This window comes from Carcharhinus amblyrhynchos, chromosome 2 (assembly GCF_965287045.1).
Source record: "Carcharhinus amblyrhynchos chromosome 2, sCarAmb.v2.hapA, whole genome shotgun sequence".
Lineage (NCBI taxonomy): Eukaryota > Metazoa > Chordata > Chondrichthyes > Carcharhiniformes > Carcharhinidae > Carcharhinus > Carcharhinus amblyrhynchos.
The window spans coordinates 7,960,107-8,019,000 of record NC_137325.1 but is presented as its reverse complement, the minus strand read 5'-3'; the positions used below and the strand labels follow the sequence as shown (position 1 = coordinate 8,019,000).

The 58,894-nt window shown below is 47.0% G+C and overlaps 1 protein-coding gene across 1 annotated transcript; it reads left to right on the top strand.

The window, feature by feature from the left end:
• Positions 1–5,711: 5,711 nt before the first annotated feature.
• On the top strand, positions 5,712–58,657 carry LOC145351981 (LIM domain-containing protein 1-like). The gene is made up of 8 exons (XM_080201830.1): positions 5,712–6,924; positions 21,823–21,924; positions 31,242–31,309; positions 32,814–32,876; positions 36,989–37,119; positions 50,633–50,684; positions 53,198–53,266; positions 56,874–58,657. Exons 1-8 carry the CDS (start codon positions 5,976–5,978, stop codon positions 57,006–57,008), a joined length of 1,569 nt encoding a protein of 522 aa, XP_080057956.1. The 5' UTR covers positions 5,712–5,975; the 3' UTR covers positions 57,009–58,657.
• The last annotated feature ends 237 nt before the right edge of the window (positions 58,658–58,894 follow it).

Genomic DNA, 58,894 nt, shown 5'->3' with positions numbered 1-58,894 from the left:
ACGTGCTGGTTTTAGATGTGGGGACTGACCAGACCGCTATCTCCTTCACTGGCCTGAAAGAACACCGAGCGAGACAGTTCTCTCAACCACATTTCTGGGATTCCTCCCCCTGTTACTATCCCAGCCTGAGTTAGGATGGCGGAATTTGAATTCAATAAAATATTGAATTTGAATTCAATAAAAAATATCTAGAATTAAGGATGAATTAAGAATCTACCACAGTCATTGTCAATTTTTGGGAAACCTATCTGGTTCAGTAATGAACTTTAGGGAAGGAAATCTGCCACCCTTACCCGGTCTGGCCTACACGTGACTCCACAGCAACGTGGTTGACTCTCAACTGCCTCTAAGGGCAACCAGAGATGGGGAATAAATGCTGGGCAGCCAGCGATGCCCGTGTCCCACAAATGAATAAAAAAACTAATACCTTTCTGCTTAACGATATGGGAGTTTGGGATGAAACCTCTTGACTGTTGAATGTCATAACTTGTTCTCTCGCTGTATGTAGGATATCGAAGGTCAGCAACAAGGGATGGGCAATAAATGCCAGCCAGCTAGCGACACCCATGTCCCATGAATGAATAAAAAAATTGAAATCTCCCGCCATTATTGCTCTGTGGTCTTTGCATCTTCTGTGATTTACTCTTCTATCTTTTTCCATGATAGTGGAGATCTGTAACATACATCCATTAGTGTAATAGCACCTCTATTCTTCCACAATCCTTACCCTGCCTTTGACCCCTTAACTACATCATCCCTCTGCAGTGCTAGAATAATTTCATGTACTACCACTCCCTCTTTCCCCCTGTCCCGACCTTTCCTAAGCACCTTGTAGACAGAAATATTAAGTTCCCAACCCTCCCCGTCTTTAAGCCAAGTCTCTGTTATTGCCACTGTATCATCTTTTTATGTGGTAATGTGTGCCCGTAGCTCACCAACTTTAATGATCATATTTCTGTGCAGTTGCACACATTACTCCAAATGCATTATATTCTTTTTCGCGTTTGCCCCCTGGTCTGATCTGTCCTATCGTAACAGAAAAGGACTGCGGATGGTGAACTGGATGATATGCGGTTTCATGAGCTTAATGTCCTACAATGCAAAGAATGTTTGTCTGTTGCCACAGTGAAGCTGCGTTCCTCTTAGGTCACAAACTCTAATCGCTGTTCAGCAGATAAGAATATGAGAAATAGGAGCAAGGAGAAGGCTGTTTGGTTTCTCGAAACTGCTCCCACGTTCAGCAAGATTACCACTGACCTGACTTGGCCACGTCTCCTGCTGCCTACTCCCAAAACCCCTCGACTCCTAAATAAATCAAAACAATCTGTCACAGCTTTGAGCAGATTCAGTGACCCAGTCACCACTCAGCTGGCAAATTTCACAGATTCACAATATTCTGGGGGGAGAAATTCCTCCTCATGTCTATCTTAAATGGGAGACCCCTCACTCTGAAACTAGGTCTGGATCCACCCCCCCCCCCCCCCCCCCGCAGGAAATGCAAAATGAAGTCAGTTAGAGTTTAATGATGGTTTAGAAGGCATTCGTTAACTTTAGACCCGGATCAATCACAACTTTGTTATTTTGAAGCTTGCTTGGCATGTGTGATAAAGTGTGACTTCTGTTGCGTGACATTTGGAGTATTCTGGACAGGTGAAGATAAACAGGTGTTCTATAAATACCTCCCACATATTTCTCACATTGCTTTTTATAGTGAGTCATGAAGACTATTCCTGCCAAAAATAACCAGGAAAGTTTCAAATTCGTGGCATTGTATTTTGAAACCTTCACCAGCACATTTCTGTTTGAATTCTACTGCTATAGTCATTATTATATCAAAATCATGGAATTCCTACAGTGCAGGAGAAGGCCATTCGGCCCATTGAGTCTTCACTGACTTTTCACAAAAGCATTTTAACAAAAGAACAGAAAAAACAGCCCGGGAAACAAGCCTTTTGGCCCAACGAGCCCGCGCTGCCATTTTAACATTACCAGTCCCCCCTCCACCCATGACCCTTATCTATGCTTATGGCATTCCACATTGAGGGAAACTAATTTACCCAGGTCCTATCCCCGTAACCTCACATATTTACCCCGCTGATGCCCCTAACCTAAACATCTTGGGACACTAAGGGGCAATTTAGCACGGCCAATCAACTTAACCCGCACATCTTTTGGGCTGTGGGAGGAAACCGGAGCACCCGGAGGAAACCCACACAGACACAGAGAGAACATGCAAACTCCACACAGACTGTGACCCAAGCCAGGAGTATGAAACCGGGTCCCTGGCGCTGTGAGGCAGCAGAGATAACCATTGTGCCACCGTGCTGATAAGTGCAAGAGATATCTTGCATTTATCATGATTGGTGGAGGGGAGTTAGCTGCACTAACTGGACGATTCCTGGACTTTGATAGAATGGGAGTGGGTGGTGAGGGAGGGCAGATTTTACCTGTGTTGGAAAAATGGGGTTTTGCGATACATTTGGTCTGGCGTTGCAGTAGAGGGGGTAATTGGGAGTTGACAGACAGGAGGGGGGGGAAGCCAAGATTTGGCTGATCTGTGAGGATATTGTAGCCGGAAATTGTGCAAAATAAAACCATAAGACACAGGAGCAGATTTAGGCAATTTGGCCCATTCAATCATGGCTGATATTTTTCTCATCCCCATTCTCCTGCCTTTTCCCCATAACCCCGATCCCCTTATTAATCAGGAACTTACCTATTGCTGCCTTAAGGACACTCAATGACTTACTATTTGTAATCATGGCGTCCGACATCTGTAATCGGTCCTGATCGCTTTGTATACTCACTGACCGACAGTTGACGAACTGCCTCTCCAGTCTTTTGGAGATTGGGGATTTTGGATTTGGGGAATTACTTTTGAGATTCGACTAGAAATCACACTTGATGCATTTTATCCTCAGCTCTAGACTGGCAATCCTGCCCAAAATAGCCACAAGGATGCGCATGAGTGGTTTAGATAACACTAGTAAAGGAAGGGATGCATGACATTGGCATTAAGGCAAAATGTGGGAATGTTTTCAGCCATGGCTCAGCGGCTATCATTCTTGCCTTCAAGGCAGAGGTTAACATTGCAATGCAGAGACCCGAGCGCAAACATAAAGACTGACACTCTAGTGCGGTGCAGTGGGAGTGCAGCACTGTCAGAGTCACCGACTGCCGATTGAGAAGTTATACAAAATCCCCGTCTGTCCTCTCGGTTGGATGTAAAAGATCCCAAGGTGCTATTTTGAAAGAAGAGCAGGGGAGTTCGAACCCAGTGTCCTGACCAATATTTACTCCTCAACCCTACAACAGACAAAAAAAAAGCAGATTACAGCACCTTTTATTTATATAGCAGCTTTAAAACGACAAAACATCTCGGACATTTCGCAGGAGCGATATCAAATAAAAGAGAGGGTTTATCTGGTCGTGGTCACATTGCTGTGAGTGGGAGTTTGCTGTGTGCTGCGGATAAAGTGGTAAATGCGGGGTCACTTTTAACATTTAAGAAAAACTTGGACGGGTTCATGGATGAGAGGGGTGTGGAGGGATATGGTCCAAGTGCAGGTCAGTGGGACTAGGTAAAAAATGGTTTGGCACAGACAAGAAGGATCAAAAGGCCTGTTTCTGAGCTGTAATTTTCTATGGTTCTATTTCCTACATTGCAACATTGATTCCACTTCAAAAGTATTTAATCAGTTTTAATCTACACTTCCTGCTGCCTCGGCAAAGCAGCCATGCACCCCGGACATTATCTCATTCACCTTCTTCTGTCGGGAAAAAGATACAGAAGTCTGAGGTCACGTACCAACTGACTCAAGAATAGCTTCTTCTCTGCTGTTGTCAAACTTTTGAACGGACCTACCTCACATTAAGCTGATCTTTCTCTACACCCTAGCTATGACTGCAACACTGCATTCTGCACTCTCCTTTCCTTCTTTATGAACAGTGTGCTTTGTCTGTACAGTGTGCAAGAAACAATACTTTTCACTGTACATTAATACATGTGACAATAATAGATCAAATTAAAAATCAAATCAATTCAATAGGTGGCCCTCAGTGGCACAGTGGTTAGCACTGGGCTGTGTGGTGGCACAGTGATTTGCATTGCTGCCTGACAGAGCTAGAGAACTGGGATCAATTCTGACTTTGATTGTCTGTGGCGAGTTTGCACATTCTCCCCATGTCTGTGTGGGTTTCCTCCAGGTGCTCCAGTTTCCTCCTACACTCCAAAGATGTGCAGGTTAGGTGGATGGGCAATGGTAAACTGCCCCTTAGTGTCCCGGGATGTGTAGGTTAGGGGGATGAGTTGAGTAAATATGTGTGGTTATGGGGATAGGGGGTGGGCCTGGGTGTGATGCTCTGCCAGAGAGTGGGTGCAGACTCAATGGGCCAAATGGCCTCCTTCTGTACCATTGGTGTCCTATGATTAAAGTCCTTTGGAACATACTAAGGTTGTGAAAGGTGCTATATAAACACAAGTCTTTACTGTCAGTGCAGTTTACACTGGGAGTGTGCCTGTTCTCACTTCATAAACAAATGTAAGGAGGGGGTGAATGTGGAGCTTATACCTTGTGCAAAAATGTCCAATTTCCATATCTACCTCCCATTTAATGTTACTTAAAGAAGGTTTCAACAATAAAGCTTTGAGTCAGGACCCTAATGAAACAAGCGGTGCCTCTTTCTGACCCCAAACCATTCAGTCAGGGAGAGGGTGCCTGCCCCTTTAAGAGCTCCGGGTTCGGCGCATTGATCTCCGGCTGTTTCCCAGTGAAGCTTCTCCCCGCCTCTGTGCCCCTCCGCCACAGTCTGAACTCTTTCCAGCAGAGCCCTGCCTGGGGGAGAGTCCCGGGGAATCGCTGCTCTCCAGTCCCGGGGATCGGCTGAGCCTCCAAACCGCGGCCCCGGCTCTGTCCGGACACCGGCAGGGGGAGACGGAAAACTTCCTGCAAACTTTCTGAAAAGTTTTTGAAAAGTTGGAAAAGTTGGAAATCTTCCGCGTTGCGGATCGGTGGGAACCGGGAGAGGCGAGGAAAGTGCTGGAGAGGATAGCCCGGAGGGACAGGAGAGGCAGCAGTCCCCCCCCCCCCTCGGCGGGACTGGATAACCTGCATTACTGTACAAGGGGGTTTCTCTCTCTAATCCTGGATCCTGGGAATAAGCCAGTGTGCAGTTGGACATGGATAAGTTTGGGATTGGATTTTGGACTGGCGAACGCTGAATTAAATCCCTTCCTCCAGTGAGCAGCTACTGGGATCTTGCTGTGCAGGGGATTCTGACACGTTGCTGTGCAGGGGATTTCTAACACTGGGATCTTGCTGTGCGGAGGATTCTGACACTGGGATCTTGCTCTGCGGGGGATTCTTATCCATCTTGCTGTGCAGGGGATTCCTGACACTGGGATCTTGCTGGGTGGGAGATTCTGAAACTGGGATCTTGCTGTGCAGGGGATTTCTAACACTGGGATCTTGCTGTGCAGGGAACTCATCTTATTGTGCAGAGGATTTCTGACAGATCTTGCTGTGTGGGAGATTCTGAAACTGGGATCTTGCTGTGAAGGGGATTTCTAACACTGGGATCTTGCTGTGCAGGGGATTTTGACACTGAGATCTTGCTGTGTGGAGGGGGGGGGTTTCTGACATTGGGGTCTTGCTGTGCGGGCGGATTCTGACACTGAGATCTACCCGTGCAGAGGATTCTGACACTGAGATCTTGCTGTGCGGGGGGGTTTCTGACATTGGGGTCTTGCTGTGCGGGGGGTTTCTGACACTGGGGTCTTGCGGTGCAGGGGCGATTCTGACGCTGGGATCTTGCTCTGCGGGAGTTTCTGATACTGGGATCTTGCTGCGTGGGGGATTCTGACACTGTGGGATCTTGCCGTGCGGGGGGATTCTGACACTGTGGGATCTTGCTGTGCGGGGGGATTCTGACGCTGTGGGATCTTGCTGTGCTGGGGCTCTGAGACCTGTTTGGCCATGGATAAGTACGAGGACCTGGGGCTGGAGGCCAGCAAGTTCATTGAGGATCTCAACATGTACGAGGCTTCCAGGGACGGGCTGTTCCGAGTGAACCGGGAGGCCTGTAAACCCGAATTCGAGGAGACTCGCCGGGTTTTCGCCTCCAAGATGAACAAGATCCACCTGCAGAGGCAGCAGGAGGAGATGCTGCTGATGGGGGGCGCGGGGAGCCGGCTGAACGGAGGCGCTGGGTTCCCCGTCCCGCCCCCCGACAGCCCCGAGCGGGGGTCTCGCCCCCACAAGCGGCTGAGCGGCGAAGTGGCTGCCAAACCCCCTGAACCCCCCCGAGCCTCCCAGCACCGCTACTCTGGGCTGGAGCAACTCCCCGGGGCTGGCCCGCCGGCCGCTCAGCCCGTCTATCCGCAGACTAGCCCCAGGTCGAGCCGCTGTGATCACCCCTCTTACAGTCCCCCCAGAGTGAGTGGGGACCCCCAGCCAGGGTACGGGCAGTTCCCTCCCAAGACTACCCCCCCAGACAGCCCCCTCCCCAGCCCTGCTGCCTCCCACCCCAACGGGTACCGTGCCCCGGCCACATTTCCTGCTGCCCCCTCCCCGCCGCCCCCTCTGTCTGTCCCTGCCGCTGGTACAGAGTCATTGAATTGGGCAGGTTCGCTGCCCGCCCCGGGGGAGACCCAGGCCGCCCAGAACCCCAGAGGCAGCGGGCAGCCGGTACCCGACTCCCCCCGGCTCCCCGCCAACCCGGGGCAAAGCCAGCAGCTCCCCCGGGCCACCTTCCCGCACGATCCGGACTGCAACCCGCCGGAGTCCTCCTCCAGGGTCCGCCTGCCATGCCAGACCCTCCATGTACAGCCGGAGAGCGGAGCGTCCCGGGCAGAGTTAAAATTGGAAGCTCTCACCCAGAGACTGGAGCACGAGATGGAAGCCAAGCCAAAGGCCGAGTATTTTGGTAAGATTCTGCATTCGTTATTTTATCATATAAAACCCCGTGTCTTTGCCCCGCCCCCCCCCACCTGCCCTGCTCTGCCCCTCACCCCTTCACCCACCCCCCTCGCCCATGCCCACCCTGCCCCCTCACCTGCCCCGCTCCTTCAGCAACCCTCCTCACCCGCTCCCCCTTGCCCGCCCTGCTCCGCTCCCCCTTGCCCGCCCTGCTCCGCTCCCCCTTGCCCGCCCCGCTCCGCTCCCCCTTGCCCGCCCCGCTCCGCTCCCCCTTGCCCGCCCCGCTCCGCTCCCCCTTGCCCGCCCCGCTCCGCTCCCCCTTGCCCGCCCCGCTCCGCTCCCCCTTGCCCGCCCCGCTCCGCTCCCCCTTGCCCGCCCCGCCCCGCTCCCCCTTGCCCGCCCCGCCCCGCTCCCCCTTGCCCGCCCCGCCCCGCTCCCCCTTGCCCGCCCCGCCCCGCTCCCCCTTGCCCGCCCCGCCCCGCTCCCCCTTGCCCGCCCCGCCCCGCTCCCCCTTGCCCGCCCCGCCCCGCTCCCCCTTGCCCGCCCCGCTCCGCTCCCCCTTGCCCGCCCCGCTCCGCTCCCCCTTGCCCAGCTCCCAGTTTGTTTTGTAGATGTGAATTTCAGTTTGTTTTTGGTAGTTGATTTATTCCCAGAAATACACTTTGTCGCCCTGCAAGATTTGTCAAAATACGCAACAAAACACTTCAACATGAAACTTGCCGAAAGTGCGATCAGATTTGTCTCTATCTGCAGGCAGTATGTGTTCCATTTCTTGATGTCCTTTTAGCGATTTTAGTTCTTAATTAGAATTATTATTGTCACATGTATTAGCGTACAGTGAAAAGTATTGATTCTTGCGTGCTATACAGACAAAGCATACCATTCATAGAGAAAGAAAGGAGAAGGTGCAGGATGTAGTGTTACAGCCATAGCTAGGGTGTAGAGAAAGATCAACTTAATATAGGCAGGTCAAAAGTCTAATGGCAGCAGAGAAGGAGCTGTTCATGAGACGGTTGGTACGTGATCTCAGATTCTTGTGTACTTTTCCCGATGGAGGAAGGTGGAAAAGAGAATGGAATTCCACCCCCCGCCAGAGACTGCGTGATCTTTCTATCGGATCTGCAGGGAGGTGGGGGTTGGGAATGACAGGGTGGTCTGGGAAAGTGTGGGTGAAGTTAACTCCTTGCCCAGTGTCCACACTCATTTTGGTTACAGGACAGGATTGTTACCCTCTTCTGGAGCACCTGAAAGTGTGTCACCCGTCCCGAGCTCTCGCCTCTCCCCTTGGGGAGCGGTGGACATTGGATGAAGTGTTTTTGTTTTGAAAGAAGGCTCATTCGCAAGAAGTCCCCATCACTTTGTGATGATCTCATCCCTACAGACTGTTGAGAGATGTGGCTGTTCAAACTGAACGTTTACAAGGGTTACCCGTCAAACTATCCAGACAGCATTTCTCAGTTAGTGTATGTATGGCAAAAAGAAGTCCAGGCTGACAGTCCAGTGCAGCACTGAGGGAGTGCCACACTGTCAGTTCAGATGTTAAACCAAAACTCTCATTTGTCCGACCAGGTGTGTGTAAAAGAGGCCACTCTCTCAGAGAAGAGCAGGGGATGCGTCTCCTGTCCTGGTCTATCAACATCACAAAAACGAGAAACATTATCTGATCGTGACCACATTGCAGTTTGTGGGATCTTACTGTGCACAAATTGGTTGCTGCACTCCCTACATCGCAACAGTGACCACAATCCCATTAATTCTCTTCTGGTCTTTATCTCATTTGGAAGTTACCATTGAGTCTGCATCCTTTCCGACGTTCCAGATCACAATCTGGTCTGATTTTTACAAAAGGTTTCCACAGGTTACTCTGTTTTTTTTAAATTGGTCCCTGCCACTGCTGTAAACTATCAACCGAACCAAAAATTAGCTTCAAATAATAACAGGGGCCCAAGCAGCAATGAATTAATATCAGGAACAAAAGTTGTTTAACTGGGAGGTTCTTCTTGCCAGTGTAGTTGATGTTCTTTTTAAGAGGCATTGGACCACAAAGGTACATAGAAACTAGAAGCAGGAGGAGGCCATTTGGCCCATCGAGCCTGCTCTGCCATTCATTTTGATCATGGCATCCCTGATTCTCCTCCCCCCCCATATCTGTTTAGCCCCTACAGCTATTATCTAATTTCTTATGGAAATCAGACAATATTTTGGCCTCAACTACAATCTGTGGTAGTGAATTCCACACATTCACCAACCTCTGTGTGAAAAAATTTCTCCTCACCCCAGTCCTAAAAGATTTACCCCCTTATCCTCAAACTATGACCCCCCCACCTCTGTTCCTGATATAAAGTAGTATGTGTGCAAAGTTAGTTTTGCTCCACTTTGTAGCTTGAATCTGGAGTCTGATACTGGAGTAAGACTCCCTGGAAAAACTTGTCTAATTCCACCTGCCAATCACTTTGGGTCACCAAAACTATATTCCCTCAGTTTAGGTAAAAACCAAAATCAGAAATGCAACAGGACTGGGCTTGAAGTGTATTTGCCCAGTGAAGGCCAGTCACTTTTAACAGATACAATTCCAGCATAAATATCACTGCTTATTATTGGTTTTGACCACATGATTTTCTAAGTGTAGCCATATTTGGAATACTGTGTCCAGTTCTGGTCACCACACTACCAGAAGGACGTGGAGGCTTGAGAGAGAGTGCCGAAAAGGTCTACCAGGATGTTGCCCTGGTATGGAGCATATTAGTTATGTGGAGAGATTGAATAAACTGGGATTGTTCTCCCTGGAAAGACAGAGGCTGAGGGGCGACCTGATAGAAGTTTATAAAGTTATGAGGGGTGTAGATAGGGTGGAACAGTTGGAAGCTTTTTCCCAGGGCAGAAATGACAATTACAAGGGGTCATAGGTTCAACGTAAAGGGGTAAAGGTTCAGTGGAGATATGCGGGGAAGGTTTTTGCACAGAGGGTGATGGGATCTGAAATGCACTGCCAAGTGAGGTGGTTGTGACAGTTACATTAGTCGCATTTAAGCCTTATCTTGATAGGCAGATGAACAAACGGGGAATAGAGGGATACAAGCAGTTGGTTTAAATAGGTAAATGTGATCAGTGCAGGCTTGGGGGGCTGAAGGGTCTGTTTCTGTGCTGTACTGTTCTTTGTTCTTTGTTATTCTCCACTTACCTGGTCCACGGTACTTGGTGGAAAGCCCCACTGTTGACAGTGTGGCCAATCACCCCTTTGAAACCAGTGCTGTACCTGTTTTTGATTTGATTTATTATTATCACATGTATGAACATACAGTGAAAAATATTGTTTCTTGCACACTGTAGAGACAAAGTATACTGTCCATAGAGAAGGAAAGGAGAGGGTGCAGGATATAGTGCCACAGTCATAGCTAGGGTGTAGAGAAAGATCAACTTAATAATTAAAGCTTTGTTAAAGATTTTAAGAGTTAGAGTAGAGATTTGACAGCATAGAATGAGAATAAACACAGATTTCTGGCTTGGGGTGACTGTCTGTGTGGAGTTTGCACATTCTACCCGTGTCTGCATGGGTTTCCTCCCACAATCCAAAGGGTTGGGTGGATTGGCCGTGCTAAATTGTCCCTTTGTTTCAGTTAGCTAGGATGGGATTGTGGTGGGTGCAGGCTCGATGGGCTGAATGGCCTCCTGTCCTGTAGAATTCTATGATTCTGTGTGCGGGTTAGGTAGATTAGCCATGCTGAATTGACCCTTAGTGTTAGGGGGATTAACAGGGTGGATGGGTGGGGTTGTGAGTATAGAGCCTGAGTGGGATTGTGGTAGGTACAGACTCGTTGGGCCAAATGGCTGCATTCTATGATCTCTAAAAACATACAAATATATAAATCAGGAGCAGGAGTAAGCCACTCAGCCCCTTGGTGCTCTCCTACAGTTTGATTGTAACTGTACATCCGCATTCCTGTCTATCCTTATTAACCTGCCCCCCTCCTCCTCCTTTTGCTTATCAAGAATCTATCAAGCTCTGCCTTAGAATCACTTCAATATTCCTGCTTCTACCACCTTTTGAGGAAGAGAGCTCCAAAGAATGCCCCTCTATGAGAGAGAGAATTTCTTCTCATCTGTGTTTTAAAGGATTGACCCCTTATTTTCAAATCGTCCTTTTAACAAGGGAGATTCCAAGGAGTACAAATCAGTAAATGGCAAGTAGTGATCATCTGGGACTGAACCTCCTAGGTTGGGTTACGAGAGTTTAGGGACACTTGGAACATCTTCTTCTAACTTATTGCCACCTCTCCCCTGGTTGCCAACCTGGCTTAGTGGAGAAACATAGAGCCTCATTTTTTCATGGGATGTGGCCTTCACTGGCTAGGCCAGCATTTGTTGCCCCTGTCCATTTGTCCTTGAGAAGGTGATGGTGAGATTCATCATCTTGAACTGCCACAGTTCATGTGGTATCTGTAGTGGTATTTGATACATCTGAGTGTCTTGCCAGAACATTTCAGAGGACAGTTAAGAGTTGTCCACATTTGATTTGATTTATTATTGTCACATGTATTAACATACAGTGAAAAGTATTCTTTCTTGCACGCTAGACAGACAAAGCATACGGTTCATAGAGAAGGAAACGATAGAGTGCAGAATGTAGTGTTACAGTTATAGCTAGGGTGCAGAGAAGGATCAACTTAATGTGAGATAAATCCATTCAAAAGTCTGACAGCAGCAGGGAAGAAGCTGTTCTTGAGTTGGTTGGTACGTGACCTCAGACTTTTGTATCTTTTTCCAGACGGAAGAAGGTGGAAGAAAGAATGTGCAGGGTGCATGGGGCCCTTAATTATGCTGGCTGCTTTTCCGAGGCAGCAGGAAGTGTAGGCAGAATCAATGGATGGGAGGCTTGTTTGTGTGATGGGTTTGTACTCTTAACACTGCCCTTTAACCTCAAGAAGGCTGACTTCAGATATAAAACTTGAGTACGTTATCAAACTGACATTGCAGCAATGAGGAAGTCCTGTGTTGGATGTGCAGTTATCTAGGAATAGATATCTGTTTATTTGGCTGGTTATTAAAGATCCCATGGTATGATTGAGGACAGACTATCATGTTCTTCCTTTTGATTTATTATTGTCACATGTATTAGTATACAGTGAGAAGTATTGTTCCTTGTGTGCTATACAGACAAAGCATACTGTTCATAGAGAAGGAAAGGAGAGAGTGCAGAATGTAGTGTTAGAGTCATAGGGTGTAGGGAAAGATCAACTTAGTGCGAGGTAGGTCTTATGGCAACAGGGAAGAAGCCGATCTTCGATTGGCCAGCGTTCTGCTCTATATTTATCCAAAATCATGTGAACTTGCCATCCATTTTCTGTTTGTGAGACTTTGTTGTGCTAACCATTTTGTACAGGCTCGTTTGAATGATTTAGACTAAAAGCCGATGCTAATAGTTATATCATAACCAAGTTTCATAACTTGGATTGGATCTTGAGAGGATGTTTTGAGATTATAACATGAGGTAAAGGTTGAAGATCTGTCACTGGTGGTGGTTGCGGTGGTGGAGATATTGAATTAAGAATGTCCCACAATGACAATATTCAATGTACGTTTGCATCATGTGATTTTTCTTCTTTCTATATCTTATCAGAATCCACTTCACCAAAATACAACTGATAGGGGCAGAGCAGTTCGGTGGGGTGGAGAGAGAAACGCTAAATTTTCTTTCCATGCTCATAGAATCCCTACAGTACAGAAAGAGGCCATTTGGCCCATCGAGCTTGCACCAATAAGAATCCCAGCCTATCCCTGTAACCCCACATGTTTATTTACCCTGCTAATCACTCCCAAAACTAGGGTCAATTTAGCATTGCCAACTCACCTCACCCTTACATCTTTGGACTGGGGAAGGAAACTGGAGCACCCGAGGAAACCCACTCAGACACGGGGAGAATGTGCAAACCCCACACAGTGACCCGAGACCGGAATTGAACCCAGTTCCCTGGCGCTACGAGGCAGCAGTGCTAACCACGGTGCCACCACTGTTGCCACATGGGCTGTGATATTGACACTGGCCAAGTGTCCCAAGGCTGGGACGGAGATTGAGCAACAGAAGAGATAAAGTGAAAAATCGATCATAGTGCTGGGACCCTGATTTAATTGAACTTTTATGCTCTCTCGGTTTAGTTTGATTGGGATTTTTGGAGGATGGTTTTGTTTATGTTACTGTCCGTAGATTGAAGAGGCAAATCGCGCTGATTTCTGTCTTGGGGATATTGGGGAAGCCTTAAATATCCAATTAAATCCACAACATTGTGCAATTTTTGTCGTGCCTTTAGCATTGCGGAATGTGCTCCACAGGACATCATTAAATTTAGACCCTGAGTCACATAATGAGATATGAGCACAGGTGACCAGAAACCTGGCCAAAGAGACAGATTTTAAGGAGTATTTTGAAATGAGGTGAGAAGTAGAAATAGAATTGACGTGTTTGTTGCTTTGTTAATGCAGCAGCACATTTATGTTGACAGGAACTCGCTTTTAACCCAGTTTCTTGCTGGGCGAGTTTCCATCATCGGGCCTGGTTCCATTATATTCATAGAATCCCTACAGTGCAGAAGGAGGCCATTCAGCCCATCGAGTCTGCACTGACCACGATCCCACCCTATCCTCACAACCCCACATATTTATCCCGCCAATCCCTCTAACCTATACATCCCGGAACACTTAAGGGACAATTTACAGCCAATCCACCTAACCCGCATATCTTTGGACGGTGGGAAGAAACTGGAGCACCCAGAGGAAACCCACTCAGACACGGGGAGAATGTGCAAACTCTAGACAGACGGTGGGTGACCTGAGCTGGGAATTGAACCCGGCTCCCTGGCACTGCGATGCCACGGTGGTTAGCACTGCTGCCTGGTGCCGCCCATGGCCAGCGTTCGTTGCTCATCCTTAATTGCTCTTAAGTTGAACACAGAGGGATGTTGCTGTGGGACTGGAGCCGCATAGGGTCACACATAAACTGCACCGGGTAAGGGTCCCTGCCCTAAAGGGAGCTGGGTGGGTTTTACTGAGGCTAGCTTTACATTCCAGATTTATCTATTGAAGTTAAATTCTGTCAGTTGTGGGGGTGGGATTTGAACCCATGCCTCCAGGGCAATAACTAGCCCAGTGACATTGCCACTGTCTCCCTCGCAGCTATTGCATTGATCAGCAGAAGGAAATGTGAGGTATTTGCCTTTGGTGAGCATTTGCAATGGCGAGACTGGGAGTCAGTGCTTACACTGAAGTATACAACCGTTGTAGACAGCCCCAGGTTCAAGAATTTTGCTTCCTCCAAACTCCATTTGGGATTATTACCCCCACGTTGGTTGAAATAAAAAAAAAGTTCCACCCACCCTGCTCCTTTAAGACTCTCCTTGGAAAAGAAAACTAGTTTCTCCGAATAATCGGTCCAATTATCTCCTGGTTGTTTTGTAATTTATTTGTGGTCTGTTATTCACCCGTGTGAAACATCTCGGGTTGTATCGCTACATAAACAGCTCTTTTTTTTTAAGGGAAAATTGTTCTGAGTCTGAGCCCTGTTCCAGCGCTGCCCTGCGGAGTTAAACATCCGTGAGGCAGGCTGTCCAATTTGGAGTTTTCTTAAAACACATGTTTAAGAAAAATGCACCACATGCAGAGGGTGAGCTCGTTAATTCAGCAATTAGCAGAGTTAATGCTGTGACCATAACACTTAGGAGCAGAAATAAGCCTTTCGGCCCATTGAGTCTGTCCCACCATTCAGTGAGATCATGATCGCTCTGATAATCCTTAACTCCACTTTCCTGTATTATCCCCATAACCCTCGATTCCCTTAATGATTAAAAATCTGCCTATCTCAACCTTGAACATACTTAATGACCCAGTCTCTGAAGTAAAGAATTCCATAAATTCGCTCCTCTCTGAGAGAAGGAATTCCCGCTCATCTCTGTGTTAAATGGATACCCGCTTACTCTGGTCCTAGGCTCTCCCACAAGGAGAAGCAACTTCTCAGCATTTATCCTGTCAAACAGCGTGAAAATCTTGAGGGCAGTTCTCCCAAAACAATTTCTAAGCATTGAATTTGCGTAGAAACTGGGAGTTCCAAACTGAATCTCCTACACTCTGTGCACTGCAGAGGTCACTGGTGAGAATTACAAAGAAAATCAGGGGACAGGGCCTATTCCCATTGGAGAGGCCGGCAGCACAGAGCTGAGTGGGCCACTGCGCACGCGCAGATCTGTCAGTGCTGAGCTCGGCGCATGCGCAATAGCTCTGCACTACTGGCCTCCCAGTCGCTGGCCAGCCCCATGACCCCCGCATTGCCGCCCATGAGAACGCCCCCTCCCCACATGGCCCGCTTGCTAACCGCCCACCCCCCGGATGTGTCTGGGCCAACCTTGATTGCCTGATGGGCAGTGCCAAGGTGCCCCCTGGGCATATGCAGCACTGTGCTGTATGTATGTAGGGTATATGCAGCACTGTACTGTATGTACGTAGGGTATATGCAGAACTGTGCTGTATGTACGTAGGGTATATGCAGCACTGTACTGTATGTATGTAGGGTATATGCAGCACCGTACTGTATGTACGTAGGGTATATGCAGCACTGTACTGTATGTATGTAGGGTATATGCAGCACCGTACTGTATGCACGTGGGGTATATGCAATCACTGTGCTCTGTATGGAATTAAGTACAGAATTGCAAATACCAGTCAGACATGAGTTAACTTGGAAAGAATTTTGGCCAGGCCACCAGCGAAGTTGCTCCTTTGGCTTTTACAGCCACCGGTGTCTGAGGTTGTTAGGTGGAGTGGAACCCGTGGTGAATTAGCAGTGGGAATAACAGCAAAGGGAAATCTTTCTTCAGGCGTTAGTTTTGCAGTAGGCTGGAATGTGACGTCTAGGCTATGATTCACTGAAACCAGACAGAATGTACAATAGCAACATCACTGCAGGAGCTGGAAGGAATATCTTATTATCTTCTGACTGACAAGATACATTTCTTCCTTGATGTAGATGTAGGGGTGCCATAGGCCCAGCCAGGTGTTTGGGTTGATTTATTATTGTCATTATTAACATACAGTGAAAAGTGTTTTTTCTTGCGTGCTATACAGACAAAACATACCGTTCATAGAGAAGGAAATGAGAGAGTGCAGAATGTAGTGTTACAGTCATAGCTAGGGTATAGAGAAAGATCAACTTAATGCGAGGTAGGTCCATTCAAAAGCCTGACAGCAGCAGGGAAGAAGCTGTTCTTGAGTTAGGTGGTACGTGACCTCAGACTTTTGTATGTTTTTTCCGATGGAAGAAGGTGGAAGAGAGAATGTCCGGAGTGCGAGGGGCCCTGAATTATGCTGGCTGCTTTGCCGAGGCAGTGGGCAGTGTAGACAGAGTCAATGGACGGGAGGCTGGTTTACGTGATGGATTGGGCTATGTTCGCGACCTTTTGTAATTTCTTGTGGTCTTGGGCAGAGCAGGAGCCCAGACCAAGCTGTGATACAACCAGAAAGAATGCTTTCCACGGTGCATCTGTAAAATTGGTGAGAGTCGTAGCTGACATGCCAAATTTCCTTAGTCTTCTGAGAAAGTAGAGGCATTGGTGGGCTTTCTTAACAATAGTGTCAGCATGGGGGGGACCAGGACAGGTTGTTGGTGACCTGGACACCTAAAAACATGAAGCTCTCGACCCTTTCTCATTGGCTTATGATGTGACAGAGTTGCTATCATATCACAGTCAAAGCTATGTGTAAAAATGGTGCAGTTACATCACTGATCATGCAGTTAACTCTTCCGATTTAATTACGGCCAGGTAAAAATATTTCGCAAGATATTTTAACTACGTGCGGAAATGTCCCAGGTGCCAGGCCCTCGAGAAAATCTCTGCATGGGGAAGGGGACAGCCACGTCGAAGGAATGGGGGACATATGATTTAAAAGACCAGAGCCTTGGTCTGGGAAATCCACTCCGATCATCCCCCTACACTTCTATCTGGGTGTTGTTTTATTTAAGGCCCATGCAGATTCTGTTGGAGACTTTCTGGTATTAGGGTGTTCAGAACCCACGGTTAACGTGGGATTGGAGAAACAGTCCCACCCACGTTGTGATGTAGAGAGTCATGAGGGGGGGGCAGGAGAGTGCAGCGGTGAGTCTGTTGGAAGCCAGCATGAAGATGGTACCTAGTCAGGACGAACAGTTATTGTTCATTCACTTTTCTAGAGCTCTTCATGAGAAAACATACAACATGGTGACAGCAGGTGAAGGACCCCAAAATCTTGATTGGTCAGATTATGTGGGTCCAGGTGCCAATTGTTCGTGAGTTCTTACCAACGGGGAAGGAGATGAAACCAAGCCTCCCATCGTTGATGGCAGTGCCCTTGCCAGTCCAGCCTCTTCAATATAGGATTCCACCCCTCCTCCTATCTTGAGCCCCGTTTCAAACCAACTCTTCAGCTTGGCCTTTCTTTGGTCACCTTTTTTGATAGCTCAATGTATTTTCGAACAAAGAACAGTACAGCACAGGAACAGGCCCTCCAAGCCTGTGCCGATCACGTTATCCTATGGAGACCAACCGCTTATGTCCCTCTATTCCCCGTTTGTTCATGTGTCAATCAAGATAAGTCTTAAATGTCATAAACGTGTCTGCCTCAAACAACACGTGGCAGTGCACTCCACGCCCTCACCACCCTCTATATAAAAAGACGACCCCACAAATCTCCACTGAACCTTATCTTGAACGTGTGCCCCCTTGTAATTGTCATTTCTCCCCTGGGGGAAAACCTTCCAACTGTTCATCCTATCTATACCCCTCATAATTTTATAAACTTCTGTCGGGTTGCCCCTCTTTCCAGAGAGTAACAATCCCAGTTGATTCAACCTCTCCTCACAGCTAAATGTCAGCTTTCTCACGGTGAGGTGTCTTGGCGTGATGTCCTTAAAGGAGCTTCAGGCTCCGAAAACCTTGGCGCTCAGCAGTGAGTGACTCCAGTCGTCCGTTTTAACTTCATGGTCAGAGAAAACTGTAAGAAATGGGGGGCAGGGGGAGACTAACTGATGGTGAGGTGGGTGTCTGTGGGGGGGTGGGCTGGGTGTTGGCCTTTTGGCGGCTGGCCACATCTGCCTATGCAGTTTTGGCCTGTTTCGTTATCTTTCCCGGGGGATCCGGTTCATTTCCAGCTTCAATCTCAAACCTCCTGCTTTCTTTCTATTTAAGATTGAACTTTTTATTAGACGGTTTCTCCCAAGTAATCTTGTACATCCCAGATTTTAAGGGACCGTGACTTTGGATGCCTGGACCCTGAGCTCCAGAATTACCTCCTGAAACTCCTTACCCTCTCTATCTTTCGTCTTAACCCTCACCCAAAGGGGAAAGATGGTAAACTGGGGAAATAAGAATACTGGTCCAAACTGGGGTTTTTTTTCCCTCCTGGGTATCTCTTGCGCAAAGTTTTTGGCCACCCTTATGTGCTTCAATATTGAACTCTATTTGAAAATGCTCCCATGGTGTCTTTACTATTTGAAAGGTGCTATATGAATGCAGGTTGTTGCAGTATACCAAGTGCAGTCACAAACCAACAGGGAAGCAATTGGTCGATGAGGGCTCAATGTTTCTGCAGAGGAATTCTGGATTTCTGATCGGAAGGCGGTGACCTTGTACAAACCCACTTTAAAACAAATCTCCACACCAAATTACTTAAGTTTCAATGTTACATCACAGTGGCACAATGGTTAGCACTGCTCACAGCGCCAGGGATCCGGATTCGATTCCTGGCTTGGGTCACTGTCACTGCACGTTCTCCCCGTGTCAGCATGGGTTTCTCCGGGTACTCCATTCTCCTCCCACAGTTGGAAAGACGTGCTGGTTAGCTGCATTGGCCGTGCTAAATTCTCCTTCAGTGTATCTGAACAGGTGCCAGAATGTGATGACTAGGGGGATTTTCACAGTAACTTCATTGCAGTGTTAATGTAAGCCTACCTGTGACATTAATAAATAAACTTTACAACATTAAAAACTTTGTATTTCCTGGTCAAATGTTTGAGGATAAGATGACTATAGAGTTGTAACGTGAGAATATCCCCTTAAAAGTAAGAACATGGACTGTAAACTTTAAATTGGCAGTCAGGATGTTTATCTTAACCTAAAGCTAGTGTAAATAATCCTCCTCTTTGCGGGTTTGATGAGCTGTTTTATGAATTTCATGCTCGCAGCCAGCAGACCCTTGCAGGCGAGTGGGACAGTCGTGTGGAGTTTGTTCTATTTAAATCATTTTTTATTGGTTTGTGATGTATTCTGGTTGATGTTTGTCACCTGCGCCGGGGTCGATGCTTTCTGAGCCGCGCTGTGTTTGAACAGATGAGTAAACACAGCAGGTTTGCTGGGATTGAGAACAAAGCCCCTTTTTGTGGACATATTAGGTAATGTGTGAGCAACACAGCACCCTCTGTGTCTCGGGATAGATTTATGCACAAGGGTCTGATTTCCTCTGCCGTTGAACGATTTAACACGTTCCCATCAGGTTTAATTCTGCAACGTCACCAATGAGTGTATGTTAAATTGGTTTGCGATGGATTTTAAAAAAAGTGCACAAGGCAACTTTGCACAAACCCATTAACCATCAGAATCTCGGAGGGAATCAAATTGTGGTCCCTTCTGGGAGAATGTATAATCTAACTTAAACAAAATAATGTACGAAACATAGAAACCTGAAGCAGGAGTAGGCCATTCTGCCTTTCGAGCCTGCTCCGCCATTTATTCTCATCATGGTTGATCATCAAATTCAATATCCTGATCCCCCCCCTTCCCCTCCCATATCCCCTAATCCCTTTAGGCCCAAACGCAATATCTAATTTCTTGAAATCAGACAACATTTTGGCCTCATCTACTTTCTGTAGTAGTGAATTCCACACATTCACCACTCTTTTGTGTGAAGAAATTTCTCCTCACCTCCGTCCTAAAAGGTTTACCTCTTGCCTTCAAACTATGATCCCTGGGCTGCCCCACCATCGGGAACATTCTTTCTGAATCTACCCTGTTAGAATCTTATAAGTTTCTGTGAGATCCTCTTCTAAATTTCAGTGAATGTAATCCTAACCGACTTAGTCTGCCCTCATATGACAGACCTGCCATCCCAGCCTGGTAAATCTTCACTGAACTCCCTCTGTAGCAAGGACTAATGTATCTCCCGTGAGCGGGAATAAATGAGAACATTTTATCGAGTGTTGTTTAGACAGGACTTGAATCGTCCTTCGACTATTAGACCATGAATCAAACTCTGATCCATATGTGACCCTCTTTGTGCCTAAAGGTCAGTTCATTTGGCTGTTTGGCATTAGAGAGGTGTCTTGGGAAACGATGTTTCTCCTCTTGCACAGGCTCGGGGTCATGTTGAGCTGCGTTATGCTGTTCGAATGTCTTGAGATTCACAACAGTGACTCCTCTGCAGATATAAATGATAATGAGGATTTGCCCATATTTAACTAACTTATAGATTAAAGTTTATTTATTATTGTCTCAAGTAGACTTACATGAAGATCCCAATGAAGTTATTGTGAAATCCCCCAGTCGTCGCACTCCGGCACCTGTTCAGATACACTGAGGGAGAATTTAGCATGACCAATGCACCCAACAAGCACGTCTTTCGGATCTCACACAATGACAAGACAGAGTACAGGAATGAGATAGAGAGTCTCATGAATTGGTGCGATGACCATAATCTCCTCCTCAATGTCAGCAAAACGAAGAAGATTGTCATTGACTTCAGGAAGAGTAGTGGAGAACATGTCCTGTCTACATCAATGGGGATAAAAATAGAAATGGTCGAGAACTTCAAGTGTTTAGGTGTCCAGATCACCAACAATCTGTCCTGGTCCCTCTATGCTGACACTATAGTTAAGAAAGCCCACCAACTACTTTCCCAAGACTTGGGAAACTTGGCATGGTAGCTACAACTCTCACCAACTTTTACAGATATAACTATCAGAGCTTAGTATGGTTCCTGTTCTGCCCAAGACTGCAAGAAACTACGAAAGGTTGTGAATTGTAGTCCAATCCATCACGCAAACCAGCCTCCCATCCATTGACTCTGTCCACACTTCCCACTGCCCATGGCAAAGCAGCCAGCATAATTAATGACCCCACGTACCCCGGACATTCTCTCTTCCACTTTCTTCTGTTGGGAAAAGATACAAAAGTTGGAGGTCACGCACCAACCGACTCAAGAACAGCTTCTTCCCTGCTGCTATCAGACTTTTGAATGGACCTACCTCGCATTAAGTTGATCTTTCTCTACACCCTCGCTGTGACTGTAACACTACATTCCGCACTCTTGTTCCTTCTTCCTGAATGGTATTCTTTTTCTGTATAGTGCGCAAGAAACAGTACTTTTTCACTGTATACTAATACATGTGACAACAATAAATCAAATCGAACCTGTGGGAGGAAATTTCAAATAAGCGCTGCAATGTTTATGTATTTCTTTGTGTGAGTTTTGTGCTGTTGGAGGTGAGGGACTTTGGAACTGGTGAATGGAACACATTATGTTTTGGGACTTGGTGTTAGAGGCTCTGTGTGGGGAGGTCTTAGCCTTGTACTCGATCAAACTAAGGGAATTCCGCCCAGCCTGGATCGAGCCAGATGTGCGCCAGGAGCGAATGAAGTTTTTAACAAATCTTTTTCCCCCCCTCTAACTTGCTTGTGGAACACGCAAGCTGCTACTTGTTTTGAAATATTGTTGTACAAAAGTATGTTGTCACTTCCCATGTGGTGCATGTTCTCCGCTGCCCCCTTGAAGAGAAGCCTTTGTTAAAATAGGCTCTGCGTAATGGGTGGTTTTATGACTCCTCTACCTTGGTGGCACTGACGTTCCTGCCATTAACAGGGACAATCTCAAACTGTCTTGTGTTTTTTTTTCCCAGGAACGTGCGTGAAGTGCAGCAAGGCAGTTTATGGAGCACAGCAGGCCTGTCAGGCTATGGGGAACCTCTACCACGATGCCTGCTTCACTTGTAGCGCCTGCAGTAAGTAATAACTCAGCACTGATATATATATATATAGGGAGTGAGCGTGCCCAGACACGGGCAAAAAGACATGTTCAGAATCTGACCTTGGAATAACTGTCTCGCAGCAACATCTCGATTATGTGAACTTCGAAGAATCAGTACAGTGCGGGGAAAGGCCATTTGGCCACACAAGGCTGTGCTGGCTCTTTGGCGGATATATAAATATATTCAAGTATCTACCCAATTCCTTTTTGGAAGCTGCTGTTGAATCCGTATCCGCCGGCCCGCCCGTATCCGCCAGCCCACCCGTGTCCTATCAGGTCGCACATTCCAAATCATAACTCCTTGTGCAAAACTCAACGTTTTCTTGTGTTGCCTCTGGTTCTTTTGCCAATCGCCTTAAATCTGTGCCCTCTGGTTCTCTCGTGCCAGTGGGAACAGTTCGTCTTTTTTTACTCTACCTAAATCCTTTGTGATTTTAAACAGCTATAGAATCACAGAGTGCAGACAAGGCTCTCCAGCCCATTGAGTCTGTACTGACACGTGGGAAGCACCTGACCTCTCACCTAATTCCATTTGCCAACACTTGGCCCAATGCCCTGAATGTTATGATGTGCCAGGTGCTCATCCAGGTACTCCTTAAAGGATGTGAGGCAACCTGCCTCTCCCATCCTCCCAGACAGCGCATTCCAGACCATCACCACCCTCTGGGTAAGGAGGTTTTTCCTCACATCCGCGCTAAACCTCCTGCCCCCCCCCGAACCGATGTCCCCCTCATGACTGACCCTTCGCCTAGAGGGAACAGCACACGAGTAACATTAACACTGCAGTGAAGTTACTGTGAAAATCCCCTAGTCGCCACACTCCGGCACCTGTTTGGGTACAGCTGAGGGAGAATTTAGCACGGCCAATGCTGAAATTCTTTCAGATTGTGGGAGGAAACTGGAGCAGGCGGAGGAAGCCCACGCCGACACGGGGAGAACGTGCAAACTCCACACAGACGGTGACCCAAGCCGGGAATCGAAACCGTGTCCCCGGTGCTGTGAAGCAGCAGTGCTAACCACTGTGCTGTCTCATCAAGTTTCTATATGTTCAATTCCTTTTGAAAATCTGTCAGCACAACATCCGCTGTGGTTCCATTCGTCAACGTGTCCCACTGTTCCTGCAAAAAACACTCTATTAGATTTCTCAGACACACCTTGTCTTTGCACGGTTATGTTGAATGTCTTTAAATGATCCATGTCCTTTGCAATAATATTTTGCACTTATAGTGCCTGTAATCATAGAACCACATGCGTTCCGAACACAAATTCAGCAACTTCAGATGATTAGCTCTACTCCACCTCCACCCCTTTTGTTTTAACTTGATTTAATTTTTTGCTGTTATCTTTTATTTCTTTAGTGTCTTTCTTCATTTTTGCTTCCCTCCCGCCACTCTTCCCCCCACAGTTTAACCCCCTTTCCTTACCTTTTCTCACCCTTCCCTCTTTTTTCTGAATGTTACCTCTTTCCCCACCCATTCCCTCCCCTACACCTTCACTCGTCACAGTTTACCCTCTAATTTCAGCTTCTCAGTCGTTTGTCCATTCACACCTATTCTCTCTATGGGCTGCCATTAGCAGCCTTTCCCCTTGTTTTTGTGGCTATGACTCATCTTTCATTCCCTCCCCCTGCAGTATAAATATCTCCCACTTTCTACGCCCTTTAGCTTTGACAAAGGGTCATCTGGACTCGAAACGTCAGCTCTTCGCTCTCCTTACAGATACTGCCAGACCAGCTGAGATTTCCCAGCAATTTAGATCATAGAATCATAGAACCCTACAGTGCAGGAAAAGGCCCTTCAGCCCATCGAGTCTGCACCGAACACAATCCCAGCCAGGCCCTACCCCCATATCCCTATACATTATCCCCAGTAGCCCCTATAACCTACACATCCCTGGACACTAAGGGACAATTTCTTAGCATGGCCAATCAAACTAACCCGCACATCTTTGGACTGTGGGAGGAAACCCACGCAGACACGAGGAGAATGTGCAAACTCCACACAGACAGTGACCCGCGCCGGGAATCGAACCCGGGACCCTGGAGCTGTGAAGCAGCAGCGCTAACCACTGTGCTACTGTGCCGCCCAAAATTTTCTCTTTTGGGGTTCATAGAATCCCAGAATTGTTACAGCACAGAAGGAGGCCATTTGACCCACTGTGTCTGTGCTTGCTCTCTGAAGGAACAATTCCCTTCTCCCTGTGGCACTGCAGTTTCTTTTTTTCATTTTTGGATTACGATCCAATTCCCCTTTGAAAGCCTCGATTAATCCTGCCTCCACCACACCCTCAGGAAGCGCACTCCAAATCGAACCAGTTGCTTTGTGAAAAAGTTTCTCCTCGTGTTTCCTTTTGTTAATTGCTGTAAATCTGTAGCTTCTGATTCTCCATTCTTGCAGCAATGGGAACAGTTTCTCCCTATCTAGTCTGTCCTGATCCCTCACGATCCCTCCACCAAATTTCCTCCCTGTCTTCGCCTCTCCAATGCGAGCGGATCCGGCCTCACGGATTTTTCTACCCAACTGAAGTTCCTCATCCTGGGAACCAATCTTGTCTCTCTGATGCCTTCACAGCCATCCCATGCTCAGAGCGGGATGCAGTACTCCAGCTGAGGTCTAACCAGTCTTCTGTAGAGTTTAACCTTCTTTCACATGTACCCTGAGCCCCTACTGATAAAGCTCAGCACACTGTATGCGTCGCCAGTCACTCCCTCAAACTATCCTGCCACCTCCAGTGATTTATATCAGGCCTCTCTGCTCCAGAAACAAGAACAGAGAACGCTGGAACATCTCAGCAGGCCAGACAGCCTCTGTAGAGGGAGAGAAACAGATCCAGGAGGAAACTGGAGCACCTGGAGGAAACCCACGCAGACACGGGGAGAATGTGCAAACTCCACACAGACAGTGACCAAGGCCGTAACTGAACGTGGGACCCCGGCACTGTGAGGCAGCAGTGCTAACCACTGTGCCACCCAGAATACTGGGTACAGTTCTGGTCACCCTATTATAGAAAGGATATTATTAAACTAGAAAGAGCGCAGAAAAGATTTGCTAGGATGTCACTGGGTCTTGATGGTTTGAGTTATAAGGAGAGGTTGAATAGACTGGGGCCTTTTTCTCTTGGAGCGTAGGAGGCTGAGGGGTGATTTTATAGAGGTCTATAAAATAATGAGGGGCACAGATCAGCTAGATAGCCAATATCTTTTCCCAAAGGTAGGGGAGTCTAAAACTAGAGGGCATAGGTTTAAGATGAGAGGGGAGAGATACAAAAGTGGGACTTGAGTTAAGAGGCTGGATAGACTGGGATTTTTTTCCCTGGAGCTTAGGGGTGATCTTATAGAGATCTACAAAATATTGAGGGGTGTAAATAAGGTAGATCATCAACGTCTTTTCCCAATGGTAGGGTAGTCTAAAACTAGAGGGCATAGGCTTAAGGTGGGAGGGGAGAGATACAAAAGAGCCCAAAGGGGTAATTTTTTCATCTCCCTGATTGCGTAGTGGTGTTATGACTGGAATGTGATGGTTATTGGGTGTGCTGGTGTTGGCTGGGTTTTTTTGTTTGGTGCGGATTACAGGAGCTGGAGATTGCCAGAGGTTAATTTTTCCCAAACACTGGATGCATTGAACTATCGCTGTGTGAGCAACAGAATACTGTTTATCAAGGTTTGCCAATGCAATTGAACATAACATCTTTGTGCAGCAGCAGGAAGGTTTGGTGTCATGAAAGATCTGGAACTAAAGGCAGCTCAGTGTTAGTTTTGGTCTCTGAGAATCGATTTGTGTAACTGTGGCCCTGAGCTGACTCGCTGAAGCAGCTTTGACTGGAGGGTTCAGTCTTTCGTTAGTGTTCCTCGTGGTTTCTGTGACTCTTTATCACATTGTGGAGATGCCGGCGTTGGACTGGTGTAAACACAGCAAGAAGTACCACAACACCGGGTTAAAGTCCAACAGGTTTATTTGTAGTAAACGTCACTAGCTTTCAGAGCTGGCGCAGTTCTCAAAGCTGGTCGCGTTTGCTACAGATAAACCTGTTGGACCTTAACCTGGTGTTGTGAGACTTCTTACTCTTTATCACATACAGGAACAGGAATGACTGCGATAGTTAGGAATGCCAAAGCTTGTTGATGTCTTCACTGACAGCCTGACTCCTTACTCACTTCTCCTTGTTTACGCTCGGCTAATTACTGAGTTAAAACTTGTCAATTATAAAGCACCCTCTGCTGCTTTGTTGTGAACAGCTCGAGGACTGAATAGTGTGAAATACAATCTCCCTAATGTTATTGGGTGAGCGGTCCAGCTGCCCAGGCTAATGCTGTGGGGGTCACAAGTTCAAATCCCACCGTAGCAATTGGTGGAATTTGAATTCAATTTATAAATCTAGAATTTTACAGCCAGTCAGAGTTACGACACAAGACCAGAATTTATTGCTTATCCCTAATGATCTTATTGAATGGCGGGGCAGGCTCGAAGGGCTAGATGGCCTACTCCTGCTCCTATTTCTTATGTTCTAATTGACCTTGAAGTGAGTGTCTTGCTGGACTATTTCACAGGGCAGTTAACAGTCTCCTACATTGCTGCGGTTCTGGAGTCACGTGTAGACCAGACCAGGTAAAGCTGGCAGATTTCCTTCCCTAAAGGACATTAGTGAACCAGATTATTGATTTTCAGTTCCATATGTTATTAATTGAACTTAAAACTCCACCAGCTGCTGTGGTGGGATTTGAACCCAAGTCCCCTAAAACATTAGCCTGGGCCTCTCTGAGCTGAATGACACTGCCACCACATCAGTTTCTCCCTGAACCATATCTTGATGTATTTAATAGCGATAACCTGGTGAAGTCTTACTATGTGGTAATGGGAGTGGTTACCCCTCTCTTGTGCTAATCAACTGTGGGCAAGGCTACTGCAGTGTTCTGGGGTGGGCACAGTGGTTAGCACTGCTGTCTCTCAACGCCAGGGACCTGGGTTCAATTCCGACCTTGGATGACTGAGTGGAGTTTGCATGTTCTCCCTGTGTCTGCGTGAGTTTCCTCTGGGTGCTCTGGTTTCCTCCCACAGTCCAAAGATGTGCAGGTTAGGTTGATTGGTCATGATAAATTGCTCCTTAGTATCCCAAAATATGTAGGTTAGGATGAGAGGAGTAAATACATCAGGTTATTGCTATGTTAACCTGAGGGCAATTCTGTTGGCCCGAATTAGGCAAATTGAGTTTAATGTTTATTTATTGGTGTCACAATTAGGCTTACATTAAGACTGCAATGAAGTTACTGTGAAAATTCCCTAGTCGCCACACTCCGGCACCTGTTCGGGTACACTGAGGGAGAATTTATCTTGGCCAATGCACCTAACTAGTATGTCTTTCAGATAAAATCCCAGCACCTGAAGGAAACCCACACAGACACAGGGAGAACGTGCAGACTCCACACAGACAGTGACCCAAGCCGGGAATCGAACCCGGGTCTCTGGCGCTGTGAGGCAGCAGTGCTAACCCACTGTGCCACTCAAGTCTTGAAGATTTTGAGAATGGAATGTGAAAAGCACAAAGGCAAATCATTTTGGGCAGAACCTGAGAGTGTTTCTAAAATTCGTTGGTCTTTGACGCTGGGTCAAGTGATTGGTGCTGGAGTCTGAGTGAAATCTAACAGGAATTCCCTTCCCAGTCTGGCCCAGAGGGTTCGTGCTGTGTTGACACTCCGAGCTGATGTATGCTGGGAGCGCACTAGTGGATCTTCAGAAATTTGGGCTTCTGCTGGACAGACGAGGAAATTGTTTCAGTTTAGTTGAAGAATACAATGAAATAATCTTTTGAAGTGTAGTGGAAGACTAACTCTATGGTCTGGAACAGAATGGGAGTAAAATAATCACAGTCTAGTTTGCTAGTCCACATATAAATTTGATAGATTTATCACACTTGCACGCTGAAACATGTTCTTTTACCAGTTTTGGCAATGTTATAGTTTTACATTCCACACAGTTTGCATTTCTGCAGTCTGTGTGTGTCTGTAACCAGCTGTGCACATTTTTTTTTTGAAACATCAACTCCCTCCCCCAGCAAGTGTGGAATGTTCTGGAATGTTATCACAAAGGATGTGAAAGAGGTTGCTGCGGTTTGCTACAACCGAGATTAGCGGTTCATTTTTTTGTGGTTTATAAATAGCAGTGACAGTTGGGAGAGAGGTTTTGATGTGGAAAGCCTTGTTTGGGCTGAGTTTGGGGGAATGTATCGTGTTTCTGTTGTAGAACATGTTCAGCATTTTCAAGATTGTGAGGTTATGAGCAATTGACTCCAGTGTTCAGATGGTGTTTAGCTGCACTATTACAAACTGAAGAAAAACTCTCTCTTGCACTCTCTCGCTCATCATTCTCTCTTTCTCACTCATACTGTCTCTCTCTCAAACTCTTTCTCTCTCAAACTCTTTCTCTCTCATACTCTGCCCCCCTCACCCCGTCTCTGCCCCCCTCACCCCGTCTCTGCCCCCCTCACCCCGTCCCTCAAATCTGCTGCACACTTCTGTCTCTCTCACCCCTCCTGTACCCCTTGCCCGACACACACTGTGCCCCTCACTCCCCCATGTCCACGTGTGGCTTGTGCTCCCCACGTCCGCATGGCCCTCACTCCCTGCGCACCCCTCACTTGTACAGCCCTTGCCGCTCACTCCCTGCACCCTTCACTACCCGTGTGTTGCCTACGTGCCCCTAGCTCCCTCTGTCCGCGTTTCCCCTCCCTCCTCCATGCATGCTCTCCCCTCTCTGTGTTGCTATCTGGTACGGCTGCAATGCAAGGAATTTGCTCGGGTGAATATTACCAAGAGTAAGCTGAGGCCTTGAAATAAAAACCAAATTAAATTGTTAAAATACACACGCGATAGTTTGAGAGGATCATTTTGATCAATCGAGTGAGAATTGTTTAAGTTGAAGGTTCTGGGTAACTGAGGACTTTAAACTGAAAACCTTTTGGTCCTCGCTGAGACCAATCTTCCATCGTTATTAACCTTTATTATCAAAATGGGAACAGCCGCATCCACATTTTAAGTTATTTATTAGTCACAAGTAAGGCAGGGTAGCACAGTGGTCAGCACTGCTGCTTCACAGCTCCAGGGTCCTGGGTTCGATTCCCGGCTCGGGTCACTGTCTCTGTGGAGTTTGCACATTCTCCTCGTGTCTGTGTGGGTTTCCTCCGGGTGCTCCGGTTTTCTCCCACAGTCCAAAGATGTGCGGGTTAGGTTGATTGGCTGTGCTAAGAAATTGCCCCTTAGTGTCCAGGGATGTGTAGGTTAGAGGGATTAGTGGGTATAATATATGGGGATACGGGGGTAGGGCCTGGGTGGGATTGCGTTAGGTGCAGACTCGATGGGCAGAAGGGCCTCTTTCTGCACTGTAGGGCTCTATGGTTAACTGGCAGATGGTGTTTAATCTGGAAAAATACAAGGTGATGCATTTTGGAGGATCAAATTATACTGTAAATATACTGCAGAACCCTTAGGAACATTAACATACAGAGGGATCTGGGCGTGCAGGTCCACAGTTCCCTAAAGTGGCAACACAAGTGGCCAAGGTGATTAAGAAGGCATATGGTATGCTTGCCTTCATCAACCGGGGTATTGAGTACAGGAGTTGGCAAATCATGTTGCAGCTAAATAAAACCTTGTTTAGGCTGCATTTGGAGTATTGTGTGCAATCCCTGTCACCACACTACCAGAAGGACGTGGAAGCTTTGGAGACGGTGGAGAAAAGGTTCACCGGGGTGTTGCCTGGTCTCGAGGGTGTTGACTACGAGGAGAGGTTGAATAAATTCGGATTGTTTTCACAGGAAAGATGGGGGCTGATGGGAGACAATAGAAATTATGAGAGGCGTCGACAGGATGGATAGTTACAGGCTTTTTCCAGGGGTGGAAGTGTCAATTTACAGGGGGGCACAGGTTCGAGGTGAGAGGGGGAGAGTTTAAGAGTGATGTGCGGGGGAAGATTTTCACACAGAGAGTGATGGAACGTGCTGCCAGAGGAGGTGATGGAAGCAGGTACATTAGCAACGTAAGAGGGATCTGGATTGGTACATGAAGAGGGAAGGAATAGAAGGATATGACTTGAATAAGAGCAGAAGGTTTCTTTTTGTTTAATTAGGGGAAATCATGATTGGTACAGGCCTAAAGGGCCTATTCCTGTTCTGTACTGTTCTTTTTCCTTGTAGAGCCGGACATATTAACCATCAGCTGATCTCTTTCTAAAAAGGATCTCCAATCTGATGGTTTTTGAATTAAATCAAGTTAAGATATGGTTGTCAGTATCCTGATTTTCATCACTACAAGCCTCCAGTGTTACGTAGGAGAACACTTCCACTCTCAAAACCTGGATCAGGTCCAAACTCGGAGTAAACCCAATCCACCCCCTCCTTTCCCACCGAGTTGGAGACACAAATCTGTTATCAGGAGCCTGGCGTAGGGTGTTGGCTACAGTTTGGTGGGTCTGAAGAAGTTTTTGTGGTCATACATTAAAGTTTAATTATTAATGTCGCAGGTAGGCTTACATTAACACTGCAATGAATCCCCTAGTTGCCACACTCCAGTGCCTGTTCGGGTACACTGAGGGAGAATTTAGCACGGTCAATGCTCCTAACCAGCATGTCTTTCAGACTGTGGAGGAAACCAGAGAACCTGGAGGGAACCCACGCAGACATGGGGAGAATGTGCAGACTCGGCACAGACAGTCATGGTCAGCAGTCTCACAATATCAGGTTAAAGTCCAGCAGGTTTATTTGGTAGCTCAAGCTCTCAGAGCACTGCTCCTTCATCAGGTGAAGGAGCAGCGCTCCAAAAGCTCATACTACCAAATAAACCTGTTGGATTTCAACCTGGTATTGTGAGACTACTTACTGTGCCTGTGCCTGTCCCAGTCCAATGCCGGCTACTCCATATCAGACAGGTAGTGACCCAGGCTGGCCCACAGTGACCGAACCCGCATCCCTGATGCTGCAGCAGTGCTAACCGCTGTGCACAATCCAATCACTGTTAGTCTTCATTGGCTGTTAGAACTATTCATGAATATACAGTAAAGGGTACAAGCTAGGATTGGTCTCCGTGCTGGCTGATACACAGGGCTCTGTCCAATGCTCAACTGATGCTGGGTCACATGCTCTCTTACATCACTGCTGTACACAGTCCCTGATACTGCAGAGCCCACCCTGGGAATGTTAACCTGTCTTTCCTAACACGTTGGTGTGTCAACTGGATTTCCAGAACCTTCCATCTATTATATACACTTTTTTTTAAATCACTTTTTTATTTTGCTGTTTCCATAGGTCGAAGATTGCGGGGGAAAGCTTTCTACTTTGTTAATGGAAGAGTTTACTGTGAGGAGGACTTTCTGGTGAGACTCGTTTCCATGCAGTAGTTTTGGGGCTAACGGGGATGTGCTGAATGGATCTCTACCCAAGATGGACATTGAGGATCGGCGCATTGTACACCATGACCTCTGATTGACTTTTCAGGAAGTGTAGGACCTGGCGGTTCTGGGGGGAAAGGAAAGGCTGAGTTTTAACTTGATTCACGGTTGATGGTGGGATGGCACAGTGGTTAGCACTGCTGCCTCACAGCGCCGGGGACCCGGGTTCAGTTCCGGCCTGGGGTCACCATCTGTGTGGAATTTGCATGTTCTCCCCATGTCTGCGTGGGTTCCCTCCGGGTGCTCCGGTTTCCTCCCACATTCCAAAGATATGTGGGTTAGGGAGATGAATCATAGGAAATGTGTGGGGTTACAAGGATAAGGTGAAGGAGAGAGGGTTAGACACTTCTGTCAGAGAGCTGGTGCAGACTCGATAGGCCAAATGGCCTCCTACATTGTAGGGATTCTATTCTGTGGTGTCCAGACATGATGCTGGGTCACATTCCCCCACCGCCATCCTGGGTGAGGTCCTGAAATGGGTGGCTGGAGTATCTGCCTGTTTCAAGTGTAATGTGAAAGTCCGTCAACAAGGAGATGACCTTGGTTGTATGTTTTAATTACAAACAGGCCAAGTGTTTGTATCCAGCAGTGAGCTGTTTAAACCAGTGCCTCTTAAAGAAACCACTGGGGGTCAGTCAAAACAAGAAAGAGTAGCCAGGGAATATGGAATTTTGGCCCTGTTCTCTGGAATATCTGTGGAAAAGAGCCTGTCTGTCCAGGGGTTTGGCCTTCACCTGGACTTTGTCAGTCACTTTTAACATCCAACCCATCTAATCTTACCCCTCTGCCCCCCCACCTCTTCCACACAATTGGCGAGGTGCCTTAAGCTTGTTGCTGGCCCTTTAAATGAGGTGAACCCCCATTAAAGGCTAGCTCCACCCACCCTATTGTGTTATGTTCGGCTTGAGGTTAGAATGGGGTCTACGGGAGGAGATGGTCTCGTGCCATTATCGCTGGGCTATTAACCCAAAAATTCAGCCAATGTTCTGGAGACCCGGGTTCGAATCCTGCTACGGCAGATGGCGGAATTTGAATTCAATTTAAAAAGAAATCTGAAATTAAGAATCTACTGATGACCATGAAACCATTGTTGATTGTCAGAAAAACCCATCTGGTTCACTAATGTCCTTTAGGGAAGGAAATCTGCCGTCCTTGCCCGATCTGGCCTACACGTGACTCCACAGCAACGTGGTCGACTCTCAACAGCCCTTGGGCAACTAGGGATGGGCAATAAATGCTGGCCAGCCAGCGACGTCCATGACCCACGAATGAATAAAAAATAACTAATACTTTTGCTTAAAGATATGGGAGTTTGAGATGAAACCTCTTGATTGTCTAATGTCATAGCTTGTTCTCTCACTGTGTGGATATAGGAAGTCGGAGGTCAGTAATTCCAACTTGTTTTTCTCTCTCCATCCCACTCCCACAGTACTCCGGTTTCCAGCAATCGGCTGACAAGTGTTTCACCTGTGGTCACCTCATAATGGATATGGTGAGTTGTGGGCCAATGATATTGTTGTCTTCTGGGTAATATAATCCTGTTAACTCTGAGATGTGACATTCCAGCTCTTGGAAACAGTAGGCGGGACTTTCTGACCCAAATCCGGAAAATCCCTCCAGAGGTCAACGGGCCTTTGTTTGGTCCGCGCTCCCGCCCACTACAGTTCCCACAGCGGGCAGGGTGCGAAAGTTCCACCTGTGTGTCTGAAAGTTGCAGTCTCAAGATTGTAGTTACACTCCTTCCTCCGCTGCCTCTCTCCCACCCCGCCCTGGACTTGGGGCTGGGATATCTTGATGCTGAGCAGTTGTTATGGGGTGGCATTCCCTCCCCTTCTGCACCTCCTCACCCAGAAAACTGGCTCCGTTAACAAAGGAGTTCTCTCGGGGCTTCCAAAATCATTTGTAAACAGAAAGCCGGGAGAATATTAACAAGGTCATCTTTAATTCCCAAGATCACTGTGTGTTTTCTTTTTGGTTTTGAGTGTGGTTATTGGGATAAAGCAGGACGCGACAACATGCGACTATGGAACTCAGCGTGACTGTAACATCAGGGGTGGTACAGTGGTTAGCACTGTTGCCTCACTGCAGTAGGGAGCTGGGTTCAATTCCAGCCTAGGGTCACTGTCCGTGTGGAGTTTGCACACTCTCCTCGTGCCTGCGTGTGTTTCCTCCGGGTGCTCCGGTTTCCTCCCAAAGCCGTGCAGGTTAGGTTGATTGGCCGTGCTAAATTGTGCCTTAGTGTCAGGGGATTAACAGGGTAAATACGAGGGGGTACGGGGAATGGGGGGGATTGTGGCCGAATGGCCACCTTCTGCACTGGAGGGATTCTCTGATCTCTTTTGAGGCTCCGAATCTTTTCCCATCGGATCAAGTCTGCTTTGTTTTTAGGCTTTTTTCCCACATTAAACTAAGTGAAGTTGTGTTTTTTTTATAGTGAACTAAAAGGCTAATATTATGCTGCACTTCATGGTTTCAAGTGATTATTTTAACAAAAAGTCATTATGGTTTCCCAAACAAAACTGTTTGAGTGCTTTAGCTTCATTGTGGTTATAGATAACACCTTAGATTCAAGGACTTTTGGATTGCGACAAGATGATACATTATTCAAATGTACGATTAGAAGCTAGTTTCTTTTTTATATCAAGTGGAAATATGCTGTTTTTTTTCATTGGTTCAGTCAAAGTTTTAAAGCTTTTTTTTACTAGTATCACAAGTAGGTTGACATTAACACTGCAGTGAAGTTACTGTGAAAATTCCCCCAGTCACCACGCTCCAGCACCTGTTCGGGTACACCTGAGGGAGAATTTAGCATTTTCAGTGCACCAAACCAACACATCTTTCAGACTGTGGGAGGAAACTGGTGCCCCCAGAGGAAACCCACACAGACACGGGGGGAATGTGCTGACTCTACACAGACAATGACCCAAGCTGAGGATCGAACCTGGGTCCCTGGCACTGAGAGGCAGCAGCGCTAACCACTGTGCTGTCCGATGCATGTATTTTATTTGTTTCGTTAGGGAATTATACACTCTGTACCAGACACATTTGGCAAGTTGTCAGATAAAGTCACAGAGCAAAACAACTCTGACCCGGATCAGGAAGGTGGCACAGTGGTTAACACTGCTGCCTCTCAGTGCCAGGGACCCGGATTCGATTCCTGGCTTGGGTCACTATGTGTGTGGAGTCTGCGCGTTCTCCCCGTGTCGGCGTGGGTTTCCTCCGGATGCTCCGGTTTCCTCACAATCTGAAAGACGTGCTGGTTAGGTACGTTGACCGGAACAAGCGCCAGAGTGTGGTGACTGAGGGATTTTCACAGTAACTTCACTGCAGTGTTAATGTAAGCTTACTTGTGATTAATAATAAACCTTTTAGATCTCTCGGGTCCCTATGCCTCCTCTGCTATTCAATAATCGTGGCTCCATTATTGCCATGTACCCCAATTCTCTTTGTGCCAACACTTCTCGTGTTCTGTTGTTAACGTACTGAATGAGTGAGTTTACACAGCTCTCCGGGATAGATCACAGATCTCTGGGATAGAGGGTACCAAAGATTCGCAACGCTGAAGAAATTTCACATCTTCAGGAAAAAGGACTGTCTGTCTAACTTTCTTTAAAACATACAGTCCTCGCACACACTTTAATAAAAAGGCAAGGTAAATAGGTGATTAAATGCTAATGAGTTGGTCTGGATGCTCTCGTAGGGTGGTCCACTTTGGTAGGAATAATGGTAGGAAGGACTATTACTTACGTGGTGAAAAACTGCAGCAGGCGACGGTGCAGAGGGACCTCGGGGTCCTTGTGCATGAGTCGCAAAAACCCAGCCTGCAGGTGCAGCAGGTGGTCAGGAAGGCGAATGGGATGCTGGCCTTCATAGCGAGGGGGATTGAATATAAAAGTAGGGAGGTCCTGCTGCAGCTATATAGGGCATTGGTGAGGCCGCAGCTGGAGTACTGTGTGCAGTTTTGGGCGCCGTACTTACGCAAGGATATTTTGGCCTTGGAGGGAGTGCAGAGGAGGTTTACTAGGCTGATACTGGAGTTGAGGGGGTTGAGCTATGAGGAGAGGCTGAATAAACTAGGCTTGTACTCATTAGAGTTTAGAAGAATGAGGGGAGATCTCATTGAGACGTACAAGATGATGAATGGGATGGATAGGATAGGGGTGGAGAGACTCTTCCTGCTCAGAAAGGACAGTAGGACTAGGGGGCACAGCCTCAAGATAAAGGGGGGGCGGTTTGGAACGGAGTTGAGGAAGAACTTCTTCACTCAAAGGGTGGTGAATCTCTGGAATTCTCTGCCCGTTGAAGTGGTGGAGGCTACCTCGCTAAATATATTTAAGACGCGGGTTGATGGGTTTTTGATAAGAGAGGGGATTAAGGGTTATGGGGAGAGGGCGGGAATGTGGAACTGAGCCACGACAGATCAGCCATGATCTTATTGAATGGCGGGGCAGGCTCGAAGGGCTAGATGGCCTACTCCTGCTCCTATTTCTTATGTTCTTATGTAGATATAATTGCTTGCCTTGGCATTGATGAACATCTCACCCTCTTTGTGTTGGCTGCCTTTGTTCTTTTCTGGCTTTTAATGGAGTGATTTAAAAAAAAACAAAATCTACTTCCATGTGCTAAAGGTACAGATATCTACTGAGGGGTCTGATCGATCCACCCCTGACCTATAGGGCAGTGTGAAATCCCTGATAGAAAGGCTAACACCACTGTACCCAAGACAACCTCCAAATCGTAGAATCCACATTGTGCAGAAGGAGGCCATTCAGCCCATTGAGTCTGCACCGACCACAATCCCACCCAGGCCCTATCCCCATAACCCCACGCATTTACCCTAACTAATCACCCTGACATTAAGGGGCAATTTAGCATGGCCAGTCCACCTAACCAGCACGCCGTTGGAGTGTGGGTGGAAACTGGGAGCACGTGGAGGAAACCCACGCGGACACGGGGAGGGGGGGGCATGCAGACTCTGCACAGACAGTAACCCGAGGCTCGGAATCGAACCTGGGTCCCTGGCGCAGAGAGGCAGCAGTGTTAACCACTGTGCCACTGTGAAATCTGTAATGTTTGGAAATTGTTTGCCTCCTGCCATCCTGTTCAGGATAAGAAACCTGCATAAAGTAAAGGGAGTTTAGACATGAACTGTGCTGCAGTCTGGTTGGTAGATTTCCCAATGTAGCCAAAGCCAGATCACTTGCCATATTCCGACAATGTGGAGATGCCGGTGTTGGACTGGGGTGGACACAGTCAGAAGTCTCACAACACCAGGTTAAAGTCCAACAGCTTTATTTGGAATCACGAGCTTTCAGAGTGCTGCTGCTTCATCAGGGGAGGTGTAGGCTGGGCCAGACATGATTGTGGGGGGGGAGCTAGTGATCGGGAAGCCAGCAGTGCGTGGCCACTACACACGTGCCAACCTTGGCACTGACAGATTGGTGCATGTGCAGTGACCCACTCAGCACCTTGCTGCTGCCAGCTTGGATTCCCTTAAGTTGAATTCATCATTCTAAAGGCTGCCTGCATCGGCCAGAGTATGAAATACCAGTTTTGGCTCTGAGGGACTGCGGTCTGTTTCTCACCACGTGTTGTCTGTGTTAGATTCTCCAGGCTTTGGGCAAGTCATACCACCCTGGATGTTTCCGCTGTGTCATCTGCAATGAGTGTCTGGATGGGGTCCCGTTCACAGTCGATACAGAGAACAAAATCTACTGCATCAGAGACTATCACAAGTAAGAGACGCGCAGTTTCCCTGTGGAATGAATAACCTCTCTCGCCGTCTTGTCTTTCCTACTCTGTGTTACACTAATAACAGATCAGTCAGTAAGGGGGTGGGGGTTAGGTCTAAGTGATACAGTGGGTATTTGCCCTTTCCATACACTGTAGGAAGTCTGGGATGGTTGCTGAAAGCCAGCAGTTAACGCTGGGTTGTAGTAACTCTTTTGTCTTGATTCTTTCTTTGGGATACAAGTATCACTGATGAAGCCAACATTTGTTGCCTGCAATGACTTCAGTCAGGCCATTGAGATTGGGCCTATTGGCCCATCCATATTCCAATCAGGGAATCTTTGCCTTGTGTTTAACCGGGAGTGTCAGTCCCTCTGACACCCCCGGAAATAGACGGATGGCACTCTGTGTACTGCTGTTAGAGATTGTAAACAAGGGGATTTTGGTGAAGGAACTTCTGCCTCTGCAGATTTATTACATTGCCCATTCTTAATTGCCCTTGGGCATTACAGGGGGCAATTAAGAATCAACTGTATTGTTGTATGTTTAGAGTCACATGTAGGCCAGACCAAGATTTCCTCCCCTAAAAGGTCAATGGTGAATCAGATACGTCAATGATAGTTTCATGGTCACCGCTACTAAGACTAGCTTTATATTCCAGATTAATTAAATTTTAACTTTCACCAGTTGCCATGGTGGGATTTGAACCCTTGTCCCCAGAGCTTTAGCCTGGCCTCTAGATGCCTGCTATGCTACCATTTCCCCCTGTGTAAACTTTAAGACAATAAGAAATAGGAACAGGTGGAGGCCATTCAGCCCCTTGAGCATGCTATGCCATTGAATGATTGAGTTTACACTCACCAAAGTCTAACTCCCTAACTTCTCTCCATACCTGTAATTCCCCGACTGAATAAAAACTTCTCGATCTCAGCCTTGGGAATATTCAGGAACTGGGCCTCCACAGCTTTTTGGGGCAAAGAATTCTAAAAATTCACAATTATGAGCGAAAAAAAATTCTTCCTCCAATCCACCTTGAATGAGCCTGCCTTATTCTAGGAGAATTTTTTCTTCTGTTTTTGTTTTTCCTAAGAAGCTGAATTTTCCTTGGGGAAGATACAGCATTAACTCTTGGTGCTGTCTCTCAGGAAATGAGTCTTTGTTTCGGCTTAACTATATAGATTAAAAATGATGGGCCAGAATTTTCCCAAAAAAATTCTAAGTGTCGAATTCGCCTGAAAACTGGAGTAAATCCCGTTGGTTTTTTTCAGTGGGATTTTCACAATGAATCTCCCACACTCTGTGCATCACACTGAAAATCCAGGAATGGTGCCTATTCCCGCTGGAGCGGCCGGTAGCCTAGTGCTGAGCAGGCCACTGCGCATGCGCTGATCTGTCAGTGCCGAGATCGGTGCACGTGCAGTGGCCCTACGCCACTGGCCTCCATCACTGGCCAACTCTGCGACCCCGCATCGCTAGCCACGTGATTCCCCCACTTCAGACCGATCGTTGGACCTCCCCCACCGATCATGTCCGGCTCAGCCTCCACCTCCCTCAAAGCCCCGGTCAGCCCCGCCTAACTGCACTCCCGATCACTGGCCTCCCTCCCTTCCCCACCAATCCCTTTGCAGATTGGCAGCAGGACCCACCACCGCCAATGATTACCCCATCCCCATGACCCTGCCCCATGCCTGGTGGGCAGTGACAAGGTTCCTCCTAGGCATTGGCACTTTGCCTCTTGGACAATGCCAGGGGGTCTAGGCTGGCGCTACCAAGATGGCAATGCCCAGGGAGCACCTCAACTGTCTGCCCAACCCTCCAGGAGACGCTGAGGGCTTCGGCACCTTGGCAGTGCCAGCCTGGACCCCCGGCACTGCCCAAGTGGCAAAGTGCCAATACCCCCTTCAAGGGGCAAAATGCTAATTGCTCCCCTTCGTTTCCACCACCACCCCCCCCTTCATGGGGTACCGATTGAACCACCCGGCTAGCTGCACCAGGAGATTAGCACTGCGTGATGGGAGAAATCACCCCCACGGTTTGACTAAAAACAAACTTGTGGGTGATGATGTGTTTGTGGGTTCGGCCAGTTAGAAGTCTCACAACACCAGGTTAAAATCCAACCAGTTTCTTTGATAGTAAACCCACAAGCTTTGGGAAACGCTGTTCCTGCGTCGGGTGTGTGGAGGGTTCAGCCAGAGGGTAACGGCAGTGTTGAGCAGGGGGAAACAACGTACGTAGTTCATACGTAGGGAGGGCTAATCCGGAGCATAGAACAGTCAGCTGAAAAATCATTCAGTCATCCTGCCAGTCCGTTTTGAGCTCCCTTCTGTGTGTTCAGACTTGCAAATATCAACCCACGCCTGAGATGTGTTTGTTTTATGATTGCACGTTGCCAGTTCGATCCTTCAGCTTTTGAACGGTGCAGAGTCAGATGTTTACCGAGCGGCGCAGTGGTTAGCACTGCTGCCCAGGGACCCGGGTTCAATTCCCGGCTTGGGTCACTGTCTGCGTGGAGTTTGCGCATTCCCCCCATGTCTGTGTGGGTTTCCTCCCACTGTCTAACGGATGTGCGGGTTAGGTGCATTGGCCATGATCAATGTGTGGAGTTACAGGGAAAGGGCCTTGGGTAAGAGACTCTGTCAGAGTGTTGGTGCAGACTCGATGGGCTGAATGGCCCCCTCCTGCACTGTAGGGATACCGTGATTCTTAAAAAAGGAAATCTCGTGGCTTAGTGTCTCCAGCTGGCCATCTGGGTGTGAATTAAACTGTTTCTCGGAAGTGAAGTTTTGCTTCACATATTTGCCTGAATGCTTATTTGCATAATGAGTAGACAGGAAATTATTTCCAAATCTGCTCAGCTAGCTAGCGTAATTACAATGTATTCTTAGCAAACATTGCAGTGTATTGATTGATGTTTGTAAGAGTGGGTGACCTGGTATCATTTCACCAATGCAGCTCAAATGGGTTTATCACATAAAGACTAAGTATCTTTAGTAAGTATTGAGTCCACCACATGAATAATCTGATTTGAAGTCAATGAAAATGCATCTTTTAAAAAGGACTATATTTTGATTTAATTTATTATTGTCACATGTATTAGTATGTAGTGAAAAGCATTGTTTCTGGCATGCTATGCAGACAAAGCATACCATTCATAGAGAAAGAAAGGCCAGAGTGCAGAATGTAGTGTTACAGTCATAGCGAGGGTGTAGAGAAAGATCAACTTAATGCAAGGTAGGTCTATTCAAAAGTCTGACAGCAGCAGGGAAAAAGCTGTTCTTGAGTCGGTTGGTATGTGACCTCAGACTTTTGTATCTTTTTCCTGCCGGAAGAAGGTGGAAGAGAGAATGTCTGGGGCGCTTGGGGTCCTTAATTATGCCGGCTACTTTTCCGAGGCGGCAGGAAGTGCAGACAGAGTCAATAGATGGGAGGCTGGTTTGCGTGATGGATTGGGCTACATTCTCGACCTTTTGTGGTTTCTTGCAGTCTTGGGCAGAGTAGAAGCCATACCAAGCTGTGATACATCTGGAAAGAACGCTTTCTATGGTGCATCTGTAAAAGTTGGTGAGAGTTGCAGCAGGACCCACCACCGCCAATGATTACCCCATCCCCATGGCCCTGCCCCGGTGGCCAGTGACAAGGTGCCTCCTAGGCATTGGCACTTTGCCTCTTGGACAATGCCAGGGGGTCTAGGTTGGCGCTACCAAGATGGCAATGCCCAGGGAGCACCTCAACTGTCTGCCCAACCCTCTAGGAGACCCTGAGGGCTTCGGCACCTTGGCAGTGCCAGCCTGGACCCCTGGCACTGCCCAAGTGGCAAAGTGCCAATACCTCCTTCAAGGGGCAAAATGCTAATTGCTCCCCTTCGTTTCCACCACCACCCCCCCTTCACTCCAGTGGGGTCAGGCTGCCAGCCCCCCTGAAAGTAGGGAGCTACTGTAATCCCCACCTTAGTCTTCTGAGAAAGTAGAGGCGTTGGTGGGCTTTCTTAACTATATGTTTGCAATGGAGGACAGTTTGTTGGTGATCTAGGCACCTAAAAACTTGATGGTATATGGAACCATCTTGAAGGTGAATTGGTATATGTTAGACAGCTCCTCACAAATTAAATATTTCTTTCGTATTTTAAATTGTGCCAATTTGTTTAAAAAAACAAAAACTCCCGGCCTTGATTTGAAGGGACCTGATCGGTGGGATGTTGCTGCCTTGGGCTATTCAGATCTGAGTGTGTGGCCAGCTTTGTGGGTGGGGCTGATCTTCCACATTAGAGATCGTGGAAATTCGGGTTTCCGCTCAGTGTCTGCTGTGTTTCAAATTCGTTGCCCGCTGGTGGAGGCCGTGCTGATCTGTCGCCACCCTGAACGGGTCCAACGCACAAGTGAGCGTGCTGTGCGTGGAACGATTTACTCGCATCGTGAATGACATTCCTCTGGACTCCTCGGAGTGTCTGACTAATCACTGAATCCTTACAGTGCTGAACAGGCCATTTGGCTGCACTGACTCTCGGACAGAGTATCTTACCCAGGCGCTCTCCCATAACCCCACACAATCACCATGGCTAATTCACCTCACCTACACAGCTTGGGACGCTAAGGGTCTAAGGAGCAATTTAGCGTGGCCGATCCACCTAACCAAAGCACCCGGAGGAAACCCACGCAGACACAGGGAGAATGTGCAGACTCCACACAGACTTTCACCCGAGGCCAGAATCGAACCCTGGCACTGTGAGGTGGCAGTGCTAACCACAGTGCTGCCCCTCAGAGGAACATATAAAAACATAGAAGCTAGAAGCAGGAGTAGGCCATTCGGCCCGTCGAGCCTGCTCCACCATTCATTTTGATCATGGCTGATCATCGGATTCAATATCTTGGCCCCCCCCCCCTTCCCCTTGTATCCCTTGATCTCTTTAGCCCCAAGAGCTCTATCTGATTTCTTCTTGAAATCTCACAATGTTTTGGCCTCAACTACTTTCTGTGGTGGTGAATTCCACACGTTCACCATTCTCTGGGTGAAGAAATTTCTCCTCACCTCAGTTCTAAAACGTTTGCCCCTTATCCTCAAACTCTGAGCCCTCGTTCTGGACTCCCCCGCCATTGGGAACATTCTTTCTGAATCTATTCTCATTTCAAACCGTCCCCCTTTCGGTTGTTAATGTGGTAATCCTCTCCAGCATTTTCCACGGAGAAAAATAATCCGCTTTGCCTGCTGTGCATCATAGTTGTCAGGTTATGTTAAGAGTGTTGGAGTTTCTATTCTGCAGATCATTAATGGGAATCCTTGATGCCAGGCTCAGGACAGGGAGTGTGAATGGTTTATCCTCCGAGTGAGTGCCAGCTTATGGTGCCTTTTCTTTTGTGCTGAGTTTAGATTTAGGTTCTGCCAATAACAGAATCACTTCTTCCGTTTACTGCACTTCACAGAGAGTGGATAGACGCTGGCGACAGCTCCTTACACACTTGCCTGCTTTCTAATATCAATGTTTTTAAAATAGTTTATGGAATGGGTGTGTCACATGCATGCATACCCATCCCTAATTGTCCATGACAAAGTGGTGGTGAGCTGCCTTTCTGAGCCGCTGCAGTCCATGTGGTGTAGGTGCACCCACAGTGCTGTTAGGGAGGGAGTTCCAGCGACAGTGAAGGAATAGAGGACTATGAGGATAGGGTGTAGGAAAGAAGCTGAGGCTGGCATAGCCATGATGGTATTGAAGGTCTTGGTGGCTACTCCTGCTGCTACTTGTTTTCTAATCAGGATGGTGAGTGGCTTGGAGGTGAACTTGCAGGTGATGGTGCTCCCATGAATCTGTTGCTCTTGTCCTTGAGGTCACAGGTTTCGGAGGGGTTGAAACAGCCTTGGTGAGCAGCGCACATTGTAGATAGTACACACTGCTGCCACTGTGCATTAGTGATGGAGGGAGTGAATGTTGAAGTACTCATCAAGCAAATTGCTTTGTCTTGGACGGTGTCTTGAGTGTTGTTAGAGCTGCGTTCATTCAGGCAAGTGGAGAATGTTGCATCAACTCCTGACTTGTGCCTTGCAGATGGTTGACAGACCTTGGGAAGTCAGGAGATGAATTAATGGCCACAGAATTCCCAGCCTCCAACCTGCTGTTGTAGCCGCAGTATTTATATAGCTGGTCCAGTTCAATGTTTGGTCAATGCTGTTTCCCCAGGATGTTAGTAGTGGGGGATTCAGTGAAGGTTACACCATTCATTGTCATGGGAGAGAGCAAGAGAGAACGAAAGAGAGATATGTAGATATCCAGAGAGAAATTGAGATCATAATGGAAAAAGAGGAAGTCAGAGAGAGACAAAAGCAGGGTGGGGTATGGAATATGGAATGATTGGGGAAGGAGAATGGAGGAAAGAAAGAAAACCAAGGTGGGGAGTGACAGGGCAGGGAGAGAGAGAATTCAGAGCTCTGGCAGATGGATGGAGAACTGAAAGAGCAGATAGACACCAAAGCACAAAAATATCTTACTTCCAACTCAAGAGTAAATCAGCCTGGAGTTCTGAAGCTCATTCAGACTCCAAGAGAGTCTATCTCTCTTTTGTTTTCTCTCGCTCTCTCTTCTCTCTCACACTCTCACTCACTCTCTTTGTCACACTTTCTCTCTCTCACACTGTCATGCTCTCACACTCTCACGTGCTTTCTCATTCTCTCTTTCACACTCCCACTCTCTCTCACGCTCTCTCGCGCCCGCTCACAGTCTCTCTTTCACAGCCTCAGGACATCCAAAGCCCGTCATCACCAGTGAACCACTTCTGGACTGTGGTCACTGTTGAAATGCAGGAAATGTGGCAGCCGACCTCTGCACAGCAAGAACCCACAAAAAGCAACCTGGCAATGACCAACATCAGTAAGGTTGCTTGCGGCGTATCGATTGGTCTGGACCCTGGGGGAGCACCCATCTCTTTCTGGAACAGGGCCTTGGGATCTGCTTTAATGTCTGGTCTGAAAGTCAGGCAAAAGTGGCCTTTCCATAAGGCCCTCCCTTTTCCTTCCCTCTCTCCCCGCTCCCTGTCTCCCTCCCTCCCGCCCCACTCCCTCGCTCCCTCCCCACTCCCACTCCACTATGAGATCTGGTCTACGATAAGCCACTGGGAGGAATGCAAGAACTGGCCAGGGTGCCTGTCTCGGAGCTGCTGTCGATGATTTAAAACAGGGAACTGCTGATTTGAGTGTTTCTGTTCCCAGTTGCTCAATTGTGTGATTTATATTTTGCGAATTTGCTTCAATGTCTGCTTCATGTTACAAGTCGCCGCTGTGACTGTGCCATTAATGAAGGAATTCTGCTAAACTCTGACTGAGCTGGTGACTGTGGATATGTGCGATTTGCTGGAAGTCTCGCCTTCCCCACAGCCTCTGAGTTTGGATTCTTCATGTTTTAGTTCCAAACTGATGGATTGCTTTTACTGGAGGGCGTTGGGATGTCAGTGACTTTCTGGGTCATTTTGCAGATACGAATAGACAGCTTTTTATTCCAGATTTATTTATTAATCAAATTTAAATTCCTCCAGCTGGCATGGTGGGATTTGAACTTCTGCCTTTGGAGCATTCAGTCCAGAATTCTGGATTGCTGGTGCAGTAACAATACTGCTAACGTCCCCTGTAATTTTTTAAAATTCGTTGTGGGACATGGGAATCGCTGGCTGGGCCAGCATTTATTGCCCATCCCTAGTTGCCCATGGAGGGCAGTTGAGAGTCAACCACATTGCTGTGGCTCTGGAGTCACATGTAGGCCAGACCGGGTAAGGATGGCAGATTTCCCTCCCTAAAGGATGTTAGTGAACTAGATGGGTTTTTCCAACAATGGTTTCAGGGTCATCAGTTGGTTCTTAATTCCAGATATTTTTTATGGAATTCAAATTCTGCCATCTGCCGTGGTGGGATTCGAACCCAGGTCCCCAGAACTTTAGCTGAGTTTCTGGGTTAATAGTCTAGCGATAATACCACCAGACCATCACCTCCCCACAATGCACTAAGATTCAGGAAATCAGTCACCTCATCCAGTTAACTGCAGCCCAAATGGCCAACTTCACCTCCCATACCTCCGAGCAGTGCCGTGGATACCCCCAAGGGAGGCATCCCTGTAAAGGTTTTACCGCTGGACTCGCAATCCAGGATAGCTCTGGGACCCGGGTTCGAATCCCACCCCTGCAGATGGTGAAATCTGAAGTCAATACAAAAAAAAAATCTGTCATAAAAACCCATCTGGTGCACTCATGTCCTTTGGGGAAGGAAATCTGCCATCTTTACCCGGTCTGGCCTACCTCTGACTCCAGAGCCACAGCAGTGTGGTTGACTCTTAAATGCCCCCCTGAAATGGCCAAGCAAGCCACTCAGTTGAAGGGCAATTAGGGATAGGCAATAAATGCTGGCCCAGCCAGTAATGCCCACAGACCATGAATGAATAAAAAAAACATCCAAACCATCTTGGTCTGAGTAGCTGTTTGTTCATTACTGGGCCCATGTTCTAGAATCCTCAGTTTTATTCTTCTGATAAGGGCAACGCTGGCATCTTGAACTGAATGAAATGGCCCAGCAAGCCAGTTAAGAGCCAATCACATGGAAATTTCTTCCCCTAAGTGATAACAAATACCTTTTTGTGACAATTGATGATAGTTTCATGGGCACCGTTACTAGCTTTCAGTCCCAGATTTTAATTATTGAATTTAAATTTCAAATTTATTTTCACTTGATTGAAACAACAAAGATCCTGAGGGCTGTTGACAGGGGGGGTGTGGAGAGGATGTTTGAGTTTTACATAAGGTGTTGGTGAGACCACATCTGGAGTATTGTGTCCAGTTTTGGCCTCCTTATTTGAGGAAGGATAGAAATCGTAAAATCCCTACAGTGCAGAAAGAGGCCCTTCGGCCCATCGAGTCTGCACCGAACACAATCCCACCCAGGCCCTACCCCCATATCCCTACACATTATACCCACTAATCCCTCTAACCGACACATCCCTGGATACTAAGGGGCAATTTCTTAGCATGGCCAATCAACCTAACCCGCACATCTTTGGATTGTGGGAGGAAACCGGAGTACCTGGAGGAAACCCACGCCGACACGAGGAGAATGTGCAAACTCCACACAGACCCGAGCTGGGAATCGAACCCAGGACCCTGGAGCGTGGATGTGGTGGCATTGGAGACAGTTCAGAGGAGGTTCACCAGATTGATTCCTGGGATGAAAGGGTTGATGTATGAGGAGAGATTAAACAGTTTGGGCTTGTGTTCACTGGGGTTTAGAAGGATGAGAGGGGATCTGATCCGGATATATAAAATTTTAAGAGGGATTAATAAAGTAAATGTGGACCAAATGTTTCCTGTTATGGGGCAATCTAGAACAAGAGATTGAGAGACGGTAGATTTAAAACTAAGATCAGGAGGAGCTACTTTTCGCAGAGGGGAGGGTGAGTTTGTGGAACTCGCTGCCCTATTGCGCGATGGAGGCTTAAGCATTGAATGGCTTCAAGAGGAGAGAGATATATTTCTAATAAAGAAAGGAATTAGTGGATATGGGAAACTGAGACCAGGAAGCAATCAGCCATAATCTGGTTGAATTTGCCTACTTCTGCTCCTAATTCCTATGGTTTCCTCTTGTGGGAGAACGGGGGGTCACTCTTCAAAAATAAGGGGTCGCTGATTTGAGACAGAGACGAGGATACTTTTTTTCTCAGGGTTGTGGGAATTCTCTTCCTCACAAGGTGGTTGAGACAGAGTCTTTAAATATCGTGGTGGCAGAGGTAGACAGATTCTTGACGACTGAGGGGGTGAAAGGTTACCAGGGGTAAGAATGTTGCGTTGGGGTTAGAATTGGATTAGCCACGATCCTATCACGTGGCCTAACCCAGCTGCTAAAAGGGTTCGTTCGTATTTGAACCCACGTCCGTGACATAAGCCTGGGGCCTCTGGAGTGCTAACGCAGAGGTATTACCACACGCCACCTAATATTAGTGTGAAAATGGAGAGTATTGTAACCTTATCGCCTTCCTCGGGGCAGCTGTGGGTGGGCGATGTATGGGGTCTTGTCTCTCTCTCCAGAGAGGATCTGATCATATGCCACCCACTTTGGCAGCCAGGCACTCGCTGCCAGGAATGGTCCCCAAGGCTGAATCTATCTGCTCTTACCTCCGGGCCTGTTTAATATGGTACCCCAGGGAAGTTAAATCAATCTGGCCCCAGACCAGGAACCACAGTTTCCCCAGCTGATCCTCCGTTCATTTTGATCAAAAGACTGGAAGATGCACAAATTTTGAAAGAAACTAAAGAAGCCAGCAGTGTCACTGGTTGGAATTGGGATAAGCTAGTCAAATAAAACCAAGCTTTTTTTTTCCTCTGGTGAGAACAGAGCAAAATGGACAGAAAGTACTGGATTTTTGTTGGGTTAAATTAAACTGTTTTAAAATCTGACTCTGGGCCTGTTTGGGTGGTGTAACCGGGAGGGGTTCGGCCACATGGACAGAACTGGCCAGTGTGAAGCCAGAGGTTTGAGGGTCGGAGCTGTGAATGGACAGGAATAAAGTGTTTTTAATGAGTTACGAAGGGCAGATATGAACCAGAACACACGAGACAGGAAGAGGAGCAGACCCTCGGGCCAGTGTTTCAGGTCTGGATGACCTTTCATCAGAGTTGAAATCAAAAGAAAATAGGACAGGATTTATACTGTAAGGATGGTAGAAGGTGGTGGGGGGAGTGGGAGTGAGGGGTTAGGGCAATTGATAAAGATGTCATGGACAAAGGGAATGTAAATGTTGGTGATCGGGGCTAGGAAGGGTGCTCACAGCCGCCGTTAAGAGATCAGAATGTGTAAGTAGCTGAATAAAGGTGAGCAGTGTGACAAAGGACAACCTGAGACAGGTAACAGGTGGCACTAGTGGATTGGGGGGGGTGGAGACTGTGGGGGAGTGAAAAGGATGGAAAGCAAGATTTAAAAAAAAGTGATAAAAAGAAATGATGGAAGAAATGAATTTTTTTCTAAAAATTAAAATGTAGAAATAAATAAGATAAAATGAATGGAAATGGGGTGAAGTTGGAGGAGAGAATTCATGCTCTGAAGTGGAATCTGAAACAATAACAGAAAATGCTGGAAAGTCTCAGCGACTGTGCCGAGAGAATGGAGTTTGTTCCGTTCTCTCTGAGCTAAGGAAGGCCGGAGTGAACCACAAGATTGGCAACCTCTGGATGCCAGTGTTATTTGGGATGAACAGAAGCCATTGCGGTGGGAGTATTTTACATCTTTCTCACCCCCCCAATGCTGCAATTTTGCAGCAAAGTGAAGGCTGGGTTATGCCCCCAGTGCGCCAATCCCAGTGCTGAGCTTGTTCATCCCGATGCCAATATCTATCATCTGATCTGGGCGTTCACAGAGATTCTGCATTGCGGCGTGTGGAACATCTAGTAACAGAGTTCTAACTCACTCCGAGTCTGCGTGTGCATCAGGCAGAGATTAGTATTGCAAAGCTGTGAATAATATCTGACTCCTCCATGACAAAGCCACACCAATGTCCAACTTCAGCTGACTTTCTTGGATTGTACAAACGTTTTAAGAACTAGGAGCACCTATCCCCTCGAGCCTGCTTCGCCATTCAATAAGATCATGGCTGATTTTTTCATGGACTCAGCTCCACTTACCCACCCACTCACCATAACCCTTAATTCCTTTACTGTTTTCTTGTTCTGTTAAGCAGAAAATGAGCTTCAGATGTTTTATTTGTAGTGAATAGCGCAATAAACATGAGTTCACTTTAACTTATTTGGACTGAGTGATGGGTGTTATACCCATTCTGGGGTATTTATTGTGCTGGATTGCTGATGCATCCTCTTTTAATGGAAGGAAAGTGTTGTATATCAATTAAATGATCATTCTTTCCAAGATTAGCGCACGGTGACACAATGGTAAAAAAAAATCGGGTTAGGTTTTGAATATTTTGCCAAATTTTGCTAGCTGTGTGCAGTAGAATAGTCAATTCTGTGTCTGCCTGTCTGTCTCTCTAAATTGGTATGCTAATAGTATGCGAATTATATTGGTACAATCATATAAATACAGAAGGAGGCCATTCTGCCCATCGAGTCTGCACCGATCTCAATCCCACCCAAGCCTATCCCCACAATCCCATGCACTTACCCTTGCTAGTCCCCCTGACACTAAGGGGCAATTTAGCACGGCCAATCCACCTAATCCACACACCTTTGGGACTGTGGGAGGAAACTGGAGCACCTGGAGGAAACCCACACAGACACAGGGAGGATGTGCAAACTCCACACAGACAGTGACCCAAGCTGGGAATTGAACCCTGGGTCCCTGGCACTGTGGGGTAGCATAAACAAGTGAGAGGCATTATTTAATTAGGTACCTGAAGCATATATTAATAGGGGACTGCCCCTCCAGGGTCTGTCACCAGTGTGCTCCCCCCCCTCATTTAATTTGTGATTTATTGCTGTTTGTTTACTCAAAAAGAGTGTAAATAGGGGATAGCTGGGACACTGAGTTTTAATTTGATTTATTATTGTCACATGTATCGGGATATAGTGAAAAGTATTGTTTCTTTGCACTCTGTACAGATAACGCATACTGTTCATAAAATATATAAGGGAAAAGGAAAGGAGAGAGTGCGGAATGCAGTGTTATAGTCACAGTTATGATGTAGAGAAAGATCAGCTTAATGCGAGATAGATCCATTCAAAAGTCTGATGGCAGCAGGAAAGAAGCTGTTTTTGATTTGGTTGGTACGTGACCTCAGACTTTGGTATATTTTTCCTGATGGAGGAGGGTGGAAGAGAGAATGTCTGGCATGCGTGGGGTCCTTAATTATGCTGGCTGCTTTTCCGAGACAGCGGGAAGTGTAGACAGTGTCAATGGATGGGAGCCAGAGAGAAATCGCTGGGAAATCTCAGCAGGTCTAGCATATCTGTAAGGAGAGAAAAGAGCTGATGTTTCGAGTCCAGGTGACCCTTTGTCAAAGCTAAAAGGCATAGAAAGTGGGAGATATTTATACTGCAGGGGGAGGGAATGAAAGATAAGTTGTAGCCACAAAAGCAAGGGGAAAGGCTGCTAATGGCAGTCTGTAGAGAGAATAAAGGGTGTGAATGGGCAAACGGCTGAGAAGCTGAAATTAGAGGGTAAACTGTGACAGATGGAGATGTGGGGAGAGGAGGGGAGATGGGTTGGGAAGAGGTAAAATTGAGAAAAAAGGGAAGCAAAGAGGGAACAAAATAAAGGAGAAGAGTGGGAGGAGGGGAGAAAAATAAAGAAATAAAAGGTAGAGAACAGTAAATAAAATGAAAACAAAAGGGGTTGTGATGGGGACAGTGGATGGGAGGCTGGTTTGAGTGCTGGGTGTGAAGAGAGCTGTGAGACTGAATAAACCCGCTCAGTAAAGCTCTGTGTCTCAGTTTTGACTTTGCCAATTGGTTTGGAATCTATGAACGTGGTTGTACTGTGGCTGTGTCTCATAGCCCAGTGTGGATAAATATTTAACACCTTGTGTTTGTCTGCTTACTCTTTCCATTTCAGAGTGTTGGCCCCAAAATGTGCAGCGTGCGGTCAAGCCATCCTACCAGCAGAGGTCAGTACTGCACTGAAGAAGTGTCTAATTTGATTTTAGCACAAAGTGTAACTTAAGACAATCACTGAAGTTAGAGCAAGTTTATGCCCCATTTCACTCACTATTCTTCCTCATTCTAAAGGTGGCACAGTGGGTTAGCACTGCTGCCTCACAGCGCCAGGGACCTAGGTTCGATTCCCAGCTTGGGTCACTGCCTGTGTGGAGTCTGCACGTTCTCCCCATGTCTACGTGGGTTTCCTCCGGGTGCTCCGGTTTCCTCCCACAGTCCTAAAGACGTGCCGGTTAGGTGGATCGGCCATGCCAAATTCTCCCTCAGTGTACCCGAACAGGCGCCGGAGTGTGGCAGCTAGGGGATTTTCACAGCAGCTTCATTGCGGTGTTAATGTAAGCCTGCTTTGACACTAATCAATAAAGTAAACTAAAGTTTCATCCTCTCACAGTTTGCTGTAACCCCAAAATGGGCAACTCCCTCAATTGTTCAATATCAAGATAACACTGGTCTTGTCACACACTCTTATTGTAGTATATCAATATGTTATCCTGTTATGAGATAAGCCTGTTTGCAGACTTCACTTAGGGGCATCTTCCCACATTAACAGCATCCCATTTCTAATTCCTAACAACCGTTTGGCCTCTTGTCCAAATGGCGACATTCCAGAGGTTCTCGAGCACAGATCTGTGTGCCCCCAGAAATGTGGGGGGGGGGGGGAACCAGCATGGAATTAGTCCAATAATTCTGTGCGGGTCGAATGTTAATTAAAATCCTATTCCTGCGAATGATTGATGTTCCTCAGTGCCGTCTCTGAACTTCAAACCTTGGATCTGGCGCCTCTCAGTGGCTCGAGAGAGAAGTGCGCCGCTGAGCTCTGTGCATTTGAACACATTGGGATGTTGCGTCCTTGCTTGGGGCCGTGTCGGTTGGCATCAGCAGTGAGTATCACCGACCATGATTATCCCACCAGTTCAAAAGGCTAATGGATGCTCAGAGGCTCGAATATGGCTGGGGTGTGGGAGGGAGAGGGGATATGGATATCTTGGTGAGACCACACCTGGAGTCACTATGGCAACCACAGCTTAAGAAGGCAACATTGGCCTTTTAATTCAATTCTGGGATGTGGGCTAACACTGGCCAGGCTGACCTTTATTATCCATGCAAACAGCCCTTGACAGAAGCTGCCTTCTTGAACTGCTGCAGTCCACGAGGAGTGTTGTTTACTTACTTTACTTTAACGTTTATTTATTAGTGTGACAAGTAGGCTTACATTAACACTGCAATGAAGTTACTGTGAAAATCCCCTAGTCGCCACACTCTGGTGCCTGTTCGGGTACACTGAGGAGGAATTTAGCATGGCCAATTCACCTAACCGGCACATCTTTCAAACTGTGGGAGGAAACCCATGCAGACATGGGAAGAATGTGCAGAGTCTGCACAGACAGTGATCTGAGCCGGGAATTGAACCCGGGTCCCTGGAGCTGTGAGGCAGCAGTGCTAATCGCTGTGCCACCATGCCCCCCCGTAGTGTAGCTTCACCAGAACAATACCTGGGCGCCAAGGGTAACATCATGAGGAGAGATTACACAAATGCAGGTTGTATTCTGGAAGATTAAAGAGAGATATGGTTTAAGTTTTGGATAGATAGATAGAAACTGTTCCTGCTCATTGGGGAGTCTAGGACCCGGGGTTGGGGGCAGGGGACAGAATCTGAAAACTGGAGCCAGACCTTTCAGGAAAGAAATGAGAAAACATTCCTACACACACAGGGTGGGAGAAAGTTGGAACTCTCTTCCACATATTCTTTTTTGTTCATTCGTGGGACACGGGTGTCATTGACATTTATTGCCCATCCTTGGTTTCTCTTGAACTGAGTGGCTTGCTGGGATACTTCAGAAGATGGTTGAGAGTTGACCACATTGCTGTGGCTCTGGAGTCACATGTAGGCCAGGCCAGACCAGGCAAGGACGGCAGATTTCCTCCCCTAAAGGACATAAGTGAACCGGATGGGTTTTTCCGACAATGATTTCGTGGTCATCAGTAGATTCTTAATTCCAGATACTGCTTTTATTTAATTCAGATTTCACCATCTGCTGTGGCAGGATTCGAACCCGGCTCCCCAGAACATTAGCTGAGTTTCTAGCTTAATCGTCTAGCGATAATACCACTCAGCCATCGCCTGCCCAATTGATGCTGTTTCAATAACTTACTTTAAACCTGAGATTGATGTTAACTAAAGGGGATCCAGGGTATGGGACAAAGGTGAATTATATGGCGTTAGCTCACAGATGAGCCATGATTTCATTGTGTGTTGAATGGGCTGAATGGCCTCCTGCTTTTCTTGTGCTTTCACTTTCCTCGGGATGTGAGCTCCAGGAGAGAGTGCTGGGCATCCTGTTATAGAGTGTTGCCTGGAAGCTGATCCCCAATGCCTCTTACTGGCCAGGTTCGATACAAGAAGATTATAGAAGAGGAAGTAATTGTTTTCAGATGTTTAACTTCGATCCTTCTGTATCCACAGGGCTCTGACGAAACAATCCGTGTTGTTTCCATGGATAAAGATTACCATGTGGAATGCTATCAGTGTGAGGTATGTTCGCCAATTTAAAGTGACAGGTAACTGGACGATTAACGTAACGGTAAATCTAATATTAACATAACCTAACCGAGGAAGAATGGGTTTAACGTAAAGGTATTTGAAGCTAGCAGTGATTGTATAAAGCAAAGCCCAATCCTTCTGCCATGTCTTTGTGAGTTACGTGTCCGTGTGACTCTGGGAATTTGAATCTGAATGTTGTTACTGCCATCCGCTCCCAATGCAAACCAGCTCCGTCCAATCCCAATTCCTCCTCACAATTTAATGCAAGGATTTGGTTGCCCAAGTCCAACTGCTCCGATCAGCTTTGGGAACTGGTTGAGAGAAAGCGCTGGGCCCCGTTTTCTGCGTTCCCTCATCCTAATCGACGGAAGTGGGTAAAAACTTGATTTAAACCAGGGGCTGAGTTCCACCATTCAGTGATCTCACGCTAAGGGAAACAGCCTCGCTTCCACCAGTTGCAGCAAGTGAATTGTTTGGATCCCAAATCCATCAATGTCCATGTATGTTTGGAACATGGGAACAGGAGGAGACCATTCAGCCCTTCGAGTCCACTCTAGCATCCAGTTAGATTATGGCTGCCCCCCCCCCACCCCAACTGAAGCCTATGGAGTATTCCGGGAAACAGGGGTGTCTCGTACCCTTTGAGTTGTGGACCAAGTTTGATGATCTTCACATCACATAGATGCCTGCTGTCAGCCAGGAAGATAGGGCACTGCTCTTCACAGACAGAAAGAACATATAGACACATTGAGCCTTTTTCAGATAAAATAAATAAGTGACAACCATTTGCTACTTATTGCTCAGGGCAATGTCTTGATCAATCAGGGTCAAGCTGCATGGTTTAAATTTCAAACAGTGCATGGCAGTTAACTGTTAGTCAGCATCAACTGGTGCATTCTCCATGCAACACCCCTACCAATCAGAGTCCACTTGCCAACCAATCTGCACCCTCTTCTCATACATTATAAATTGCTGTTTTCTTGCAAATTGTTCTGATGGGTGCAAGGCGAAAAGCTTCGACGTGCCTTTCTTTTTCAGTAATAGTCAGTGTTCTTTGTCAAACCAGTGCAGACTCTGGAACAGTCCTGGCAGATTGGAGGGTAGAAAATGTAACCCTGCTATTTAAGAAAAGGAGGGAGGGAAAAAAAAACAGGGAATTACAGACTGGTTAGCCCAGCAACAGTAGGAGGGAAAATGCTAGAGTTTATTGTAAAGAATACAATAACGGGGCACTTAGAAAATATCAGCAGAATTAGATAAAGTCAACATAGGTTCATGAAACCTCCTGGGGTTTTTTAAGGACGTAACTAATAGAATAGATAAGGGTGAATGGAATTTAATGTTGGTAAGTGCAAGGTGGTCCACTTTGGTAGGAATAATGGTAGGAAGGACTATTACATACGTGGCAAAAAACTGCGGCAGGCGACGGTGCAGAGGGACCTCGGGGTCCTTGTGCATGAGCCGCAAAAACCCAGCCTGCAGGTGCAGCAGGTGGTCAGGAAGGCGAATGGGATGCTGGCCTTCATAGCGAGGGGGATTGAATATAAAAGTAGGGAGGTCTTGCTGTGGCTGTATAGGGCATTGGTGAGGCCGCAGCTGGAGTACTGTGTGCAGTTTTGGTCGCCGTAGTTGCGCAAGGATATTTTGGCCTTGGAGGTAGTGCAGAGGAGGTTTACTAGGCTGATACCGGAGTTGAGGGGGTTGAGCTATGAGGAGAGGCTGAATAAACTAGGCTTGTACTCGTTAGAGTTTAGAAGAATGAGGGGAGATCTCATTGAGACATATAAGATGATGAATGGGATGGATAGGATAGAAGTGGAGAGACTCTTCCCGCTCAGAAAGGACAGTAGGACTAGGGGGCACAGCCTCAAGATAAAGCGGGGGGGGCGGTTTAGAACGGAGTTGAGGAGGAACTTCTTCACTCAAAGGGTGGTGAATCTCTGGAATTCTCTGCCCGTTGAGGTGGTGGAGGCTGCCTCGCTAAATATATTTAAGACGCGGGTTGATGGGTTTTTGATAAGCGAGGGGATTAAGGGTTATGGGGAGAGGGCGGGAATGTGGAACTGAGCAGCGACAGATCAGCCATGATCTTATTGAATGGCGGGGCAGGCTCGAAGGGCTAGATGCCCTACTCCTGCTCCTATTTCTTATGAACCAGTAGATGTTGTATATTTTAATTTTCAGAAAGCTTTTGATAAAGTTCCACATCAGAGGTTAGCGTGCAAAATTAAAGCACGTGGGATTGGTGGTAATATATTGAGAATTGGTTAGCAGACAGGAAACAAGAGAGTAGGAATAAATGGGTCTTTCAGAGTGTAAGGCTAGTGGGGTACCCCAGGGACAAGTGCTTAGGCCCCAGCTATTCACAATCTTGTGTCAATGGTTTGGAGGAGGGAATCAAGTATCATATTCCCCAAGTTTGCTGATGACACAAAGCCAAGTGCAATTGTAAGTAGCGAGGAGCAAGTAAAAAAGTTTTCAAGGTAGTTTAGATGAGTTGAGTGAGTGGGATGCAGTATGTCATGAATAAGTGTGAAGTTATCCACTTTGGTGGGAAAATCAGAATGGCAGGGTATTTTTTAAACGGTGATTGTACATCAACATTTCCCAACCAAAGGGACCTGGGTGTCATTGTGCATCAGTCAGTGAAAGCAAGCGTGCAGGCAAAGTAAGCAATCAGGATGGCAAACAGTATGTTAACATCATCGCAAGAGTATTTGAGTACAGGAGCAAGGATGTCTTACTGCAGCTGTACAGGGCCTTGGTGAGACCACACCTGGAGTACTGCGCAGTTTTGGACTCCTTACCTAAGAAAGGATATACTACCCAGCGAAGGTTCACCAGGCTGATTCCTGGGATGGCAGGATTATCACATGAGGAGAGATTGGGCTAGTGTTGAGTGCAATTTCAAAGAAATCATAGAAACCCTACTGTGCAGAAGAAGGCCATTTGGCCCATCGAGTCTGCACTGATAACAATCCCATTCAGGCCCTTTCCACATAACTCCACATATTTACCCTATTAATCCCTCTAACCTACACATCTTGGGGCAATTTAGCATTGCGAATCAACCTAACCTGCATATCTTTGGAGTGAGGGAGGCAACCGGAGCACTCGGAGGAAACCCACGCAGATATGGGGAGAATGTGCTGAGTCTGAACAGACAGACCCCTGGAGCTGTGGGGCAGCAGTGCTGACCACTGTGCCGCCCCAAAAGAGAGAGGATCTCATTGAAAAGTGTAACATTCTGATAGGGCTGGACAAATGCTACTTTCCTGCCCGCTCGTACTCCCTTGTTAGCCAACAATCTATCCACCTCTGCCTTAAAATGATTCAGTGACCCTGAGACGGCCTGACAGGGGAGCTGAGAACAGAGGCACTTTCTCTGCAGGACTGGGCTCGTCATCAGTGCCGTTGACTATTGAATTATCTCCCCAAGCAATCGGTTTTGTTCTAATATATGAACAGTTCAGTTGGTCCCCGCCCCACATCAATTTCCTACCTGTTTCTTCCCCCACACCGCTCCCCGTTTCCCCCCCCGCCACTCCAGTCTAACTTTGTGCCAATGCTCATTCCTCACCCCCCTCCTTGTTTCTAGGACTGTGGCATGGAGCTGAATGATGAGGAGGATCACCGTTGCTACCCACTGGATGGACACTTGCTCTGCCACGCTTGCCACCTGCAACACATTGACAGCGGGATCCCGGGCTCCGCCTACCCATCCAAATACTAGAGGCGACAACAAGAGGCTCAATGCAAGTCTGCTTAGACTGACACTGAAGCATTGAAACTTCTAAGTGTGATCACTCGGAATGGCAGTGACGTTCTTACCCACTGAAGAGGAATAAAGGAGAAGAGGACACCGGTTTTCAATGAGCAACATCGCTGCAAATACACTTTGATAAGTTACAACATTAGAAAAGAAAGAGGCTGATCTGAGAACCCCTGTTTTATGGAACTGCAGTGTTACTAAAATGTAAAATTGTATTGAAGTTAGCTTTACATGAATGTTATAAAGGATGCACATTTTTTGTTAAAAAGAGGTTTCATGTATTGAAACAGGATTTGTCACGTAATTAGATTCCCGGAACAGGAAAGGGTCTATATAGAGTGGTCTGGTGCGACATTAACATGATTTATGGGGAGACGGTGGTATTGTCACTGGTCTGGTTATCCAGAGACCCAGACGAGAGCTCTGGAGACACAGGTTCAAACTCCAACACGGCAGCTGGTGGAATTTAATTAAATTAATTAAGAATCTGGAATTGTAAATTAGTTTCATGGGCACCAGTCGTAACAACCCCATCTGGTTCACTAATGTCCTTTGGGGAAGGAAATCTGCCATCCTTACCTGGTCTGGATTACGTGTGACTCCAGAGCCACCGCAATGTGGTTGATTCTTAAAGTGCCCTCTGAAATGGCTGAGTGAGACACTCAGTTCAAGGTCAGTTGGGGATGGGTAATAAATCCTGGTCTTGCTTCTGACACCCATGTCCTAAGAAAGGATTTTAAAAAAAGCATGGCTGGTTGGCACATTGGTGAAGTGTAACCCATTTAGGGAAATGGAACTGCTTAAAGGGTCTGCAGTTGTCCATACTGCTGTTTTCTGCTCTTTGATTAAGGTTGTTTGCCAGGCAAATGTATCTGTCATAAAAAAATTGTCAATCAGCTTTCCTGGTTTTTTTTTTGCTGCTCCAATGTTGAAATCATAGAATCCTACAGTGCAGATGGAGGCCATTCGGTCTATCGAGTCTGCACTGATCACAATCCCACCTATTCCCATAACCCCATGCATTTTACCCTTGCTAGTACCCCCCCCCCCAACACTGCGGAGCAATTTAGCATGGTCGATCCACCTAACCCGCACACCTTTGAACTGTGGGAGGAAACTGGAGCACCCGGAGGAAACCCAGGCAGATATGGGGAGAACGTGCAAGCTCCACATAGTGACCCAAGCTGGGAATCGAACCCGGGTCCTTGGCGCTGTGAGGCAGCAGTGGTAACCATTGTCCCACTGTGCCATCCCATATGGCGTCCAAACTTTAAAATTTGACTCCCGGTTTCCTGGAAACTTCTGTGGGTTCCTCAAGACTGTAACTGTGCGTATAACACAATAACTCGCATTGTAGCTGTTACTAAATAAAAAAATGACTATTTTGGTCTTAAGAGAACTTTTAAAATTTTGGGACAACTCGAGAATGTGCCTCTTCTGGAATAACAGAATAGTTGCCGCACTGAAGGAGACCGTTTGTCCCATTGTGACCATGCCAGCCCTCTGCAGGAATTAGTTTATAATTGTCCATGGTTCTCAATGAGAAAGGTTTATCATAATTTGTGTTTTAATGTTCCTTCATGCAAAATAAACTGACACATAATATAAAAAAAATTAATTTCATTGTAAATCACAAAAAAATTCTTAATTAAGAAACCATGTTGGAATGTACTTTTATTTTCACATATGTCTCAATTGAATCAACAAATTAAAGCTAAATTGTCTCCAGTCCCTTCCGAAAGAATGTCTGAGTTCAGATTTTTAACTCCCCTTCTGGTTGCGTACAAGAAATGGGAAAATTGTGCTTGTGGAAATATCTTCCTTGCATCTACACAGTAAGAAGTCTC

Excerpts from the sequence above, each read along its gene's own strand:
- LOC145351981 (XM_080201830.1), top strand. The coding sequence starts at position 5,976 with ATGGATAAGTACGAGGACCTGGGGCTGGAGGCCAGCAAGTTCATTGAG. Across the intron at positions 6,925-21,822 it reads GCCAAAGGCCGAGTATTTTG|GAACGTGCGTGAAGTGCAGC; the intron begins GTAAGATTCTGC and ends TTTTTTTCCCAG. Across the intron at positions 53,267-56,873 it reads TGGAATGCTATCAGTGTGAG|GACTGTGGCATGGAGCTGAA; the intron begins GTATGTTCGCCA and ends CCTTGTTTCTAG.